This window comes from Metopolophium dirhodum, chromosome 1 (assembly GCF_019925205.1).
Source record: "Metopolophium dirhodum isolate CAU chromosome 1, ASM1992520v1, whole genome shotgun sequence".
Taxonomy (NCBI): domain Eukaryota; kingdom Metazoa; phylum Arthropoda; class Insecta; order Hemiptera; family Aphididae; genus Metopolophium; species Metopolophium dirhodum.
Window position 1 is genome coordinate 141,140,728 of NC_083560.1, and position 67,135 is coordinate 141,207,862.

General features: G+C 32.0%; 3 protein-coding genes across 3 annotated transcripts; all 3 read left to right on the forward strand.

Moving 5' to 3' along the window:
- Nucleotides 1-33,751: 33,751 nt before the first annotated feature.
- Nucleotides 33,752-35,524, forward strand: LOC132937321 (SCAN domain-containing protein 3-like). The gene has a single exon (XM_061004148.1). The coding sequence runs from the start codon at nt 33,755-33,757 to the stop codon at nt 35,522-35,524; it is 1,770 nt and encodes a 589-aa protein (XP_060860131.1). The 5' UTR covers nt 33,752-33,754.
- Nucleotides 35,525-42,407: 6,883 nt separating this feature from the next.
- Nucleotides 42,408-43,878, forward strand: LOC132932897 (uncharacterized). The gene is made up of 2 exons (XM_060999245.1): nt 42,408-42,415; nt 43,374-43,878. Exons 1-2 carry the CDS (start codon nt 42,408-42,410, stop codon nt 43,876-43,878), a joined length of 513 nt encoding a protein of 170 aa, XP_060855228.1.
- A 2,613-nt stretch (nt 43,879-46,491) lies between these two features.
- Nucleotides 46,492-48,213, forward strand: LOC132932898 (uncharacterized). Its single transcript, XM_060999246.1, has one exon. It carries the CDS (start codon nt 46,492-46,494, stop codon nt 48,211-48,213), a length of 1,722 nt encoding a protein of 573 aa, XP_060855229.1.
- The last annotated feature ends 18,922 nt before the right edge of the window (nt 48,214-67,135 follow it).

The window sequence follows — 67,135 nt, forward strand, 5'->3', positions numbered from 1 at the left end:
AAGGGTGTGGACAATTGGGGAACAACTAGAAATATACCGTGTGTTTTGTAATTTTGAACATAAAAATTTAAATAGATTTGGGATTTGATTTTAATTGTTTTATGACTGAGTGCTGTGGTCAAGAGAATGCCTGTGAGGGGAAAGAGGGGAATTGTGTTTGGGTCAGAATTTTGATTTAATATTTTAAAAAGGTCTTCAGAGATAGCAGAGACAGTTGCGCCAGAATCTAAGAGAGCATTGTGAGATTTATTAAAGAGGAGGATGGGAATTTCGGGACGGTAATTTGGAGGAGGTGTTTGTTCGAAATCGGGGGGAGAAGCTAATGGGTGGGTGAGTATTAACATATTATGAGGATTGACATTAGAGGGGGACACAGTGCACATCCTCGCGGGCATGGTCCGACCTAGTTTTCTGGAGGAGGGGTAGTGGTAGGGGGAGTTGGGGCGGATTGATTATGAGAATTATATTGGGGGCATTGATAGTTATTTTGACGAGGGGGATACCTATTTTGTTGATTGGGGCCAGGAGAATTGCTAAATGAATTTCGATTTTGATTATTTTGATTTTGATAAGAGGGGGTATTTTGATTATTTTGAGTGTTTGGAGGGGAATGAGCTTGCTGAATGTGGGAGAGTTGTTGAACGAGTTCATTAGTGGTGGTGATACGGAGACCTCTGAGGGCAATGGAAATGTTAAAGGTGAAGTGGGAAGTGATCTGGTCAACCATTTCGGCCTGATCGATAGGTGGTTGCAAGAACCGGGCCTTGCTGATCCAATCCATCGCATGCCTCTGCAGAGATGATGAGTCTCTGTGGAAGTAGGGGCGATAGAGTTCGTTGCGGATAGCGCGCTGTTGATTGGGTGACCAGAACTGATTACGGAACAATATTAAGAAATCTTGATAATTTGTTGGGGGGGGGGGGGGAAGTAGAGTGGTATACCAGAGACGGGCACCCACGACGAATTTAGACTTTATATAATTAATTTTGACATTATCTGGGACTGGGGGCTGGGTAAGAAAATATTGTTCGGCCTGTTCAATGAATTCCTCAGGGTGAACTGGAATAAGTTGGCCATCATAGGGGGGAAGCTTTGCAGAATCGAGGCTAATGCCAGTGCTGTTGGAAAAGGTGGTACTATTTATTGTGGATGTGGTTTGACTAGGGAATGATATGTTATAATTAGGGGCGGAAAAACTAGAAGTATTGGAGGGGATAGTGGATTGTGTTGGAATAGGATGAGCAACAGTAGTGGAGGTTAAGATGCTGCTAAAGGAAACTTGAGGCATTGATTGAGAACAGGTGGGGACTATTAGGGGGGAAACTAGAGGGACAGAATTTTGAAATTTATTTTCCAAAGCAGCTAGCCTGGCACTTTGACCTTCGACAAGGCTGATCCTATCTCCGAGGGCTCTGATGGTGTCACTAAGCGCGCGTTGGGAATTGGTTGCACATTTTTGGGATTCTTGGGTCCGCTGTTGTTGTTGGGAATTTTCGTTTTGTATGGCAATGAGGTCTTGATTAACGGAGGATTGAAACTTTGAGAACTTAGCGTTGACTTCGGCGTCGTTGTCATCGATTCTAATACACAGTTCATCAAGGCGCGCGTCGAGTTCACTGAACTTCCGGGAGACATTGTCTAGCTGAGAGTTAAACGCATCAGACATGTTGGATACTAATTGAGCTAGCGACTCTAAAGAGAGGGGGGAGTTTCCTACTAGGGATTGATTGGCCTCTTCAGTACCTGACATGGTGATATCAAAATCAGTGGCAGGAAGTATGGGGGAGGGGTAATAATTTGCAGGGTTGAACCTATCAGGCTGTTGGGTCCGGCGTTGACCAGCGCTATGCATGGATCAGTCACGAATAAATACCAGAGTATTTCAATACTGGGGACGTTGGGTTAAGAACCGCTAACTTAGTGGGCAGAGCACACAAAAAAAAATTATTTATAATAGTTAAAGTAATAGAATAGTTAAAATATTTTATAATAATAATCTTTTAAATTGTTTAATAATCAACAGAATCTTTTAAGAGATTGTATTAATAAAATAATTTAATGATAGGGAGAATATCAAGAAACCAAAGCAAAGGTGACTTAATAAAATAATAATAAATTTTTAAATAATATTAACTTGAATAGTGTAACAATAGTAGGGGGAAATATGGGAAAATAGTAAATAGTTATATTAAAGTTATTATAAAATGAAAGATTGTTGCTAAGCAACAAAGTGGATATACTGGTCCAAGTATTAAAATAATACTATACAATAAATCTCTTTATACGTAGCACCAATTCATAAACAAAATAAGAATATAACAGTAATAATAAGGTGGAAATTAATTTAAATATAATTACTGTAACAGTGAAATAGGATAATTACTAATAAGAAAATATTTTAAATAGTTGTGCACTGAGCGTACCAGAAAGATTAATATAATAAGAATAATAAAGTAATATGAATTGTTATACTACAAGATAAATAATATAGGGGAAAATCAATTTTAATTCAACAAAATAATGTTTAACTATAACGGGTTATACTAAAGGAAATATAATATTTTAATATAAGAGTGAACTAAATGTCCTAAGACAGATAATAATAATGGATTTAATTTAATTTAACAGTCGTGAAACAAGATCACAAAAAATAAATTTAATTAATAATTTGTATTATAATAAGGTAATGGGGCCCTAAGCAGGACCAAGCTACCTAGCCTTCAAGCTACCTAGCAGCACATCAGTCGTAATGGTCTTATAGTAAATTTTATATATAAAGGGAGTAGTATTTTATAACAAGGGGAAAATAATAATTTTATATAATAGGGGAGATAGTGAATATTTTAAATAAAATAGTTATGGGGACACAGCTTGCAAGAGAATAATATTTTTATTAATTGTTAATATAGAATTGATAATTTTGATCACCTTGCGGTGGAGAATGTTATTTAATAGTCATTAAGTTTTTAATATAATATAATAATTTCATTTCATTTAGAGGTAATACCTACAATGGGAATACATAATAAAAAGATACTTTAAATAATAGAATAAAATTGCTGTCTACCAAGGTATTAATTGTTTAGCATTTATCATTACATCATATAAAATAATAATTGTTTAACCAAGTAGGTAAAAATGATAGGTATAATCCGCAGATTTTAGTGTATATAATAAATTTGACCATGAGGTCTTTACAAAAACATGAGTTATAATATTATAAAATTGACCATGTGGTCTGGGAAAAGAAAAAACAAGAGTTATCGCGCGTTCCTACAGAAATGAACCTAACAGTATTGTGTGAGGGAGGAGAAAACGGGTCTAGGGAGCATAATTAAGGGGGGGGGGGACAATAGGGGAAAATATAATAAGCATACCAAGGGGAGAAGACGGGTCGTATGCAGTGTCCGGTTCCTAGTCGCCGCAGCTGTCAGGCCAAATCCGTCACCGTCAAACGCCTCTGCCGCATCCTCAGCCAGCACACACACCGAGCAGGAACAATTTCTGAAATAAGCATGTGGATAACAATTGTATATGGGGGGGAAACATAATAGAAAGAATAAGAATTTAATTTTACCTTGGTAGGTGGTGCATCATTTTGCATATTTAATTTGTACAATATATTTTTTTTTTCTCTACCATAGGTAAATGAGAATAATAAGAATAATATGACTGAAGTTAAATTTAATATAATAATAATATTGAGAGATCCCTTGCAAGAGTATAATAATTTTTCTAGTCATATTTAAATAATTTAAGTTGATAATAATATGGGGTTTTTTGGGGAGTAGCATGAGTAGGGAGTTTGGGCGGTTTGATTTTGTAAGTTATTACTAATGAGAAATGAAAATTTGTGAAGATGAAAATGGATAATTAATTTTTGCCATGTGCTGTTAGAAAGAAGAGATTTTAATATTTTAAATTTTGAGAGCGTGGATTTTAATTTTAAGAGGGATTATAGAGAAGAGACAGAGAAAAAAAAAAAAATATTATTGGTTACAAAGGGGGATTTGGACATGAGTCCTGTAGTGATCCCTCACTGCTCGCTTATATTTTTGAGTTCGTCGACGTTGATGGTGAATGTAGGAGAGAAGGTTGTAGAGCGACAAGTTACACAAGTTAGTTATAAGTAATTTTATTTAAAAAGTAATTAATTTCGTATATAAATTTGAGGACAGAGCGAAAAGCATCTGCCCGAGAAGTTAGTGACTGCGTAGTGCAGACTCTGTACTAAATCCTATTTTACTATAGATTCTATCTTATATTTATATAAAAACTATACGGATACAAATGTACACGGTAGAGTCCAGGAGGTGGATATTTGAAAGGAACCGGAGATGGACGTTGTTATTGCACAAACAACCCGAGTGAATGCTTGACACTTATTGGTACAAAGTTAATTAAGTTTTGCAGATATTCATAATCCGTTTGAATTGCACCGGCACTCACGGATTATTTTCATAGGTTGTTTTAGCACTATTGTGTAAAAATGCTTTTTAAGTGCGCGATCAAACTCTAGGTACGTACATTGTACGTGGTTCTTGGAATCGTTGATGTAGTTAACCTTCCTGTTGTTGTTGTCTTATCGTGAGAATGTACTTAGAATATTAGTAATACTGTCGGTTTACTACATTCCTCCCCTCGAAGATGGAAGTCCCTGACTTCCGCTAATTCAAGAATGTCCGAAGTGTTGGGTAGCCGGTAGGGCTGTTTCTTGGTGTGAGTGGAAACTCGACCATGTCGATTCCTCTTGATGACATCATGGGGTTTGCGTCCAGTTCTTCTGTTTCTTCCTGTGACTGTGCTACTTCCGTGTGATTTGTTACTGGTTTTTCTTTAACCATATTTATTATTAATATGATTACCGTCATAAAAATACTACTTGTTATTACATATAATATATAATCGTTGCGTTCTTGCGTGTCCTTTAGCTCGTCAATTTTGTTGTCGACTTTCCGTTGTTTTTCTAATTGTTTGGTTGACCCTGACACTTTATGTAGGTCCTCCATGTTATTTGTTTTAACATGGTAATCTTCCATTAAGTTGTTGTTGTCGGTGAACGGCATATCCTTTATGTGTTCTAAAACTGATTTCGGGTTGAAATCCATATATTCAGATTTGTAATCGACTTTTCCTGGTATGAGTACGTCTCTAGCGGCGTACGCTTTACAAGTTTCGTTTAAACTTAAGATACCTACACCTTTTAGTGTATGGCTGGTGGATTCTTTATCTTCGTCGCAGGTGATGAATACCAAATCGTAGTTAGTGACGTAGATCCACTCGTTTTTGAATCGTTTTTTGTGAAAGATGGATGTACCCATTTGTACGTGCATGATTTCGCAGTTTGTTGGAACTTTTATAGGATCTTGGAGTAATTGTACTTCGCATGCTGGTCTACTAGCACGTGGATGTAAAGGATTACCCTCAGGACACAAAAGGAAGTCTCTAGCGTGTTTACAATGTGTGTAATACAATTCGTCATAAAGAGCATAGTGTTCTTTCGTTTTACTTATAGCTAGATACTTATTACTAGGTTTTATATAAAAACAATCGTTTCCGGTGCACACTGGCACAGGTATTAAATTATACAAACTAAAATCATTTTGATAAATTAAAGGTAAAGAAATTATAAACACTAAGTTGTCATTTGCATAGTATATAGTAATGTCTGAGAGCTTTATCAATTCGTAAATATTTTGTATGTCTAAATCAGTTGGTAAATCGGTGCCCCCAGGTAATGATACTTTAACGTCTTTAACGTGTTCTAATAACTCTTTTGGAGATATTAAACTTGGATGAATAATTCCCATTTTAGCTTGTTGTATTACCTCTAATAGTGTGTTTGTTTCTTCTATCTGTTTTGTAATTAATAAATTAACGTGTATAAAATGTTTTGTCAAATAGTTTTTTATTTGTTGTTCCCTTGTACTGTTTGTCGTTTCGTTCACCATTAATGTTAAAGGTACCGAAGATATAATGTTGTGTGACACTATATTATTCTGTAGTTGTACTACTTTAATTTGTTCTTTTATTAGTTTAGATTGCGAAGTGCTTTGGCTTTTTGCTATATTAAAATTAAATTTTTGTATGCATTCTAAATTGCATATTCCGTATATTAATTTAGCTGCTTTTGTAACGAGTTTAGTTAAAGCATTACGTTTAGTAATTATGTGACCAATAGAATCTAAGACTTGTGTCTTTTTATTGTGTAAATTGTCAACTATAGCGGTGGCTGTTTTAAGTAAGTTGTTACAATTAAAGTTATTGGTAACTGGGTCGTGCATGTATGCAACACACAATTCGTTCGTTTTATCTATTACTTCGTTTATGTATTCGAATTCTTCGTTATATTTAGTAAGATTAATGTATGCAGTAAGGTCCCATTGAGACGTAATAAGTTTCAAAGGTCCCCGGTTCTCGTAGTATAGGCCAGAGTGTCGTGTTAGTGGTTCGTCGGTGTATCGAAAAGTCCCCGACGTGAATGGTATTATCAGAAGCATAAGTCTGAAAATCGTTTCAGCTTATTAGTTTAATATAGTTTTATAATAAAAGTTTAACTTAATAGTATTCAATATACCCGTTCTATTGTTCAGGAAACTACTAATAATAGTAATATGATTACGAGTGTAAAATAAATAGAATGATAATAAAATAGTATTATAATTAATCAAATCCCGTAACCCTCATAAAAATAATTTGATAATAAAATCTTAAATACCGTAGTGTATTATAATAATAATAATAATACTAATAAAAATAATAATATAATAATAATAATAATAATAACCCGTCTCCAAAATAAAATGAATATAATTGTATGGCTTAATGTATTCTACAATTTATTTATTTTTTTTTTTTTTTAAATTTAATTGGTAACCGCGTTTTCGATTATACCACGGTAATGAAATTTCAATTTGGAAAATAAACAACGTGTCCACATTACGTCGGTTCTAGGGTCGTGGGCTTCCGAAAAACCGTGATTGCCGTCGCAGACGAGTGCATGTGCTTCCTCAAGCTTTAAAGCCCGCCCTTTTTTTTCGAAAATTCCCAAACGTAGGGAGCATATTAGTTTTTTTGTGTTTGTATCTATTAGTTGTAGGTCGAACTCTCCGTTGTTAATAGTGTCCCATCCACGCATGGTGAATGTTCTACAATAGATATGAAGAGCCTCCAGTATTTTTACGTCCGTGGAGCCCTCCCACAGAATCAGAGCATCATATTTATGTAAAATGTTCTGTATGGCTTGACGCGTTAAATTTGGGCGTAATGTGTGATCGGAGTCATAGATTTGGGCGAGTATGGGTATTAGTTTTTTCGGCTTCCCTTTAAAAATGGTCACGAGGTGGCGTACCATAGCTTTCCATTCGCCAGTGGTTACCGTTTCGTGGGTTTTGAGTTTCAATGCTCGCCCTTCGAGTTTTGTAACTATGGGTTCGTGGCAACCACAGACGGCGCCAGATATCAAAATTAAATTTTCTTTTCCTAATTGAGTGAACTCAAAATCTACAATTGCGAATATTGGTGTTTCACTAAAAACAAACAATATATATATGTCTATATTTAGTATTATATATATATATGTATATGACTATATCAAATGAAGATGTATAAAATAGTACGTGCGTGTGCGAGTAAGTTTAGAAAGAAAAAATGGTTATTGTGATTATAGAAAATTAAACTTAAACGTTAAATTAAACGTTAATAGAATACGTGTTAATAGAGTCGCATATAGTCAAGTATATCCGTTGGTTCTTCTGTTGTCCCTACAAATTCTCTTAAATATACGCAAAGTGGTTTTCGTAGAGGTCTCAGTGCTTTTGTTAGGTCATGAGAAAAATGATTAATCGCACGCGTGAGTTCCAACAACTCCACCGGCGTATAAGGTTGCAGTAAGTTCCTATTTGCTGTGTCTATATGCATTATCATGCACCCCGGAAGTTCGTCGGGATATAACGTGGTGTGTTCGTGTTGTTGGGATTTTAATGTTGTACGAAATGTAATCATGAAATTTCGCCTTTTGTCCCTAAAAATAATAAGAAAAGAATTTTGGTAGGAAATGAAATTATAAGTAAGTAGGCAAGTCAAAAATAAATGAAATTGTAATAAATAAAAAAAAAAAAAACACACTTTTATTTTTTTTTTATTTTATTCGCTGTCGTTATCGTCGTAATAACGTTTTACGTTATTTTTATGTATACGATACTCGCGATTTCCTTTTTGAATTGTAATATTTTCGTTATCGTGTACTAATAGTACCTCAAAAGGTCCTTGCCAATTTAAGCTAAGCGCATTTTTCTTATTGTGTTCTCTAATGAGTACTTTATCTCCTACGTGTAAATTGACGACATTTAAAGTTCGGTCATAGTAAGTTTTATTAGATTCTTTTTTTTTGATTAGGTTATCCCTTGCTATTTTGTGTGCTTCCTGCATAAGGCGTTTGAGGTCGAAAACATAGTTATCATAATTATACTGTGGTTCGGGATTTTTGTTAAACGCAGAAGGAATGTTCGGTTTTCTTCCGAATACTAGTTCATAGGGTGTAAAATTAGTCGAGGTATGAACTGTGGTGTTATAACAGAAAGTTGCGAAGCATAATAGTTTATCCCAATTACTGTCTTTGTCAACAAAACTCCGTAAATAGGTTTTTAATGTTTTGTGGGACCGTTCTAGAAAAGCATTTCCTTGTGGATGCCAAGGCGTAGTTTTCGATTTTTTTATGTCTAAAAGTTTGCACATGCTTTTGAATACGTCGGATAAAAAGTTTGTTCCGCAATCCGTCAAAATCGATTCGGGGATACCGTATATACACACGAAACATTCTACGAAAGCTTGTGCTACCGTTTGCGCGTCCGTGGCGGATAACGCTATGGCTAGTGAAAAACGACTTAATTCGTCTTGCAAGGTGAGTATATACATGTTCCCTGCTAATGTTTTTGGTAAAGGTCCTACTATATCTAGGCAGACTCTTTCGAAAGGTTTTACTACTGTACTAGTAATTAACATAGGTTGTTTGGTTTTAACATGTGATTTGTTTTTCTGACATAGCTCGCAATGTTTAATATAATGTTTGACGTCTTTTTTCATGTGGCGCCAGTTATAATTAAGTTTTAATCTTTTCACTGTGCGCGATACACCTGCATGTCCCCCTAACGGTGAGTTATGGTGCTCGTAAATTATTAATTTCTTTTCGTCTTCGGTTAATTGCTGACCCGTGTAAATTTTTACTACAATGTCGGTTGCTTTAAAAATATGCCGAAACATTGTTCGAATGCGTAAGTAACTGGTGAGTGAGGTGGACCCGTCTAATTTATTCGTAGAAAACGAGTTAATTTTATTTGTTATGCAAAACGTTTTTAAATTGTTTATGGCTTGGTAAATGACCTCGGCTTCGAGTGGTGTTGTATACGTAGGCTTAAAACCATAAATTATTAATAAATTCGGGTCTCTTTGGATAGTACAAAACTTGTTTTCATCGGAAAACTGTATTTGACCTACGTCAATGTTTTTTATTACTTCACGCACTGCCGGGTTAGTTATGACTTTGTCTTCCGAAACTAGTATTATAACGTTCTCTGTCTCTACGGCCTTGATTATATCATTGTCGATTTCGATAATTTTTGAATTGAAGATGGGTTTGCTTTCCGCGGCTTTGAATTCATTGAACCCGTTAATTGCGTTGGCCGGACCGGTTTGTATCATTCGAATTCGTGATAAACAGTCGGCGTTCGAGTGCTCGGGGCCGGCCCGGTACGTAATGTCATAATCGTAATCGGCCAGTTGTAATCGCCAGCGCATTAACTGCGATGACGCGTCTTTAATGCCGAATAAATATGTTAAAGGTCGATGGTCGGTTATAATGTTGAAATGACGACCGTATAAATATGGTCTGAAATATTTCACGGCCCAGACGATGGCTAATAATTCCTTCTGAATAACGCTATAGTTACACTCCGCTTTATTTAATGTTCTACTGGAGTACGCGATAGGTTGGTCTTTAGGGACTTCCCCCTGAGATAAAACGGCTCCTATTGCATACTGACTTGCGTCTGTCATTAAATTGAACTTTCCCGCTTCCCAGTCGGGATAGACTAGTAACGGCGGGTTCATTAAAGCTTTTTTGAGTTCTTCAAAACTATGTTCGCAATTATCGGTCCAAACGAATGGTACGTCTTTTTTAAGTAAATAAGTTAATGGCTTTGCTATTTTTGCAAAATTATCGACGAAACGTCTATAGTAATTTAATAGTCCTAAAAATGACTTAATATCCTTTGCATTTTTCGGTTTAGGATATTCCCGAATGCATTTCAATTTGTTCGGGTCCGGGGAAACTCCGGTTTCGTTTATTACGTGCCCTAAATACAATACTTCTTTTCGTAAGAAAGAACATTTGTTAGGTTGTAATTTAAGTTTGTGTACGCGCAGCCTATTGAATACTTGTTCTAATTTTTTCTGGTGGTCCATGAGACTAGATCCGTGTACTACAATATCATCTAGGTATGCAGTGCACATTTCTTCAAGTCCCATGAGTACAGATTTCATTGCGCGCGTAAAAGTGGCTGGAGCTGAGCTCAGTCCGAAAGGCATGCGTAAAAATTCGTAGTGACCGGATTTTGTAGAAAAAGCTGTTTTATGTGTATCGGCCGGGTCTATATGCAGCTGATGATAACCTGCCGCCAAATCCAAAGTACTGAAGTATTTGGATGATCCTAGGGATTCTAATATCTCTAGTAAGTTTGGGAGGCCATAAGCTTCATTCTCGGTTACTTCGTTAAGTTTTCTGAAATCTACGCACACTCGCAGTTTGGGTTTCCCTGTCGGATCTAAATTTTTCTTTTTCACTACTACGAGTGGAAAATTGAAAGGTGATTTAGAATCACGTATAATATTGTTATGTTTCATTTCTTTAATTTGTTTTTCGATTTCTTCTTGGTATGCCCAAGGTAAACGATACGGGCGTATGTTAATGGGTTTTGTGCAACGCGGTGTGTTTATTGTGTGAGTCACGATTTCCGTGGCGCTAAGATAGTCACCCGGTAAATAAAACAGGTCCGCGTAATCACAACAGAGTGCTAAAATATTTTCCCGTTCTTCTTTATTCAAATCGTCGGTTTTAATTTCGCGTTTGATTTGTGTTATACGATCGGTTTGTTTGTCATCTATAAAAGATGCTGCTAATACGGTTTCATTATATGGCTCCCACTCGATATGTTGTGTGGTAAGCTCGTCTATCACGAAAGGTTCTTCTGAAATATTTATTATATTACTAACAATGTTATTTTTGTTAACCGGACTGATACTGTTCGCGATTATTACGTTTTCGTTCACGTCTTGTTTTTTTATAGTTATATTCTCGTGACCTATGTTTTCGTCGTTTTTTATGAGAAGTACGCAATTGCTACGCGGCGGTAATATAATTTCTTTAAAACCAGTTTCTTCTGGTATCGTTAATAGATTTTGGCTATAGTCCATGATAACCTTGTTTTGTTTTAAAAAGTTACGACCGATGATGCCCGACTCGTTTATTGGAAAATCGCCAAAAACGACGTCGAATTTGATGAGCACATCGACGTTGTTAATTTGCATAGTGGTTACCATAGTGCCTACGGTAAATATCGGAATTTCGTTAATGCCTTTTATCGTACGTTTCTCGGATTCGTTTATGACAACTTGTCCTTCTAGCGCGGTTATTTTAATGAGATTCATCTCCGCGCCGGAGTCGACTAATAATTTAATATTATGAGGTTGGAAATTATCTGATCCACACATTATGTGTTCTTCTTCGAAATTGGCTACAACTCTTACATGATTTTGGTTGATTTCGTTTACGGTACGGCTAGTGCTAGGACTTTCGGTTTCCTTACTAGTGGGTTTTTTACTTTCGTTGTAAATACGTTTCCTACAATCTTTTATATTATGATTTGTTTTCTTACAGTACGCGCAGAACCTGACCTGCCCTTGATACTCATGTTTTACTATACTGGTTTTATCGTCGCGACTGTTAATGGGATTTCTAAAATTCGTGCTGTATGAAGTACCTGTATTACTACGGCACTCGTTTGCATAGTGGCCCATCTTACTGCATTTATTGCATTTAATATTCTTTTTATTCGCGTTATTTTTCCCGTAATTTTTGTTAGTGTTAAAACGGCGATTAATGTGTTGTAAATCCTGTTCTTCTTCGGTTGCTATAGAAACGGCTTTTTCGAAAGAGGATACGTCGCGTGCTTTTAATAATGCTCTGATTTCGGGTCGCGTCCCGTTAACAAATGCGGTAAGCGCTCCCGTTTTATAAGATGCAGCTACTGCTGTGGCTGATGCTGGCTCTAGTCCTACAGTTAGTGCTCCTACTAATTCATGAAAACATTTTTCCGTACGCCCGGCGAAGCTACGTATGTCTTCGTCGGAACGTTGTTTAATATTGCTCATTTGCGATTGTAAATAACTAATGGAATGCGGTGTTCCAAAAACAGCTCGAAGGTGGGCTTTAAGTTCGGCCCAGTCTGCAAAATTTCGGTATCGGGCAGACTGGAAAGCGGTCCCCTTTAATTTAGCTACTATATTGTTAAAGACTACCGTTTTAAGATTTTCGTGAATATTGTTCATTACATAGTCACATTCGATTATGTATGAGGCTAAATCTGCCTCAGTGCCCCCGCTAAAGTTAGGTATGCCGCGCAAGGCGGAGTCAATTCCTAATGTTACGCTCATAATTGTCGTGTGTAAAGTTTGCGGGTTATATCTAACTACTGACCAACACCTATTTGGACTCTCAGACATATACTATATAATTGCTTAAATAACAACTTACAGTGCGAAATTCATTGCTCTTTTGTCCGGTCCTAAATGGTTGCGTGCTGACGGCTCTGCTGACTCGTCGCTGATGCTCTGCTTGGCTAGTTGAGTGAAGGTGAAATGTTGAATGCAGTTGAACTGTTGATTGCAGTCGAAAATGTTGAATGTAGTTGAACTGTTGATTGCAGTTGCAAATGTTGAATGTAGTTGAACTGTTGATTGCAGTTGCAAATGTTGAATGTAGTTGATGTCTTGGCTCGGTCCTCCTATTGTCAGCAACGTGGTTGAACTCGAGGTCCGCTGATGTACTCGATTCTAGGTTGGATACTAGAATTCTTCCTTCAGGTGACCCCACACCTGACACCAAAAGACGTGTAGTGATCCCTCACTGCTCGCTTATATTTTTGAGTTCGTCGACGTTGATGGTGAATGTAGGAGAGAAGGTTGTAGAGCGACAAGTTACACAAGTTAGTTATAAGTAATTTTATTTAAAAAGTAATTAATTTCGTATATAAATTTGAGGACAGAGCGAAAAGCATCTGCCCGAGAAGTTAGTGACTGCGTAGTGCAGACTCTGTACTAAATCCTATTTTACTATAGATTCTATCTTATATTTATATAAAAACTATACGGATACAAATGTACACGGTAGAGTCCAGGAGGTGGATATTTGAAAGGAACCGGAGATGGACGTTGTTATTGCACAAACAACCCGAGTGAATGCTTGACACTTATTGGTACAAAGTTAATTAAGTTTTGCAGATATTCATAATCCGTTTGAATTGCACCGGCACTCACGGATTATTTTCATAGGTTGTTTTAGCACTATTGTGTAAAAATGCTTTTTAAGTGCGCGATCAAACTCTAGGTACGTACATTGTACGTGGTTCTTGGAATCGTTGATGTAGTTAACCTTCCTGTTGTTGTTGTCTTATCGTGAGAATGTACTTAGAATATTAGTAATACTGTCGGTTTACTACAGTCCTGTCACGGTCGCCATATGTGAGAATCCGGAGCTTTTTAGGGCTCCGTAAACCACCCACGACAAAAGGGGAGCACTTTTGTCGCGACCTGTGAGCCGCACCGCGTGATGACCCGAGGGCCAAGTCGGTGGAGCTCACAGGCTTTGTACACGCAACGACAACTGAATGCCGAGGATTTAATTAATTTAGGGGAAATGATATCAAAATAATAATAAGAATGAAGCGAAGGTTATGAACGAGATATATTGGCACATGGCAATTACAAAATCATATATAATTTGTCGCATGTTTTCCCGGCCCACGGGAGGCGACGCACCATATCACTCATGGTGGGTCCTCACAGGGTTACCGGGAAAACGTGCTGGTAAAGGGGGAAACAGGGGAAAGTAGGTATATTACGACTTGATGAGCGTGCAGCATGCATGGTCGATGTTGACAGCTGTCGCCCGCCGCCCGGGCCCTCGTGGTGGACTTAGCCCATCATGGTGGATGACTATAGGCGTCGAAAATGTTGATGGCAGTTGGTGTATATTCAAGAAGTCCGTTGGTGGGTCGAAAAGGCCTGTGTGCCGCGTGGTTCCTGGGTGGTTGTGTCGATTGTCGAACAGACGGGTAGATGGTCTCGACCGAGCAGGTGTGGAGTCACCTGCAGTACCAGCCAGGTAGAGCGTAGGTGAAAAAGTGTATTGAGACGGAGACCCGGCGACGGCGGTGGTCTTATGCCGGCGGCGGAGCTTTTTTGTGTTGAGTGGGGCAGGTCAGTGTCGTCATATTGCGGGAATACATTAGATTTTCGGGGTGTACAGTATTGTTCCGCCGGTGCGGTGCCGCCGGACGCGACGAAAGCGCCGATGGCAACGGCGGCCGTGTGTGGCGACATGTGGACACCGTACACTGCGGGTTTGTGGGGGCCAGGGGACAATTATTACATAATACTGCGGTCACTTCTGCATTAGCGCGCGATAATCATAATAATATATAATTAACCCTTTGTTGACCAAGCATCGAATTAAAATATTTTTTAAAGTTTTTTTTGCATAAACATGTTATATTTGACCTATATAAGACATTTTTTTTTGTTTTTTTTTTTTTTTTTTTACTCAAATTTGAGTTAGGATCATGGTACTTGGAAGTACCATCGGTCATCTAGGATTTTTTTAATTGGTACTTCAAAGTACCAACAGTAATTTTGCCATATAATTTTTAACATGTTGAATATACCAAAATTTATTTACGACTTTAGAAAAAAAAAATGTTCTTCTCTTATTTCTAAAAATATTACTCTTAGTAAAAATAAGCATAAACGTTTTTTTTAGAATACTTACATATAAATTAAAAACCTCAATAGCTCCTAAGTGTAAATTAAGTATTTTAGTCTAAAAAATGTTATATTATTAGGTCAATGCTATATATGAATTATTTTGTTACCAAAAGTTTTTTTTATCGTGGAAATTAATAGGTGTTGATTTATATGTTGGTTAAATAAAAAGAAAATCATAACTCCATATCAGTCAAATAAAAATGTTATAATTAAAAAAAAAAATAGTTATTTTACATTATGCTTATGAACACATTATAATAATTTTATATGCATATTAGTTATACTAGTTATGAACAATCTATATCATGATAGTCCGCAAAACAATTTTTTTTATCGTTACAGCATAAAAATACATTGCAATGGGAGCATTTTGAATATGGCCTTGATTGAGTTCCGTTCATAGCACAAACTTCACAACGTCCTCGATTAGCAACAAATTTTGGCCAATGAATTCCTCGATTGGTTAAACGCACATCTTTTGACACTGACCATTCTTTTCCTCTCCTCTTCTTTATTGCCGGACCTTTATTTTTTGGTGTTGAAGTTGATTGTCTTTTATTTGATTTAGGAAGTTCTCGTAAAGTCAAAAGTCCTTGTGTGACTGAACGACGAAAATCCAATAAAGTAATACTTCCATGTATTTGCTTGTATACCACATACGAATTTACAAACATAATGTCTAATAAACCCCAAAATATTCGGTGCCACCACTTTTTTGATTTTCTGTTAACACCGTAAGTTGTTCTAAGTTGATCAGCATGATCTACACCACCCATATAACAATTATAATCACGTACAACTTGTGGACATAGAATATCTTTTTTTCGACCACAATTATCCTTTCTTGTTACAGTTGTTATTTCTGAACCATGATAATTTGATGCTAACATAACATACTTGGTATCTTTCCATTTGTAAACACCAATACCAGTGTTTGTAATGCGATAATCTGATGAACCTCTAGGCGCTTTTTTATCTTCAGATAATTCCGGGACATCTTTACGGTTTGATCGGATTGTCCCACATGCTAGTGAATTTTCCGCTTTTAATTTTTCTAGCAATGGCAATGAAGTAAAATAATTGTCGAAAAAAAATTTTTTATTTTTATTCCACTCGTTTTTTGTCAAATTCAATACAACACGCTCACCCAAACCAAATGACTCAAATTCATCAGATAATTGCTCATCTTTGCCTTGATATATACTAAAGTTTTTTATATATCCCCTTTGGTCAGATAAACACCATATTTTATATCCGCGTTTGATAGGTTTTTGAGGATTATATTGTTTCATACAGTTACGACCTTTAAAAATAATCATCGATTCATCAATACTTAGTTCTCTCGTTCCATGGTAAGATGTAGAAAATATTTCATTACAGTAATTTATCAAAGGCCTAAGTTTTAACAGTTTATCTTTATTATTTGTTGGGATCAATGAGTTGTCTTGAACATGAAGATTTGATAAAATATTATCAAATCGATTACGGCTCATTGTATTTGACACACAGGGAACATTTAAATCATCAGATGTTGCCCAATAATGTTTCCAACTTGGCAGTTTGTTGTACCCCATTAAAAAATTTATACCTATGAAGTTCAGAATTTCAAAACGTTTTACATTCAAAGGACGTCCTCTTTGAATACTATATAAATTTGTTTGATACACAAGTTGATCAATAAAACCATCGATAAATTCCAAAAATATTGACGTAGCAGTTTCCCCCTTGAATTTGCCATCAACGGGTCCATCGGGAAGTGAATAATCGGGTTCTAATGTTTTGACAGTTATCTTTTTCCATTTACGGCGAATTTGTGAGATATCTTCTTTTTTTTTTTTTGAAGTGTTTTTAAGCTTTTTGGAAGGGGGAGATTTGATATTATTAGAAGAGCCAGAAATGTCGTGGAGATTGACAGTTTGAGTAGAAGTCGGCACAGCTATAACTACAGGTTCTACTGGCTCAATTATATTTGAAAAATTAATATCAGTATTATCCAGAATAAATTCAAAACTATCTTCATTTTCAATTTCTAATTCATTTGTCACTATATTTTCTTCAAATGGATTATTATCGACCACAGAAAAAAAATCTTTACCTTTCGTAATATTGTCTTCGTCGTCCGATAATTCTTCGTCGGTAATCTCATTATTATCTAACGGAATCTCTTCATTTAACCACTGAAGTAACAAATCATCGTTATTATTTGTCATTTTAAAAATAATATTATTACCTATGGTTAAATAATTCGAACTTTTAATACAAAAATGTGTATAGTACGTAAAAAAAAACGATTTCACAGACAGTAATCAAACATTTACGAACGACGGCGACGATTACTAGTCGACAACTGACTAAATATTTACCGTGAAAGACCAATGGTACTTACAAGTCCATATTCTTATTTATAAATATTTCATTATATCGATAATGAAATCGCAATAACAGAAACAGATAATCCATCTAGACATATATCTAAACATAAACAAAATATTTCTTATGATAAAATGATAAAATATGTACATATAAATAGAAAGGAAAAATACCAAGTCATGTATATGTGTTGAATGCTGCAGTCCCCGAAATTAATCGCCGATAAAATGTTTAATAATAGTACGACCGCTTTTAAAATAATATTTATTTAATCGGTAGATGGTACTCGTGAGTACCGACCCATTAGAAACACAAAAATAACGTTTTATGATATTTCATACACGTTTTATTTCGGTGGACTTATAAGTACCGTCGGTCGACAAAGGGTTAAGGTGTGCTCATTAGTGGCAATATGGGTACAGGTATGTTGGTGATATAATAATATTAATGCAAAAAATGCTGTGACGTTACAATTTATTTATAAAATAAATGTATAACGAACAGGATTTACTATCTTAATTACAGGCAAAATTTAAAGTCAAAGTTATTTTTATTATCTTATCTGTGTGCAAACAGGTATTTAACAATAATTGGATACTAATAAGTAACAATAAGTTGAATTTAGTTTTAAATTTCGTCAAAAACAAATTACTCGTAAATATTAAATTTCATCGTTAAATATTGTAATTAGAAAAAAACTTTTTATACATAAATTGTTTAGAAAAAAATACTCTATCCGAATATGTAAAATAATACTGTAAAAAAAATAATTAACCTATATGAACAACCGGTGTATAATAATTATTTAATAAGCAAAATAACACATAATACAATTATTATTATTTATGTAATATAAGTAGTATATATGTACCAGTCCTGGGACAGTCCATATTATATCAATAAAAGATCACAAAGAAAACAATGTACAAAAAGATCAGAAAATCGAAATGCAATAATAATTAAAATATTTTTTGTCAAAACTTATGAAATGCAAAAACCCCCAAAATATTTTTCATAATACTTATGATATTAATAATGAAAATCGAAATGAAAAATAGTTCTAATCTTTTTGATTTTGATTTCTAATCAATGTATTGAGATGGTTTACAAAATCATTTCTGTCTATATTTGTTTTATAATGTCCTCAAGCTAATGTATCAATACCATTTTCCAAAATAAATCTTTTATCATCATAAACACTTAAAGCTTTTTGTTTGTTCTACAGTAAAAATATCATGTTTCTTAGTTCTAAATAAATTTTGTTTAACATATTTTGATTCTTTTGTAAGTAAGCAATTTTCAAAATCATTAAAACATATTTTATTTTCTACAACATTTTTTTTAACACCTTTAGCTTTTTTAACTTCTTTTTCACTATCTAATATTCGATGTGAATATAATTTTGATCTTAAACCTTTAAATTCAGTCATAATTGTTCCATTCAATTCATCTTTAAACTTGCCTAAAACTTTTTTGTTAACTAAAGGTAAACCATAAATATTATCTTTTGGATAATCTGAAGTGTCAAAATGATCTAACATAATTTTCATATCTTGATAAAAATCATTAGTTTTTATTTCTAATATAAGTGAATCTGTATCTGTATATAACAATCTAACTTTATTTCCATATTTTTTCTTTATAATATTATAATAAAAATCATACATTAACATTTTAGATAAATCTAAAATACACATTCCTACATATATTGGTTGATTGAAAGTGATTTGTGTTCTTTTCATATGTACTGCAGCTAAATTTTCTGTAAAAATTGTCCTTCGATCAAAATTTGGTTTTGAAATTAATTTTTCTAATTGTTTTGCATTAGAACATAATCTTATATCAACATGATTTCGAACATTTATCATACTACGTCCATAAACACTATTATTCATTAATTTGAAAAATTCTTTTTCAAACTCATTCTTAGCTTCTGATCTAAGATTAGTATTAAAATCAATATACACTTTTAACCAAGGAGATTGGCTAAATTCTAACACTCTATGAATTTTCTCTATTTTTAAACCTAAATTAATATATAATTTTAGTGTTTCATAATGTATTATATATTTTTTCTTGTCATACAAAGTTGTTAATAATTTTGGGAGTTGTTTACCATCAAAATGTCTTTCCGGTGCTAAAGGGAAATCTGAATGTAGATCATGAAGTTCTTTAGGGTAAGTTAAATCGACTTCTAAAATATAACCTTTACGTGATTTATCAGAAATATTCATTACATCAAAATCATTTAGATTATCAATCCATTTAAAATCTCCAGTAGGTAAATATTTACTCATTGCCCAACCATAAAGATTATTTGCATCTAAGTATTGTAAAAATATTGACTCATCCTCTTTTTTAAATTTATTCCCCATATGTTTATTGTTTGCTTTTGAATACCTTTGAATACATTGAGACAAACCACCTCTGATTCCATTTTCAAACATCAACATTTGATCAACATCTGTTAATAAATCTAATTTTACTTTTGTCATTCTTAACATACAATCCCATGCAAATGATGGTGTTGTGTAATACCACATAGGATCTAATTTATAATTTTTTAAAGAAATGTCTCTAAAATTTTCTATTATATCTGTTAACAATAAAGTATCGATTTCGTTATATAAACTAGTGAATTCACACATATTTTTTACATTAAACGCTTTCCAAATTTTCTGTGAGTTTTCATATTCCTCTTTAGTTATATTTTTATCAGTGAGAGAACTATAAAATTTTTCAATAGGAGGTAAACATGTTTCATTAAATTTTTCTTCACAATCCATATACTCATAAGGATAAGCTAACTTTCTAGTAACTAAATCTAAATGTTCTTCGGGAAAATATTTACTAAGTTCTTTAAATTTATTTTTTAAATTTGATTTTGAATCATTTCTTAAATTATTTGTTAACTTTTCTAAAGAACTAGGTAAAAATTTGAATGAATCTATAAATCTTAATTCTGTACATATTTTTATGTTTTTATCATTCCTAGTTACTACACGTGACATCATTTTTGAAAAAGAAATATATTTTTCCTCAGTATTTGCGAGCAATTTTATTCTTTCATTATCGTTCCCAAATTCTTTTATAAATAGATGGGCATCATAACCCGAAAGATTATGAAAAACAATTGGAATAAAACGTGGATTTTGATAATTAAGATTACAGATAGAATGTGCTGCTCCTCTATATTCTCCAGTTAAGTGGTCATGATCCCGAACTTTTCGCATATTTTTATTTTTATTTTCTATTTCGTTTTTAAGTTCATCTTCATGCAATTTTAATTTTAACATCATCAGTATTTTTATAATATTCAATAGTGTCCTTAATTATTTTAATTTTTTTCTCTACCAGTGGAGGTAAATCAGATAAATATCTTTCACAAATATGACATTTATCAGATTTATTATAATAATTATTTAATTGTTCTGCATTCAATGATTTCATAGGAACTATTTTATCATATAATTCAGAAATACTAATTTCTTCATTTTTCATACATTCATAAAATACTTGAGCTACGTTTGGACCAGAATATGTTACAGGAGGTTTATAATCACCATTACTATATTTAATATAATAACAAAAATTATTAGGTATATGTTTCTGATAACAATTAGTAAAAGCCTCTTTATCACTTGGTTTACATGTGTAGATTGGTTGAAGTGTAGCTTCAAAGTCAGCCATAATTATAAAAGGGACTCTTAAAGAATTATTATAATTTTTAAATTCTAAAGTTTTATTTTAGGGTTCTGGTAGAACTATTTTAGCAGCTTTATTATTAGCACAATAATGTTTATGGTCATTTAACTTATTTTCTGTATCAAAACTATTTAAACACATTTTACATATAAATCTTTTATGACCATCTTTTGTATCTTGACTTCCTACTAGTTTCCATAAATCCTTAATCCAACAATAATGACCTTTATTCTCTTTATTCACTTTATCCTCACTTAAATACAACAAATCTATATGATTTGTTTTTTCGTTTGGAGTTACTTCAAATGGATCAATTATGTGGTCATCAATAAGACAGTAAATATTAATAGAAATATCTTTTGTTCTTTTAACAAATTTCGGAACGTCTGTGGTTTTTACTGGAAATTCAATATCTTTAAATTCTTTATCAAATTCATTTTTAAAGGGAATATATTTTGTTACTCTTTCTCCATGTTCTTCAGCAGGATGTAAAGCAGAGAGTATTGCCCAAAGAAAACATTTATCATCTTTATTTTGAACATTTATAATAGCTTTTTTATTTCCAATATGTTTAGGTAATGGAATATATGAAGAACCCCTAAAAGGAACATATTTATTTATATTTATTCCCAAACTTAAAATTTGATGAAGTCTCCATTGAGAACCTCTCAATATAAAATCTTCTTCTTCTTGTACAATTTTAATTTTTACTTCTGTATAAAAATCATTTAAGTTAGAATTTTTTGTTAACATTATATTTTGTGTTTTAAAATTTTTTTCCTCATATTCCATATTTTTTTCACTATTACCTCTCTTATATATAGTAAATAACCAAATATTAACTTTTAAATTTGTCTTTTTTAATTCATGTTTAACTCGTCCTATTACTGGATTATCTAAACGATTTAAAAATGTTTGTATATCTTTAATACCCATATTTTTTTTAATAATATAAGTTTTTAATCTACTTTGAAATGCTGTTTCTTCATTTTGTAAAATAGGTCGAATCGTGTTGTTTTTTTCAAACATTTCTTCAGTAAAATTAAAAACTCTATGTGCTTTGGGCTCTCTTGATATTCTTGGTCTTATACCATTATTTTGATGACGAATAGACTGCAAATGTTTAGACCAACTGTTGTATTTAACAGTTATCTTACAAATATCACAAGTTTTATCTGCAGGCCTTTGTATGCTCTCTTGTCTTGTTCTTACATTTGTTGTTGTTGTACCTCTGTATGTTCGTCTAAATCGAGGTATAATTGTTTGATCTGGGTCATTGTTTTGATGTCGAATAGATTTCAAATGTCTAGACCAATTTTTGTAACTAACTGTTAAGTTACATTTTTCACAAGTTTTGTTAACCATTTTTTTATTGTTAACATTTCTTTTAACTAAAGGTTCAATTTTATTTATATATTCCATTTATTATATAGAATATTATTTTTTACATTCAATATTTTAATAAAAATAATTTTTATTAAAAATAACATTTAAATAATATTAAGATCCCATAAAAAATTCACATATTTTAATATTTCCTAAATCTTGAATAAACTTAATATTATCTAGAAAAAGGTGAGTATAATCACCTGTTGTAATAATTTGCTCATTAGCTATTTTACAAAGTTCTAACCAAGTTGGTGAATGTAATAGTTTAGAAACATAAGGCTTTCCATTTCCAAAATCAACATCTCCTTGACTAATAATGAAAATATTTCCATCAATTGGAATTTTATTTAGATTATATTTAACATTCTCAGAATTTTCATAGTATTCAAAAGCACAAAATTTCACATAACATTTATTTTTTGTTATACTTCTTTTTATATTATTTCGCATTAATTTCAAATAATTACAATTTTTTAGTCTATATTGATTAATTGATATACCCTTGTATGTTTTATTAAATCTAAAACGTAAAAATGTTTGATCTATATCATTTTTTTGATGATTATAAGATTTTAAATGAGTAGACCAACTGCTGTATTTAACTGTTAAATTACATTTATCACAAGTTTTAGCAGGATATATTTTTTTATTATTGTTATCATTTTCTTTAACTAAAGATTCAATTTTATTTAATACATCCATTTTATTATTGATATCAATTTCTTTAACTAAAGGTTCAATTTTATTTAATCCATCCATTCTTTATTATATAAAATATTATTTTTTTTACATTCAATTTTTTAATAGAATAATTTCTATTAAAAAATATCATTTAAAATTTTGTTTTTTGTAACTCTTGGTTATAAAAACCCCCTATAATCTCTTCATTGTTTAAATCTATAATTTTATAAGTAATAGGATTTGTGTATAAAATTTCATTAACTATAAATATTTCTTTTGTCCAATTATTACTATATTTATTACCAAATGTTATTTTAGAAGCTGTTATTCTTACTCTATCACCTACACTAAATTTAATTTTTGGTTTAGGTTTGTTTTTTGTAGAAAATAATTTGTGAAAAACATCATCTTCGTTAGATTTATTTACTTCACAAGGTCTCATACCAAGAGATCGATGTATGTCTTTGAAATTATATTCATATATTAAACTTTTTAAAATTTTAATCCATTTTTTAGAATTTGTAACTTCAAAATGTAATCTCATTTTACTGTTTAATGTTCTGTTAAATCTTTCAATAATTGACGATTTTTCTTCATTTTGGGTGTGATACATTTTAATTCCATATTCTTGCAAAACTTTTTTAAAATGTTTATTTTCAAATTCCAAACCTTTATCTGCGTGGAGTAATTTTGGTGCTTTGATGATTTTGTGATATAGCTTGTTTTATTATTTTTTGAAATGCTTCTGAAACATTAATTCCATCTTTCTTTTTGAGTTCTAAAGCCCAAGAAATTTTTGAAAAAGTATCTATAACAGTTATTATATAAGAATAACCCTCATTTTCATCAAAATAATTTCTCATTATAACTAAATCAGCAGCCCATAAATCATCAATACCTTTAGTAAAAATTCTTCGTTTAGGAAATTTTTTTCTAACTGGTTTATGAAGTTCTTTAGCTAATATCATTTTATCTGTGTCATTTAATTTTTTATTGGAAATATTATGTCCAATTGTAGGATTTTTTATAAATTTACTTTTATTTGTGTTACATTTAAAACATATTGATGAAATTCTCCATCTACCATTAACTGTTTGAATTTTATTTGCATTAATATTTTTTGTTTGAATTTTACATTTAAGACAATATATAGTTTCGTTCATTTTTTATATTTATATTGAAAAAAATTTTTTAAATAGAAAATTTTTAAAAAAATTATTGAAAATAAAAAAAATTTATATTTTCTAATATAAATAAGAAATGGAAATGGAAAACTTTAAAGATGCTTTAAATAAAATTAACAATGGATATACATTTATAAAATTTAATGATTTGGAACAAGGAAAACCATACAAAGTAAATAAGTTCATAATGATTTATACAAAGTTTGGAAAAAGAATAAGTGTTGTATTAAACGATGAATATATGTTAAATTTACCAGAAAGATATACAAATGAATTTTCAAAAAACAAAATAACATGGTATAATACATGTTCGGAAACAAAATTGAATCTTATTTATAATTGTGAAAAAATTTTAAAGAATGGGAAAACAAGACATGATTTTGATTTTAAATAAAAAAATAAATTTACTTTTATAAATGGTATTTATAAAAGTTAAAAAGGGTTGTATTCATTTAAACAAACCTATTCACAATAATGATAGTGATCATTTTTTAGGTCTCTATTCATTAGTTTTGAAAGGCAACAATTTTATTAATATTGAATCAGAGTGTTGTATAACAATTAAACAGAATATAATAGATATAAAAACAGGTAGATATAGTATTGAACAATTGAACAAAGAAATAGAACCACTTATTATATCATTCTCTGATGAAACTAATAGAATTACAATTAAATCTCCTTGTTATTATAATTTAGATGAAAAATTAAAAAAATATTTAGGTTTCGAAAACAGTGAATTTGATTTTTCAATGGTTAGTAGTAAACCAATAATTTATCATCCTAATTCTAATGAAAATTATATAAATATAGAACAAGATTGTAGATTTAGATTAGGTAGAAATAGTGAAATACCAATGGACACAATTTTTAAAGGAATATACACAATAAATGAAATTGAAAATTTAATGAATTGTTACGATTTTCCTAAAATAACTATTGAATTAATTGATGGTTTTATAAATATTTCAGCCTCAATCGGTCTATGTTTTGATGAATACTTATCAAAATGTTTAGGTATTGATTATATTGGAGATTTTATAACAAATGCAATCCCTATAAATAAAAGATGGCCTGCTTCATTCGAAGTAGCACCAGATATTTTTTATAAAATAATAGGTACAAAGAAAGTAATGATTTATACACAAGGTTTTATAAAAAATATTAAAGGTATTATTTCTACTAAAAATAGTAAAACTGAATTAAAGGGAAATTATTCAATTGAGAATTTAAATATCTTATTCAATTCGATTATGAAGTTGGAAAATAATGATAACTATATTAAAACAACAACAAAAGATTATTTTTCATTTGATAAAGATTTAAATTTAAGTTTAGGAGGGATTGATACAATATATACACATTATGGAGAAAATTCATCATTAAATAATAACAACAAAATATTAGAAGTACATTGTAATATAATTGAAGAATCTATTACACATGATATTGATGAGCTATCTCATTATGATGAAGTTTTATTTTTATTTCAATATAATTCTAATAGTGTTTTGATTAAACCTCATAAAATGATATATAGACCAGTGAGTAAAAATCGGTTTCAAAAAATAGAAATTTATATTTTAGATTTGAAAGGTAATATTGTTAATTTTGATGAAGAATTTATTGGTGTTCTTGATCTAATAAAAAAAAAATAAATATGAAAAGTTTTTTTTCAAGATAAAATATCTTGAAAAAATAAAGTATGGAACGATCTTTTTTATAAAACTTCCTCAACTATTCCTCTTTCAATATCAAATGTATACACTGCACTAGAAATTAAACAAACATAACAAATTGTGTTCTCAGGTAAATTTTTACTGAAATCTACGTTTAAAATTAGTGTACAGTTGGTGACCGCAATTTGACTTTGGTGTCTACTCATGTTAACAACAAAAAATGGTCTCTTTTTAAACATTTGTTTATCTAAATACATTAATGGATTTTCTTCATGTGATTTATAATAGGTTTTTTTATAACTCATATGATCTTCATATGCTTGACAAATTTTCAAATCATTAAAATCAAGATTTTGCAATTCATTAGGATATTTTTTTCCATTAACTTTAAAAGAATAATTTACAACATTAAAATCATCAAAAAAAGCATCATTACTATCTTGATTGTCTAGTTTATTTTTTTGAAAATAAACAACACCAAAAAATGGATGTTTATTATTTCGATAATTAGATGATAAATCGTATCTTATATTTTTTCCAGTAAGATTTCTGATTTCAATACATTGCCATTTTTTAAAATCTAAAATAAACGGTTTCTTAATTAATTCATCAACTATTTGAATTTTTGTTATTTCATCATATTCTATATTTTGCATTTGAACTTTTAATTCTAAAATATTAACTTTACCACGTTTTGCTTTAACATTTTTTGACTCTGCTGTAGCTTCAGTGTTTGTTTCTAGAATCAATGCATCATCATCAGTATTTCTTGTAAAAATTATTTCAAATCTAGCATTGTAAATTTGTTTTATATCTTTCATTGACCCTAAACCTAAGTGTGATAAAGGAATGATGAGCTCAACACTTCCTCCTCCTTCAGATGTAGATTGAAATCCTGAATTTTGTGTAGGACCATTTCTATCAATAGCATAACTCATATAACCTTTTACTGTACTTAGTCTTCCAGTATTCTCACTTTCATCTATAATTTTATTATTTAATTTAATTGTAATTTTTTGAAACGAAAATGCTCCACCATTATCAGATAACATAACATTAGATTTTGCTGGATATTTAGTACCATCTTCTTGTACATATTCAAGTAATAAATAAAGTTTTGAATTTTTAACATTCAGAAATTTATCTTTACCATCTGTTACGACACATCGTAATGCATATTATCGCCGCGACCAAAGGTCCATGACTGAACCCCCGCAAGCTCCGCGTGCCCATGCGGTAATCAAAATCTTATCTCGTCTCCTTTCCGTGCATGCGCCATTAATCACTATCTATCTTCCTATTATTATTATTTAAATTAATTATTATGTACAATTGATATCGTTGTTAATGATATCAATTTTCTTGTTGTTTTGCTGTATCATTCGGATCGTTTTTTTTTGTTGTTGTACCTACTCTCGTTCGCTCGTCTCGTCATATACTGTATACACGAGACGTGGTGTTTTTTGCTCATGTATCGTTGAAAATAAATAAAATCTTTGTTCACGCCATTGCGGCAACCTCAAATCGTACGCAGTTTTCTGTTATTGAACCATCGCCCGTCGTTGACATTGCGTCAACGTCCGACTCCGACGTCTTGGCACCTTTGTGCTTGTCATTTTGGCAACCGCAGTCGATCGAGTGAGTACACCTCTATATTATCACGTCATTCCTGCCAGCCTTCGTGGGAAATCCAACTCCTTGCCCGAGTTCGGGACTGGTGCCAGAGTCAAGCGCGTAAGTCCGCCAGCAACCCAGTGCGTTGTGTGAGTGGCCGCTCCAGGTCGTCGGATTGCATTGCTCACCGCACCGGACCTTCACCTGCCGTAGTTTTTTAAGTATTTTTAAGTTCAGCCTAATTGTAATTGCGCCCTGTGGTCATTGCACCAGACCGATCAGACCACAGGGACCCCGGCCCCATACTTAAACTGCACCGTCCTGAATCCCATTGTACCACCTCCCTTCCTGCGTTCCTGGCTGCTTGGTTACAGCCGCCACGCGGATTCGTCGTGGGCACATTAGGTTGCCTATTCACCGGGAATCTAGGGGCACATTAAGTGGCCTATCCTCTGAGATTCTAGGAGCACATAAAGTGGCCTATATCCCCGGAATCCAGGGGCACCCCATATTGGTCATCGCCGACCTAAGTCGACTGGTCTCACGGATAATATACTAAACGGTCAAAGCATTGTACCACGAAGGGGGCGTGGTTTCTAATACCGTGACGTCATAATAGACCTCTGTTGTCTGTAATATACTGATATCAATATTATTCAGTATCATAATGTAATGTCTTATGTGTTTGTTAAGTTTGTTTTATGTTTTCAAGCAGACAAGTAGTTGCCAGTTTTCAGTTTTCAGTTTTCAAGCAAAGTAAGTTCCTAATTCGTAAATATTTAATTTTTAATTAATATATTATTGTGTGACATAAATGTGACGTGTCACAAACTATTATGGGCCGTATGGCGTATACATAGTCAATACTTAAGAATAAGTAGGTATCACATAAGCTATACTTATGACTCAGATGTTATCCATAAACGAGACTATGGCTAAAGAAAAGAAAAAAAAAAGTATTGCTTAAACTACCTTGCATTGGTTTTAGTTACTATTATACATTTTGTATTTTTTAATTATTAAAATTAATTTAAGGAATACTTATTCAAGCATCGAATATGTCACATAGGGTCAACTCAACTTGTTAGGAATATAGTATATCATAATAGTATTATTATTATGTCATTAAAAACTTTTATTAATTTATGATATAGATGCCAGGTACTAGGTGTGCTGTAGCTTTGTGTTCCAACAGTTTGCAAGTGACTAAGAAAAAGGACCTTAACATTTCATATCATACATTTCCTAAGGATAAAAAATTGTGTAATCTTTGGGTTAATGCTTGTCGACGAAAAGATACATGGAATCCAAAAACTAGTACAGTTTGTAGCATTCATTTTATAGATGATGATTTTGAAGTAGATCTCCGCAGTCAATTGATGAACATTAAAACTAAAAGAAAATTAAAACCTCAAGGTATGGATAATTTTTGATATTAACATTTTGTTTTAACATACAATTTTTTTTTTGTAATTTTACCTCAAATTTAATAATAACATATATGGTCTAAGCTAATAAATGTTGTGTTAATATGTTAGTGTTTATATGTGCATATCACCGCTAAATTTCTATGTTTCATATTAATTTGTATATAGCATATTCTATCGTTGATTGCTCTAAATTTCTTGACCCAAGGTAATAGTTTTTTGTTGATTAGGAATCCTACTCCATTTTCATGCTTGTTATTTGTAATACCTCCATACATTAAGCTCATATTTCCTGATGTAATACACTCTTCACCCAGCAATCTAGTTTCCTTATAATATTATAATATATTATAAGGTACACATCATTATTAATTATATTATATGTATATATTTTACAGCTATTCCTACACAATGTTTGAAAGAATGTTCTTCAGATATTTCCACACAAGTGACATCAAGACAACAACGTGCGAATAAACGCACAAACGAAAATATTGTAAAAAATTTAATCCTACCAACTCAAAAAATTGAAGATGAATCACCTGAAGATGTACATCCCGTTATTGAAGATAAGTATGAAAAATTATTCAATGAACATGAAAAATTAAAAACAAAATATAAACATTTATCAGAACTAAAAAGAAACCAAAAAAACCGTATAATCATGTTAAACAAAAAAATCAATTTACTTTCCCAAAAATTTGGAGAACAAACTAGCCAAACACATTGCTTAGAAGAAGCTTTAAAATCAATTTTTAGTAAGACTCAATTAAGCCTTATTACAAAACAACGAAAAAAAGTTATTTGGGGCACAGATGATATATCAAAGGCTTTTACAATAAGATATCTAAGCAAAAGGTGTTATATTTATCTTAGAAATAAATTACATTATCCTCTTCCACATGTTTCCACATTAGTCAAATGGGCTTCAAGATTAAGCTTTCGTCAAGGCATTTTATCGGATGTCATTAGAATAATGAAAATAGCAGCACTTAACTTCAATGAGTTAGAAAAAATATGTGTCATTCAATTCGATGAAATGAAAATACAAACCGCTTTTGAATATGACAAAAAAAATGATCAGTTAATTGGGCCATATCGCCAAATGCAAGTAATTATGGTTAGAGGCTTATTTAAAAATTGGAAACAACCTGTTTATGTAAACTTTGATCAAATCGTAACACCAGAAATCCTTTATGAAATTATATCTATATTACATGATAATTCATATAAAGTTGTTGCATGTGTATCCGATTGTGGAGGTGCTAATATAGGCTTGTGGAAAAAATTAAATATATCTATTGAAAATACTTATTTTTTACATCCTACCACAAATGATAAAATTTATTACTTTGCAGATGCACCTCATCTTTTGAAACTCACTCGCAATTGGCTAATAGATACAGGGTTTGTTCTTTCAGATGGTTCAAATGTAAATTCAACACCGTTAAAAGAGTTATTAAAAATAACCAAGTCAGAAATTTCTACTTGTCATAAATTATCTGAAAAACATATAGAATGTGTAAAGGCTGAAAGGCAAAATGTGGGATTAGCAGCCCAACTACTATCACATAGTGTCGCAACAGCTTTATGCCATTACAAGCCTGGATATAATAAAATATTATCTGAAAATACAGGAAAATTTATTGAAGTAATAAGTAATTGGTATGACATTATGAACTCATATACATCTACTGAAACACTATGTACAAAGAAGGCGTATGGCTTAAATCTTTCAGAACAAAATAAATGTTTGGATAAAATGCATGAATTAATATTTTCAATGAGATGTAATGGAAAAAACACTCTACAAACTTTCCAAAAAGGAATTTTGATATCTATAACATCTACTAAATTATTATTTGAAGATCTGAAACAGAAATATAACATAGATTATATCCTTACACATAGGTTGAACCAAGATTGCCTTGAAAGTTTTTTTTCTACTATTCGAAGCCGAGGAGGACTTCATGATCATCCTACGCCATTGAATGCAATGTATAGAATAAGAATAATCGTTCTCGGCAAAAATCCTGGAGTTGTACAAGAAAAACTTAATATTGAAATGGAACATAATAACACAAATGTAGAAGAGTACTTAGTAGCTAATGTTATAGCAACTGCAGATATTAAAATAAATAATAATGAAAATGATGATGAATTATCAGATAGTAGTTTATCATCATGTGAATCATCTCAAAATAATTCTGAAACACCAAATAAAGAAGATGGTTTTATTTATCTTTGCGGTTGGCTCGCTAGGAAATTCAAAAACAAATATCCTCATTTAGGAAATTATACTAAGGACAACAAACCTGATCATTCCTATAGTGCACCAAGTTGGCTACAACATTTATCATATGGAGGTTTAACAGAACCCACTGCGACTTGGGTTGAAAAAGCTAAGGTTTTTGAAAATATGTTCAAAAAGTTTCACAAAGACAAAATTAATCCTGATGCTAATATTGTCAAAAGGCTAACGAAGCTGATAAAGAAAAAATGTTATGACATGCCTGAAGATTTGATTAAATCATTTGTCCTTCAAAGAACTTACATTAGAATAAAACAACTTAATAATAATTTAATTGCTACACAAAAAAGACCTTACAGTGATACAGATAGGAAGTCAAAAAAAAAAATGAAAAAAATTACTACTTAGGTAAATCTTCTTCTTCTCTTCAGTTTTTATTGACCAATGAGGTCTCTATCCAGAGCTACTGCTACTTAGATAAATACTTTAATATATTTTTGACAACATTGTATTATTATTTTTATAATGGATTTAAATGTATTTATAATAATTATTTATTTGTATTTTATGGTTTGACTTAATAAATATTTTGCACGGTTATATACATAGAATATTTTTCCTTTTTAGCTTGAACTTAGTATAATCAAAGTGTTATTCTTTTCCCAACTATTATCAAACCAATTAGTTACATTAGGTAAGTATATTGTTTAATATAATTTTTTAAAAAAAGCTAAAAATTCTGTTATTTTTGAAGACATAATATATAAAGTTTGAGATTAAAATATTGAAAAACAGAGTTCAATGTGTTCTGTAGAATATTACCCTTTATTAGTTAAAAAAAAATGTGTTTGATTCTACAGAATAGGATCATTATTTGTGTGGACTAAATTACATTGGAATTGGGCAATTTAAATTATGTTTCAAAAAAATTAAAGAAATACACATTTAATTATAAGACCTTGTAATGAATAGATTTAAATATTAAATTTTTTCTAGTAGACGGTGATCAGTATAATATAATATATAATATCTGTTTAAATATCAATTAATATTGAGAATAATTTCGATAATTAATGTGTTTACTGACTTTACTGTTTATATTGTTATTTGTAATATATTTTGTACATCACAGAATACATCGCGGGAATGATGGGTCTATTGTGACGTCATAATCAGTAATTGTTTTTGATTGGCTAACAGCGCTTGGCTTCGACCGTTTAGTATATTATCCGTGGACTGGTCTGTCCCTGACCACCCACATTACTCTCGTACACCATCTACTATAACTATTGTATTTCGGTTAGGTTTATTTAATTCTGTTGTGATTTGAGGTATATAACTTTCATATTGGCTATTTATTATATAATTATCATATTTATTTAAAATATTATCCATTTCTTATTTATATTACCAAATATATATTTTTTTTTAAATAAATGGATAAAGTAAAAGTAAAATTTTTTATTGAAGATGAAAATAAAAAAAAATCTTTATTTGAATTACCTTCACGTGTTTTAATTATAGGACCATCTGGTTGTGGTAAAACAACCTTGTTGTATAATCTGATTATAAATTATTGGATTCCTTATTTAAATCTATATATTTTTACAAAAAATATTGAGCAACCAGTCTATAAAAAAATAAAAAAAATATTTGATGATATACCTTCTATAAAAACACATTTTTCTAATGATGAAATAATATCTGTAGATCAGTCATTCTCAAAGTGGGCGATAGCGCCCCCTAGTGGGCGTTGGTGGTCTTCAGGGGGGCGGTAGGATGCCCGAAGGAATTTTGGGGGCGTTGAGTTAGGTTTAGGGGGCGATATAAAAAATTATATACATAAATATTATTTATTTTTAATATAATATAATTTTTTTAATATAATATAATTATATTATATTAAAAAAAGTCTCATTTAAATATTTATACATATATTAATACAAAATGTAATATAGTAAATCTATATTTATCAAAAAAAAAATACCACACATTCACTGATCGCGGATTAACTAATAATATAGCTAGTATATTATAGCTAATAATATACCACCAATACGTGTGCGACGCGATGGCCCACGGGTTTCCAGGTATTGTCGTGTAGATATAAAAAGTTCCTAGAAATTTCGTCGATGTCGTCGTCGGTATTTAATGATCATTAGCGTTATCGTAACGGCGACAATAGTCGATAACTTAGTATTTATATTTTATAATATTATATTGCGTCCAATTTACGATGCAAGACATAACTCAGGCTTTAGTATACGATTTGGTGTCGAACCGCGCCGACCGCGTTTAGATTTTGTTTTTATTTTTTGTGCACGTATAAAATATCTACATATTTCTGAAGTGAAAACTATGTCGGAAGCAAAAAAGAAAAAAAGACAATACAGTGCGGAATACATAAAATACGGATTTATTCAAAGTCGGACAAATCCATCATCGCCAATGTGCCTCATATGTCAAAAAACATTTTCAAATGAAGCAATGAAACCTTCTCGATTACTCGATCATTTTAATAAAATGCATTCAGATATGAAAGACAAAGATGTGACTTACTTTCAAAATATGGAAAAAAAGTACGTAGCTCAACCTACTTTATCAACGCTTTTTTCTGCGGCTTCTAAGCAAGACAATGATGGGCTTCGTGCGTCGTACAATATATCACTATTAATTGCTAAAACAGGCAAACCACATACCATTGGGGAAGACTTAATTTTACCAGCAATAAAAGAAGTAATAACAACTGTGCTCCATAAACCAGCGGCAGATATTATCCGAAAAATTCCTTTGAGCAATAGTTCTGTACAAAGACGAATTGATGAGATGGCTGAAAATATTGAAGAATCATTGTGCAATCATTTGAAGACTTGTCAATTTTCAATTCAGTTGGATGAGTCCACTTTACCAACTAATGAAGCATTATTGTTATCATATGTAAGGTTTATAAAATATGAGAAAATATGTCAAGAACTATTATTTGCGAGAAATTTAGAGACAAATACAAAAGGAGAAACCATATTTAATACACTAGAAAAGTTTTGTGATGAAAAGCAAATCCCTCTGAAGAATATTATGTCAATTGCTACTGATGGTGCCCCAGCTATGACAGGGCGACACAAAGGCTTCATAGCGCATTTAAAAAATAAAGTTCCAGACGTGCTTGCTGTACATTGCGTCATTCATCGCCAGCATTTAGTTGCAAAAAATCTGAGTGAACGCCTGCATACATCACTGCATTATGTTATTAGAGCAGTTAATAAAATCAGAAGCAACTCACTAAATGACAGATTATTTAGTCAACTTTGCGTTGCTAATGATGAAGATTTCAATCGATTGCTGCTTCACACAGAAGTGCGCTGGCTGTCAAAAGGTACTTGTCTGACTCGATTTTACAATCTGTTTGACTCTGTGATAGAGTTCCTGAAAAACAAAGACACAGAACTTCGCGATAACCTCATCACATCAAAGAATGATATTTCGTACTTGACAGACCTCTACAAGTTATTTAATGATGTCAATCTCCAACTTCAAGGTGACGACTTGAACTTGATTAAAACAAAAACTGTCATTTCTACATTCGTTGCCAAACTGCAATTATACAAGAGAAATATTGGTAGACGTGAATTTAATAACTTTCCTAATTTAGCAGCAGCATCTTTTATCAACGATGACTTGGTTGTTTACTGTCAACACTTGGAGAACCTCCACAATGATTTCAAAGAACGATTCCAGGACATTTTAAACATGGACATACCAGACTGGGTATTAGATCCTTTTTCAAATGTCAGCACAGCAGAATCATCCCAGTTAGAAGAACAACTTTTAGAATTGACCACAAATGAGGAAATCAAATTCAAATTCAAGAATGGCTATCAAGAATTTTGGCTGCAAAAGCCAATCATGGAACTGTACCCTAGTTTATGGTCGATTGTTCAACGATTTCTGATAGCATTCCCGTCATCGTATTTGTCTGAACGTGGATTCAGTGCTGTAGCAACACTGCTAACAAAAAAGAGAAATCGGTTGCTTGTTACCGAACGCGGTGATTTACGGCTGTTTTTAAGTAAATTTGAGCCAGATATTAACAAACTCGTTAATGCACATCAAGTTCATCCATCACATTAAGTAAATTTTATATTTTGAATTCATAACTTTTTTAGCATGATTTTAATAAAAATAATTTTAATGTGAATAATTTTAATTATAAATGTTTCGTTTTAATAAAAATACTTTTAAGTATGAAAAATTATGCGTTTTAATTGCTGTCATCCAAAAAGCTAATTTAAAATTGATGTTAGAACTCAGAAATTAGATATAGCATATTAATATAGCATATAAATTACTACTATATAAATTTTTTTTTTTGGGGGGGCGCTAGATAATTTTTGATTCTCAAAGTGGGCGGTGGATGAAATAAGTTTGAGAACCTATGCTGTAGATGATTGTGAACCAAATAGTTTAGTGATTTTTTATGATTTTCTAAAAGAAAAACAAGACATGATAATTGAATATTTTATAAGATCAAGATCAAAGAATATTAGTGTTATTTATTTAACACAAAGTTATACTTCAGTAGATATAAAAACAATAAGAAATAATTTGAATGTCTTAATTGTTTTTAATCAATCAAATTATTATATTGAAAAAATATGGTCCGATTTGATTAGTGAAGATGTACCTTTAGAAAAATTTAAAGAAATTAATAGAACTTATTGTAAAAAATATGATAAAAAAAGTAAAATAAAAACATATGGTTTCATAACAATAGACTTGATAAAAAATTTAATCTATGACAATAAAGGTAATAAGATTTTATATATCGATGAATGATTATGTTTTAATTTAATTTTGTATAGTAAATGGATATCAAACAAATTCAAAAAGAATTAAAAAAAAAAATTTAAAAAAATGTTACATTTGAAGATCAAACACAAAACAATTCCAAGGTAGGAAATAATTTAAAAAACACATCAGATGTAAAGATTCAGACAATAATTAATAAGAAAAAAAAATTACAAAATAGGTTTAAAGATGTATTATTAAAACCTAATGAAAAAGAGACTGTTATTATAAAAAAAGATGATGAAGGTGAAGATGAAGATAATATTAAAAAAGAAAAAAAACAATTAAAATCTACAGATGTAAATAAAATAATTAATCTTAAAAAAGATTTACAGGGTAGATTTAGAAATACAGTTGTAAAACAAAAACATGTAATTGAAGAACAACAAAAAAAGTTTGGACCAATAATAAACGCATTAACAAATGTTAATACAACAATGAATGCAGTTAAAGATGTTGCTATTAAAACTGAAGGAGACATTCAAAAATTAAATTAACCCTATTATTATCAACCTAGAAATCCAGAATTAAAAAGATTAACAAGTTCAGAAGAGACTTTTGGAACTCCAAAATATTCTAGTCAAAAATCAACAAGTAATTCTCCATTACCTAAAAATGTTATAAACTTAGGTGCTATTTCGACAAGATATTTACCAACTGTAAAAGATACTAATTCCAATAAAGAAGATGATATTCATATGATTGGAAAAGATAAAATAAATTTTGAAAATGATAATATAATTTTAAATGGAAAAACATATACAGGAACTCTAGGTTTGTGGAGATTATTAACTCATGTAGATACTACCAATCCGAAATTTTATACAGATGATGATTTTAATATTTATAAAAATATATTAATTGAAACTAATTCTATATATCAAAACAATGATCCTTCAACGAAAAGAGCTAAATCAAGTCGTGGTGAAAAATATAATGATATGATTAAAAACATTTGGAGAGAAATGAATGGAATTAAAACGAATGAAAATAATGAAGAAACTATGGATAATAAAAAGAAAGAAAATACTGATAATAAAAAAATTAATAAAAAGAAAGAAAATAATGCAGATAATGAAATATTAGCTGATGATAATCAAATAGTGGAGGGTTTAAAGAAATACACAGAAAATCGTATTGAATATCGTAATATTAGTAATGTAAACCAAGTTATAGATAATTTACAGTTTATTTCTGCAGAGGAAAGAGCTGGAAATAATAATTTTAAAAACGAAAAACTTGGTATTCTTCATTTGTTTAAAATAATTATGGAAAACCATATTGATACTCCTGAAGGTATTGAATATTTACTAAAATATGTAACTTGTTTACCAAAGGAAGTGAAAATATCAAAAGAAAAAATAACTAAACGTATACATTATGTATCAATTGAAGAAAGTACAGGAAATAATATTTACCATGATGAAAAACTTGATATTCTTAATATTTGTATTAGAGAAATGGAAAAATTAATTGATATACCTATTATTGGTGCAGATTATTTATCATCATATGTTTCATGTTTACCAAAGAAAATTATTACAGGTTCAGGAATTGTTAATTTTCTTTTGAATTGTTCAAGTTTACCTCAAATACATTGGCCTGGTTATAATTATTTAGGACCGGGAACAAAGTTAGAAAAAAATAAAAAACCTATAAACAAATTAGATGAAGCTGCGAGAGAACATGATTATTTTTATAAAGATAATAAAGATACTAAAACAAGACATATTGCTGATAAAATTTTAGAACAAAAAGCAATGGAAAGATTTTATGATCCTCATAGTTCTATAGGTGAAAAAACTGCAGCCATTTTTACTGCAAATGTAATGAATGTTAAAAGACGATTTGGAATGAATTTAATTTAATTTATTTTTTTTGTATTATAAAATGAATCTAAATTTAAATAAAAAACAATTTAATAAAATATTGGAAGCTCATAAAAATAATAAAGATGTATCAATTCTAATTGAAAATAATCAAATTGATAGTGGAAAACATAAATTTATTCTTGAGCCAGAACAAATAAGAAAATTAAAAAACGCTAAAAAAAATAATACCAGATCAAGATTAGAACTTAAACATGTTCAAATTAAAAAAGGTGGATTTTTACCAATAGCTATTGCTGTGATTGAAGGCGTAAGTGCTTTGGCTGCAGGTGCAAGTGCAGTTTATACAGCAATAACTGATGCTAAACATAAAAAAAAAATTGGAAGAAGAAACAATTCGACATAATAAAGAGATGGAAAAAATTAGATCACAAGGTTCTGGTTTAAAAAAAAAAAAAAAAAATATTGAAAAAAAAATTAAAAAAATGAATAAATTTGAAATAAAAACATTTAGAAATAATATTGAAAAATTTGAAGGTATTTATACACGGTTTTGGATTAAAGAAAATAATATAAAAATTGACCCATTGAGTAATATAGATATAAATTACTTTGGAAATAAAATAAAAAATTATAGAGGGTGTTTTATGTTAAATTACCTACAACACCATGGAAAAATGAATGTGGAGTATTTAATTTAAATGATTCTACTCAAAATGGTTCTCATTGGGTTGCATGGAAAAAAATAAACAATACATTTAAAATATATTTTGACACATTTGGTCATATAGTTGGTGAGCCACCAAAAGAACTTTTAAAATATTTGGGTAAAGATAATCTTTTTTGTACTGTTTCCCAATTTCAATACTATAATGATCCACCTATATGTGGTCATTTATGTTTAGAATTTATTGAAAATTATAAAAAATTTATTTAAATATCATAATTTTTTTTAATAGAAATATTTCTATTAAAAAATAACAACTCGTTTAATATGTTTTAAATTATATTTATTTCTAAATAACATAACAATATATATTTAACAACGAGTCAACGAGTTGTTGTTTTTTTTTTTTACGTTAACGTTAGCGTTTACGTTAACGTTTTTTATGTTAACGTTTTTTTACGTTAACGTTTTTTTTATGTTAACGAGTCGTTGTTATGTTAACGAGTTGTTGTTTTTTTACGTTGACGTTGACGAACTAGACTGATTATTTTTCTCAAAATCGAAAATTTAAATCGAATATAATACTTACGAAGTATTATATATTTATATATTATAATACCTATACAGTGTTGTATAATAATAATAATAATAATAATAATAATATATTTATATCAACGTTAGACTGATTATTTTTTAACATCCGGTATTGAATATCTTATCATAATATATATGGTATGTTTTTTTTATCGAATTATTTAAATAGTGTTTAAATAATCATTATACATGCCCAAGTGTTGTAGCTCAGTGGGTTAACGCGTTTGATTTAAATGTGTTCTTGGTCGGATTGAAACTAGTGGGAGAATGTGTGGCGCCCATATTCACCTACTAATTTCATCAGGCTTTGAAGACGTTTACGGTAGATTGTATAGGTGGGTGCACACACCTATGCAATCTACTGAAAAACTGTCGTTGACCTGCGAATAAAACACTTGGGTAATTTCACTGTCCCACGATAGCTTTGCAGATATCTGTAAAAGAGTTCCGGCCTCCTTTTTCCTAACGGGTATCTGCAAAGCTGGGAATGATTTTATAGATTTTTTACATTTTTTTTCCATATTTCTATTAAAAATATTAAAAAATAACACGATCGTATAAGAACTATATTTCATTTAATATTTGATATTATCAAGTCGGATCAACACAGATATGTTTTATATGCTTATCTACACTACATATTAAAAGTTTACCCCCCGCTTCATATTTTTCATTTAAGTATAATTCCGTTGCTATTTATGTTAGAATCTTCATTTTTACATTAAACATTTTTGATTTTAATTCTTTATAAGTCCCCCTCATAATATCATAGTGTAAAATCGTTTTCAAAGATTTTTGGATTTTAATTAATTAATTTCATAAGTTTTACGAAAAATATTCTTGAAGGATTAATATAAGTGAATAAACTCCTGATCCACTTATATGAATATCCACTTATATTGGAATTTAATAACACGTGCCCCATTTGGGCACGTGTTAAATATTGAACATTTTTTTAATAGAACAATTCTATTAAAAATTTAATTAATTATATTATTATATTCTAAGCATTTTGTGATCGGAATCTGAACAGTCAGAACACAGTGACACCGAATTCCGAATTTGACCTAATTCTACAGACTACAACGAACGACAACGGTCGTATGTCAACGGTCGCCGTCGGTAAAATAGACACACGGTGGGGGAAACATCTGTCCGCCGCCGTCGAAAACTGGTCGCCGCCGTCTACGTTTCTTATTTTAAACAGACTATATACGTAGCGTCCCTAGTGGTAGTTTCTCCGCCGTATTAGCAATTTGTTTAAAATAATTTTAACAGTAATTTGTATAATTTTTAATTTCGTAATTGAAATTATAATAATGAGTGATCAGCCTTCCTGTTCAACAACTGGTGATGGTGTTTCGCCGGTAAAAAAAAATTCGAGAGGAAAGGTAATACATTTTTCAAATTAGGTGTATTGAAATAAATGTATAATATATTATTATAATTAGGGCTGCTAGGTTAGTATATATTAATTATATTATAATACCTATAGTTATAGTATATATATGTACTACTTTATTAGTATCGATTATTACCAGCTAATAAATTTGAATTGGTTACAATATACTTATATTATAATCGATTATATTACAGGGCTTTAATCCGATATTGAATACCGATTTTGAACACCGTTGAAAACTGAAATCGATATCGAAACTCTAAAAACGTGATAGGAAAAAATAAATACCAATATCCAAAACCGAAATCGAAATCAGGAAAAATTTTCGGTTTCAAGCCCTGGATATAATTTATGTATCAAAATATTGTAATCTTTCGTTATCTGTAATCAGAATTTAAATTCATCTCATATAGGGTAAAGTAAACAGTTATTGGCACCCTTTAGAAAAATGTATATTTGTTTCCAAAATGTCCTAAAACTACAGTTATTGGCACTACAATTCAGTTATTAATTTCTCAATTTCAGTTATTGGCACCTACTTTAAATTGTTTATTTTACAACAAATTATATTTGAATATTGTTTTGAAACAGCCCGCCGTTAAAATATATTTAGTATTTATATTAAGTATACGTTAGTAGTATATAAATGTATGTCCTGGGACAGTTTTCAATTTTCATATTATATCAATAAAAGATAACAAAGAAAGCAATGTGCAAAAAGATCAGAAAATTGAAATGCAATAATAATAAAAATATTTTTTCACAAAACTTATGAAATGCAAAAATATTAAAAATATTTTCCGCAAAACTTATTAAATTAATTAATTCAATTCCAAATGCAATATTTCTTAAAAATATTTTAAATATAATTGTTCTATTTAAAATAAAAATCTAAATGAAAAAAAATGTATTAAAAAGAAATTAATATTTAACGCTCACCCAAATAGGGGACGCGTTATTATTATCTATTTTTCTAATCTTTTTGATTTTGATTTCTAATTAGTGTATTGAGATGGTTTACAAAATCATTTCTATCTATATTTATTTTATAATGTCCCCAAGCTAATGTATCAATACAATTTTCCAAAATAAATCTTTTATCATCATAAACACTTAAAGCTTTTTTGTTTTGTTCTACAGTAAAAATATCATGTTTCTTAGTTCTAAATAAATTTTGTTTAATATATTTTGATTTTTTTGTTAGTAAACAATTTTGAAAATCATTAAAACATATTTTATTTTCTACAACATTTTTTTTAACACCTTTAGCTTTTTTAATTTCTTTTTCAGTATCTAAGATTCGATGTGAATATAATTTAGATCTTAAACCTATAAATTCAGTCATAATTTTTCCATTCAATTCATCTTTGAACTTGCCTAAGACTTTTTTGTTAACTAAAGGTAAACCATAAATATTATCTTTTGGATAATCTGAAGTGTCAAAATGATCTAACATAATTTTCATATCTTGATAAAAATCATTAGTTTTTATTTCTAATATAAGTGAATCTGTATCTGTATATAACAATCTAACTCTATTTCCATATTTTTTCTTTATAATATTATAATAAAATTCATACGTTAACATTTTAGATAAATCTAAAATACACATTCCTACATATATTGGTTGTTATTTATTACTTTCATTAAATCCATTTTAACTGAAAAACGTAAATGCTCAGGTATTTCTTTCAGAGGCTTTAATAAATATAATAAAAACAATCTATCGGCGTCTTCTCCATAGTTATTCGTTTGTTCTTTACGAAGTTCTACACTTTGGTGTAATGCGTTAATTATTTCGTTTTCAACTGAATTTCTTTGATTAACCTTTTTGTTCTTAGAATTAGGTTCGTTATTCAATACATTAGTATTAAAAGAACCTCCTAAATCATCTCCACTTTCATCGGCATCTGGTATTATATTTGTTTCTGTAGGTTTATTTTGAATAGTTGGTTTTAAAAATAATAACTGATTGTAGTAAACATATGGATTTTTTCTGGAAGTTTCAGACCCTGATTCAAGTTTTTTAATTCTGCTCAATTCTCTTGAAAAACAATCACGTAAACTTTTCCATTTGCGTTGAAAATTTATTCCTAAAAAAATAATCGTGCATAAAAATATATAGGTATTTATGCGTGCTTTAAATTTAAAACTACATCATGCATTTTTTAATAATTAAAAAATGTATATACATATATACTATTTATTTTATCCATTTTTAATAATATTTACAAAATTTCAATTTTTAGTTAAAAATAAGTTAAGTAAGACCTTTCAAATGTACCAACTAGGAATCTACATTATTTTTAAGATGAAGTCAAATGTCAATTACTTTTATTGCTATATATACTTTAATCTCTTATTTAACATACATAGTTTAAAATATTTGGTATAGTATTTTATTAAATTATTAAACGGATATTATATATATATATATATAGGGTTATAGATACCTGTATCAAATAAAGTGTTACACCATTATTAATTATATTGCAATATATATATATTATATAGGGAGCTAAATTGTTCAAAAATTTAAAACTATGAAATGTACATATAATAAAGTGTTATATTATGACTTTTTTTTTCCCGAATACCTCAATACAATACCTAAATTATTTGGTTCTAATTTTTATGCAGATACCTTGCCAGTGGATGTTCTTTTACGGAATTACACCATGAATATCGTCTAGGAATTTCTACTATTTCTGGATTTGTTACTCAAGTTTGTGAGGCTATATGGAATAGATTGAAAGATGAATGTATGCCTCAACCATCAACACAAATGTGGCTCGAAATTGCAAATTTTCCTAATTGTATAGGCGCCGTCGACGGTAAGCATATCAGAGTAATTAAGCCCACCGACACTGGTTCATTGTATTACAATTACAAACATTATTTTTCCATTGTATTGATTGGTATTTGTGATGCCAACTATTCATTTGTATCCATAGATGTAAGTGCTTATGGAAAGAGTAGTGATTCTTCAATTTTTAAAGAATCTATGTTCTATAAAAAAATGATGAATAATTCTTTGAATATTCCTAATCCAAAACCGATTTCAACGTTAAACTCAGAACCAATGCCATATGTAATAGTAGGTGACGAAGCGTTTGGATTATCGGAAAATATAATGCGACCATAATATGGTGGAAAAAATTTAAATATGACAAAAAAAATATTCAACTATCGGCTGTCGAGAGCTCGTAGATACATAGAATGTACATTTGGCAGGCCCGGCGTTAGGGGTGGGGGGGGTGTGGGGGGGTGCAATACCCCCCCACCAACGAATAACCCAATTATATAGTCGGCATATATAGACATACGCTGAATAAAATTAAATAGTCGGCAATAATTTGAACTATAGAACTAGATTGCGCTAGCCGCTAGTTGGTATTACAAAAACATTTTTCGTGTACGGCTACGGCTACAATTCCCGAATCATAGGGCAACGAATGTATTTATAGCCGTAGTCGGAATATACGTACGTCGTTATCTTAGTCTTAGATATTTGATTTGATTTATTGATTATTGTTGTGATCGACGATCGTACTTCACCGCTACAATAGTACAATATATTATAATTGATAATAAATAATAAAGATTGTCGACAATTGCCTATTGCTATTCTGTACTTCTGTGTTCTGTAGTTCTGTGATGACTGTGAGAGTGTTATACCGAGTTGACTTAACACAGTTTATTTATTCGTTTGTGTTTTATTAATTTGTTCGTTATGAATTGCACAAATACGAAAAAAAGAAAACGAACGAAATTAGAATGTTTGGCATGTGGAAGTATATTTGATGATGATTATAGAAAGAAACATGAAACTAAACAACATGAGGGTAAAAGAGTTTTAGTGAAGCATGTTGGAGCCCCAGAAAATCCATTTATAGCTGCAGCTAGGCTAAAGCAAGTGACAGAATCGGTAAGTGTTAACTTTTTTCATTGTAAAAAAAAAATAATAAACTTTTTAAATATAAAAATATGCTTTGAGATTTTTTGTGTAATTGTGTTTATAACATAATAGTGACTCATTCAAATTTTTTTTAAAGGATTCGCTTCAAACTACAGAATTACACTTTGAAGAAATTATCACCGAGGATAGAAAACATATTTTAGAGCCTCTAGTAATTACTTTTATTATAATAATTTTTATACTCCCATGTTATTTAAAATTACAAGTTTAAATTATATATTCTATTATAATTGCTTACATCAGAATGAATTTCAAGTTGAAAAATCAGTTGTAAATGAGAATAATAGCAGTGAAAATAAGTATGCAGGAACACCAGAAAATCCGTTTACAGCAAACATTAAGCAAAAGCAAGTAACAGAATCGGTAAGCATTAACATTTTTATTGTTAAAAATAAAATATTGCACTCTAAACTTATTGATTGTAAAAATATGATTTGAGTGGTTTTGTATTTATAACATAATAGTGACTCATTCAAATTTTTTTTTTAGGATTTGCTTCAAACTACAGAATTACACTGTGATGAAATTATCACCGAGGATAGAAAACATATTTTGGAGCCTCTAGTAATTACTTTTATTATAATAATTTTTATACCCCCATGTCATTTAAAATTACAAGTTTAAATTATATATTCTATTATAATTGTTTTTATTAGAATACATTTGATGATGTAAATGATAATAATAGCAGTGAAAATAAAAACTTTGATGGTGAAGATGCAGGTTAGTAAAAATCATTAAGTAATAACATAAGTAGTGCATAATAAAACTATAAAAGTGGACCTTTTGATTAAAAAAAACATGCATGTACCATAATGGTGTTGGTATATAAACATTATAGAACTTATAGATACTAATCGGATAAATTTAAAATATTTTTATTATTAAATATAAAGTGTATATATTTTGTTATAACTAAAAAATGTAATAAAGAATTATTTCATAATATTTTAAAATATAATATTGCATGTAATGTAATACAATATAATATTTATTATGTTATTCTTAGGAGAGAAATTCTTAGTTGGTAAAGAAGACAATTATGATTGGATAGCTTGTGCAGGAATGCTTGAAACAATTATTAACAGCTTTCAAGAATGTAATGCTTTATTAACAAAACTTAAGACAGAAATATCTCCAAACCCTATATCTTTTTTAGTTAATACATCTGAGATTGTGTCTTCTTTAAGGATAAAATCAGAAAAGTATATAGAAATTACAGAAAAAGTTATAAATAATTTATTAAAGCCTTCACCAGAAAGAGAGAATGATAATATTATAGATCATTTTCTTGAACATGATCCTGGAAAAAGAAAACGAGTTGAATCGTTATCACAAAGAAAGTATCTTCTTAGTCTAGGACCCTGTCAACCTAAGCTAGCCAAATACCCTAAGAATTCCGATATTTCACCAAAAAAGCAAAATCAGTTCACTTCAGTATGGTTTACTGAATATCCTCATTTGGAATATAGTATAGTAAACGATGCTGTTTATTGTTTTATTTGCACATTATTTCCTAAAGGTCCAAATAGGCAATTTGCTGATCCAGCTTGGGTTGAAAATGGTGTTAGAGCCTGGAGTAAAATGAAAAGCCGAGGTAAGCAAAAACCTGGAAAATTAACTCAACATTTTACTTCGTTATCTCATAAATCTGCATTAGATGATTTTAGCAACTTTTTAAATAGTTCTAATCACATTGACTGCTTGTTAAATAAATCAAATCGTGTTCAAGCAATTGAGCTGGACCATAAAAAACGTTTTCTTTAGGACATTTTATGTATGTTATTTGATATATCTCGTACTCTAGCTCGACAAGGTTTGGCATATAGAGGAGACGGAGATGAACAAAATAGTAATTTTAATCAAATTGTTTTGCTATTATCTCGGCATTCACCGGTGATGAAAAGATGGTTGGAGGAAAAATCGTTTCGAAATCATAAAACCACATACCTTAGTCATGATTCTCAAAACGAATTTATTAAGTTGTTAGCTGATGATGTAAAGAAAAAAATTATAAAAGATGTCACACATGCTGGTATATACTCTGTTATGGCAGATACTACCCCGGATATTTCACGAAATGATCAATTGTCAGTTTGTGTACGTTACATAGATTCATTAGGGGATGTATCAGAAAGGCTATTAGATGTATGCCAGGCAAAAGATAAAACTGGATTAGGTGTTGCGGAAAAAATTTATGAAGTTTTGGTTGAAAATAGTTTACCTGTAGATAATATTGCTTTTCAATCTTATGATTATGCTAGTAGTATGTCAGGTAGAATAAATGGAACACAACAAAAATTATCAGAACTAGCTGGCCATATGATTCCTTTCATACCATGCCAAGCTCATAGATTAAACACCTTTCTTGAGCATAGTTGTGATGCTAGTATTTTAATATGTGATCTTTTTTCTACACTTGAAAATCTATACGTTTTTTTCTCGGCTAGCACTAAAAGACACATTCACCTTAAGTCAAAATTAGCCACCATAGAAAATTCATTACAACTCCGTAATCTTTCAAAAACTAGATGGACAGCGCGTGCGGAATCTATAAAAGCTGTGTGGGTTTCATTTGAAATAATAATTGAAACTTTACAGGAGATAATTAATTTGCAAAACATGGACAAAAATACACGAAATCAAGTACTAGGACTTGTAAAAAAACTTCTTTCATTTGACTTCGTTGTTTCCTTATTTTTCATGAAAAATATAATGTACAAGACCAAAATATTAACGGAAAAACTTGAAGCTACTGAATTGAACATACTTGATGCTTTAATGTTGATTGATTATTCAATAAGTAGCTTAAATGAAATGAACAGCGATGATACAGCAACGAACAACCTAGTAAGCAGTGCAATAACATTTTCTGAACAGTTAGGTATTGATCCAGTGTCAGATTTTAATCGCCATCATCGGAAAAGACTTTTGCCAAAAAGAATTGACCAAAATCCAAACACACAGTGTTCGATTGATTTACCTACTTTTTATCGAGTAGAATTTAAAAAAGTTCTAAATACTTTGATTGTTTTATTGAATGAACATCTAAAAAAATCTTTGGTGACATTTGAACCAATGATTACTTTGTTTAAAATGCCATGGAAACAAATTTGTTCAACAGAAAATGTAAAAAAAGTAATCGAACTATTTCCACCGGGATGCAAAGATTTTAAAATGAATGACTATGACGGAGTGATTGCCGAATTGAAAGTTTTAGATCACCAGTGTAACGTGAAAAAATTGGATAGCTTGACAAAAATATTTAAATTATCTGAAGATTGTAAAACTTGTTTGCCAACTGCAAACAAGCTATGCAGGCTAGTACTTACAGCTCCCGTAAGTACTGCTTCAAACGAACGTGCTTTCAGTAAACAGAAAATCGTTAAAAACTATTTACGATCGACTATGGGAGCAGATCGTCTTCAACATTTAATGTTACTTTTTAGTAACAAAGATATTTTGGATTCTATAGATTTAAAAAGTTCAGTGAAATCATAGTCACTATTAAAGGAGAGAAGGATTAAAATTTAATTTATTCAACTACCCACCTATTTACAATGTTGAAGTTGTTGTATTTTTATATAATATGAATAATATGATATTATAATTTGTATTCTATTGTTTAACTTTGTTAATATCCAATAAATTATTAAGACACCAATTATTGACTCTCTTTTACACACGCGTTATATTACAAATTTTTCGTTTAGTATGTATTTCACTCTAGTATCTATTATTTTAAAAATTAGAGTAAATTGATCAATAATTTAATTTAATTAAATAAAAAAATTGATTATTTTGAACGCAAAAATTTGCCATGTTATTTGCGTGTAAGACAGTCGACCAAGACAACACTTGTGGTTCATGTTTATGAATGTAGTCGGCAAATTCGTATATTTATACCCCCCTATCAATATTTGCTAGCGCCGGCCCTGACATTTGGAATCCTTTCCAATAAATGGAGGATTTTTCATCGACCATTAAACGAGAAACTTGATTTGGCTCAAAATATAATCAAAGCTTAATGTATCTTATACAACTTTGTACGGGCAAGAGATGGATATCGGTATGATGATACTTTAACAGTTCAAGGATTGGAAAATATAGAAAACACAAATGTAACAAGAGGATTACAAAATGATCAAGCTGTGAGAGATAAGTACGCAAATTATTTTGTAACCGATGGTCAAGTTGAATGGCAGTATAGTAAAATTTAAGTTTTTATATCTAAATAAAATTTAAATATTATATAAATACTTCTTAACGTAAATAAAATATTTGAATATATAAATAAAGTTAAATTTATGTAGTTCGTACAATGTAGTAATAATAATAGAAAATAATTTACGAAAAAGTAAGTAATATACATTTTGGATATTTTAATAATTTTTTTGTTTATTATTTGAATCGCGGACGAAAAGTCCGAGCACATTTTTATTGTCAGAAAAAAACTCCGAAAATACAAAATATTCTATTAATTTTCATTTATAATTATATTATATATATATAATAATAATATATATTATTTATTATTATTACTGTAGTGATCGGTTTCTATTTTTTTAAATTTTGAGTTTTTTCATTCTATTTTATATTACTACTCACCAATTTCCTTTTTCTCTTGGATTGTGTTTTCTTCACAGGAAAATATATCTGTAAGTTCTTCCCAACATTTTTTTTTAATATCACGATTGGAAAAATCGCTACAAGCAGAGTTCCATATTGCCGGGCGATTTTCTATTTCAATAATAAACTTTTCCGAATCAAAGTTATCCATGTTAAATAAAGAAACTGGCAAAATAAAAAATGTCAACACGCGCCACTGGCTGTGATACGAATGAAAAGATTACGCGTGTTTACATTAGAACTATGTAAATTTAGTTGGTCGCGCGTTTGTTATGTCTGGTCACTACAACTCCTACGAGTGGCGGGGCCAAATTGGTGGTACCACCATGTGTGAATACGCTAGTTTAATTATTAATATCTTATGGTGGCGCGACCATGGTGGCGCTGCTATTGTTAAGAACCCCTGGCTATATTAGTTAGTATATATATATAATAGTGTATAATATAATATTGTACGACGGCGACTGTCTGGAATTGCTGCGACAGCAATTCCAGGCAAGCGCTGGCTACAGGCACGGCTCGTATAGCAAGCCGTGCCAGTGGCATTTCAGAGCAGTAGACGGAACATTGTGATTCGCACCAGAACATTATATTTGTCAGACCATTTTTTATAAAACATTAAATAATTCATTAAGTGCATTGTAAGTTTTTCTTTTCAAGTTAAATATAGAGAGTAGTAATTAGTTCGAAAGTGTTCGTTGTTTTTATTTGTGCACGGACCTCCAGGGAGATCCGTAACATTTTTGGTGGCAGCGGTGGGATCACGACAAATATCAGTATCCCGTTACCACGAGCAATAGCCGAACTAGACTTTCAACAATATATTAGAAGAAAAGGAAACGAACAAAAGCGTATCCATCCGAAACAGAACATTGTACACAAGTGGCGTAAGGTAACACTAATGGTATAAGATATTATTATTTTATAATATTTTATATATTTTATATACATCTATATGGTGTGTATATATACATGCAAACGGTTGCGTGTGAACGAGTCTCTATAAACGCGCGATCAGCAAATTCCCGGCGTGGTGTAACACATACATACGCCGTCGAGAAAAAAAAAAAAGAATTGACGACAGGCAGCCGCCGTGTGTGTGTGGGCCTGGCGTACGTGTTGCCGCCGCCGTCGTGGTTGTGACGACATCCGTGTCGCCGCCGCCGACGTTTGAAAACCGACGACAACACAGCTGTTACGATAATACGATATCAGAGCCGCCGCGCGCCGCCCTCGTTGTTTATAAACACGATAGCGCCGCCGTAACGAATTTATATCAAAATATAACGATATATTTACGTTATTTAATCATCAAAGCGAAACCCAATAATTAATTATTGGTCCCCGCGCCAGCAGTTTCGGGGCGTAGAACATCGTTCCGAAGTGGTTAAGGTGTCGAAGAGGATATTCGACGTGTTATTGTTCCGAGATCAATTCGACGTCATATACCAGAGCATTCAGCATCAATCACAACGACCAGACGCAGACGAACACTGAACATTTCAATCCATTATAGTCGAACAATTGTGGTGGTCGTGAGTATTTAGCATTAAGTTTTCAGCTCTGTTTATAGTTAAATAATTTTTTTTACAAACATAGGATAATAAATTATTATACATCGTATATTAACATAAACCTATGGTAGAAAAAAGGTATTTCTTTGTAAACACATGTTCTCAGTGTTTCTTATTCCGAATTCTTTTTTTTTATATCTCTTTACGATTAGAGAATAAACATTTTAGGAAACTCTTAGGCAAACTTTAATGAGCGCAAATTCGGGGGAGGATTCAACCACCAAGGGGGCTAACACGTCCGTTATTGATACCCCTACCCCTACACCAAGAGTAAGTTTACCTGTAAGGTGCTCCAATCCCGACAATCCAAATTCCGAGCGTCAAATACACGAACTTTCCGTCGACCATTTACTTATTAAGGAGGCGGATTTGTCTGTAGCAACAAATAGTCTTTTAACCGAAGTTAACGAAGAACTTAGAAAAATAGACAAAAGTTTAATTCACGTCGCCTTCGAAACCACTTCAACAGAAAATTCAGAAAATTCCCAAAACACAAAAATTCTACAGACCAATCAAGAAAAACTATTAGACTGGTCTTCAAGCGACACAGTTGAATCGACAAACAAGGAATTAAGCTTTTTGTAAATCAAAAACCATTGGAAATAATGGGAGATAAAGATCAACCAACAGAGAGTGGTGCACTAGGACCACAGTTGAACACAGAAATTTCAAATAATCCAGATTTAAGCCAATTAATTGATCTAAAGATTCAGGAAATCATGAAGACAAGAGATAGCACCAGTTCGAGACATGGAGAATCGATATCAAATAATCAAATAGGACTTCAAGATTCGATTAGGCTACTACCAAAGTCATTTGATGGAAAAGACACCGAAAATTTAGAGATTTTCCTTGAAAAATGCGAATTTGTTGTGTCATGTGTAGTGGAACCGGCAATTCCACGACTGCTTCAGGCAATCCAAACCAGGTTAACCGGGAAAGCGAGGCAGGTAACAAAGTTTAAAACATTCGACACATGGGAAGAATTACGAGAAACACTTAAAATAGGTCTAGAACCCCAGCGAACCACACAACATCTATTTTTAGAATTGTACGCCATCAAACAAAAAAATGGTGAAGATATTCTGACCTACTCCATGAGAGTAGAAGCTTTACAAAATCTTATCATTGAACAGGAAACTGCAGACTTTTCACCAGAAATTGCTCAAGCGATGGAAATTTCTATTAAGAGACAGGTAATTCAAGTCTTTATGGAAGGCTTGGGGAACCTAAAGGACTACATTAAGGCGAGAAACCCGCTTACTTTAGATAAGGCAATACAAGCCGCCCGAGAGGAAGAATGGATTAGGATGTCATCCGAAGAATCCAAGAAACTGTACAAAGGAAACTCGGTGGCAACGAAAAAGCCAAATGGTTCTTGCAACATTTGCAATAAACCAGGACATTGGGCCCGCGATTGTAGATCCAACCGAGGTAACAACACAAATCAATCAAAAAATTCCAGCACGCCACACGGAACCTCCAAAGCTACAGTGAACACTATCACGTGCCAGTACTATAAAAAACCGGGGCACACAAAAGATGTATGCCGGAAATTAAAATATGTTACCGGGAAAAGGAATGAAGCAGCTCAAGCAGAGGCTTCGGAAAACCAAAATCAACCGGGCGCTTCCGGCGGACGTCCGGTAGGGAGCATAAAAAGCGCCGCCATATCATTTCCAGAATCTTCACATTAAAGTCAAATTTAACAGATAATACTTTTACATGCAGAACCTCTCAGACAATTAACCCCAATGCTAAATTTTTACTGGATTCAGGAAGTGATCTCAATCTAATTAAAATTTGTTCACTTTTGGATCAGGTAATGGTATACGAAGATACCATTTACTATTTAAAGGGCATCAACGAACAGTTAGTCCCAACATTAGGACGGACAACTATAAGTATTCAAATTGGCGAGCGTATTATGCAAGTAGAATTTCAAATAGTACATTCCAACTTTCCCATTACACAAGATGGAATTTTAGGAAAACCCTTTATAATAGGGAACCATACGATTATTAATTATCAAACTAACGAATTAATAGTACCAGATACCGATAACATGAAAATCCAAGCTCGAACAGAAACTTTAATCGCAATACCTATCACAGAATATCAAGAGGGTGAAACACTTTTAATCCCAGCTCAAAAGGTTTCAGAGAATATCCTATGTAGTAATACGGTTAACCAAGTGCACCAGAATCAGATACTCATAGCGGTGATTAATCCCACGGAATCTTCAGTGGAACTTACCCAAGCACAAACGAAATCAATTACTATCTATAAGTTTGATGAAGTTAATGTTTATGCAACTCAGAACATACCCGAAAAGATCAGCGGACAAGGCCGTTTAGGAACCCTAAGGGAAAAATTATATTTGGATCATCTAAACCAAGAAGAAAGAGAATCTCTTATGCCAATATGTGAGGAATACTCAAATATCTTCCATCTAGACGGAGATAAACTATCTTGCACTGACCAGATTTATCATGAGATCAAAACAAGTGAGGCTGCACAACCGATTAATGTACGTCCATATCGGTTGCCTTTTAAGCATAGACAAGAAATTGACAGACAAATTCAGAAACTTGAGGAGGACAACATTATTGCCCCGAGCAAAAGCCCTTGGAATGCGCCATTACTCGTAGTTCCCAAGAAGCCTGATGAAAACGGAGTCGTGAAGTATCGCGTGTGCGTGGACTTCAGAAAGTTAAACCAGATATCAACAGGAGACGCGTATCCTCTACCGAACATCACAGAAATTCTGGACCAATTGGGAAAATCCAAGTACTACACTACGTTGGATTTGGCCCAAGGGTACCATCAAGTCAAAATGCACCCAGATCATTGCAATAAAACCGCCTTTTCTACGGACAAAGGTCATTTCGAATTTTTAAGAGCTCCATTCGGGTTGAAGGGAGCTCCAGCCACTTTCCAACGTCTAATGAATTCCGTATTAACGGGATTGAATGGGATCAAGGCATTTGTGTATTTGGACGACATCATTATTTATGCCCTAGACCTTGAAGATCATTCAAGGAAATTAAAAGAAGTATTCGCCAGATTACGAGAAGCAAACCTCAAACTCCAACCGTCAAAATGTTCATTCATGCGAAAAGAAGTGAACTATTTAGGACATGTTATAACCGACAAAGGAGTAAGGCCTAACCCACAAAAGATTGATTGCGTAGTAAAATTTCCAACGCCAACAAGTGCTAAGGAAATCAAATCATTCTTGGGTCTGTCAGGCTATTACCGACGTTTCGTTCCGAATTATGGACAAATTGCAAAACCGCTCACGTCGTTATTAAAGAAGGATGTTCCATTTTATTGGTCGGATCTTTGCCAAGAATCGTTTGACAAATTAAAAGCTATTCTCACCAAAGAACCTCTCCTACAATACCCTGATTTTGAACAACCATTCAATCTCACATGTGACGCCAGCAATTTTGCAATTGGCTGCATATTATCTCAAGGACCAATTGGGAAAGATCTACCAATTGCATATGCATCGCGCACTCTAAACAAAGCAGAGCAAAATTATAATACAACGGAGAAGGAACTTTGTGCAATAGTATGGGGAGTCAAACAATACCGACCGTATCTATATGGTCAGAAATTCAAAATTATTACAGATCATCGAGCGTTAAGCTGGCTTTTCAACGTAAAGGACCCGGGGTCCCGATTAATCCGATGGAGGTTGAAACTAGAAGAATATGAGTATGAAATCCACTATAAGCCAGGTGTTGCTAACACCAACGCTGATGCATTAAGTCGAATCAGATCTGTCACGACTAGATCCAAAATCAAGTCAGAACCTTCAAGACTAGAAGATAGGGTAACGTCTACAAATGGTTCCGACAGAATAAACATTGTAGATTTACCGGAAGTCTCGAACACTTCAGAACCTCTATGCAATACAGAGCCTTCTGATGAATACCAATTTTTTTTAAATACCGAAGCTAAACCTACTACCAATCTAATTGAGTTACCAGGTAATATTTTCGACTCAGAACCTACTACATCAATAGCACATTGCGTTTCCGCTGATTTTAATATGTCTCGAGGTATCGCCCTTCAAATGAGACGGAAATTCGGGCAGGTGGACCAATTGCGAAAAGAACAAAAATCAGTTACTGATGTAGCCGTTATTCAGTCAGAACAACGAACAATATTTTATTTATTGACAAAAGAGCATCACTGGCAAAAGTCGACGTATCAAGCAATCTATAGTTATTTACAGAAACTTAAAGAATTGTGTTTGCAATTAAAAATAATCAGTCTAGCTTGTCCAAGGATTGGAAGTGAAGCAGATGGACTACAACGGGAAATCATCCGAAACATGTTTCGAAACACCTTTGGAAATTCGAACATCAAAGTCTGTATCTACACCAGAGATGAATTAACAGAAGATCAGAAAATACAGAAAATAAAAGAATTGCATGAAAACCCGCTAGGAGGACATCATGGATTAACTAGAACGTTCAATAAGATGTATGAAGAACATAACTGGAAGGGCATGAGAAAACAAATCAAACAATTCATAAAAAAATGTCCAGATTGTCAAAAGAATAAAACAGCGACAAGAACCCCAAAAGAGCCTATGGTGATTACCAGCACAGCTACCAGAGCCTTCGAAAAGATATTCCTAGATGTCGTAGGACCACTACCTCGTTCACATAGTGGAAATTCTTTCATCTTAACTTTACAAGATGACCTCACTAAATTCGCATGGGCTTCCCCCATGGAGAATCATGAAGCGAATACGGTAGCACAACATTTTGTGACCAAATTCGTGTGCTTACACGGAATACCACAAAGTCTGGTGACAGACTGTGGTACGGAATTTTTAAACAACGTTTTTAAAGAGGTGTGTAAATTCCTTAAAATTCGACAGACGTCGACCACGCCTTATCACCCTCAAAGCAATGGCAGTCTCGAAAGAAGTCATCGTTCTTTAGCAGAATATTTACGAAATTTTATCCGAAAAGATCAACTAAACTGGGATACCAAAATTCCCTATGCGATGTTTTGCCATAACTCCACTGTTCATTCAGCTACGAAATTCCAGCCATACCATTTGGTTTATGGAAATTCTGTAAAAATCCCCACATCTTTCACTAACGAACCAGAACCTCAGTACAATTATAATGACTACCAATTCGAAGTCAAAAGACAAATGCAAGAAGCTCAGGCTTTTGCAAGAAGCAATTTGCTGGAAGCAAAGAGTAAGACAAAGGAACAGTACGACAAAACAGCAAAACATCAAATTTTTGAAGTTGGTCAGAAGGTTTTACTACAAGAAAAAGCCGCGAAAAACAAACTGGCCCCGAAGTGGTTGGGTCCGTATGAAATTTTAGATGTAAATCCGACAAATAAAAATGTAACCATAAAAAAAAGTAACAAGAAGAATCAGACCATACACCAAAATTTACGTTTTGTGGAGACAATTTGTAAGCAAATGATAGCAAACTTTGGTAATGCAGAAATAGAAAATATTTGTAATCAATTCGTAAACCAATTTTCTACTACAACCCGTCCATATTTATATGAAATTCAGTTAAATCGTCGTAACGCGATGTTATCGATAGAGCATAACTCAAATAATGAAATTCGAAATCGCCGAGGATTGGGAGGTACCTTCAAGCGCCTGATCAACGTTTTGTATGGTGCATACTCGAAAATCGACACCGAATTCATATTTAAACAGATCGTAGAATTAACCAAAAACAAAATTCAGAATATTAATTTAGTCAAAGAAAAAACAAGAGTTGTACAAGCAGAAATATTGGATGCAAATCATACTTCACAATATTTTGAGTACAAATATTTTCATTCTATCGGTCACTGCCAGTCTTAAATTTTAAATTCGTATTTTTATTTTTTTAGCTTATCTTATCACTCATGGACAAAACATTACCACGGTAGATAATACCGGGAATCATAGATTGTAGATACTAATAATTATAAACCTGACGATAACGATCGCCGAGTACTATAGAGTACGGTTAAAGATATACAAATTAGTTGTCGCTGGCCCGCCAATCAGATTGTATTACCATTCAGTATTTCATATTTTCACCACACGCGTAAGGCGCTAGTAGTAAGTAGGGTTATATTTTACTATTGGTAATTAGTACATCGTAGTATCGGTACATTCCTAATTGCTACATAATAGAATATTAGAATGTATATGATCATACATTTAATATAACTTATAAGTAAAAAATAAATTCATTCTAAACAGTTATTTATTATAAGTAAAGAGCGGATTTTTAGGTTCTTAAAAGCTTAAAATATGATGCTAATATGCTCTAAAAAAACCCTAAAATATTCTCTAAATATGCTTTAAACTTATAAATATGCAAATAATATGTTTTTTTTTCGAAAATAGTTCAATAAAAACAATAAATAACTTATGCACCATTCCTTTGGTAACGTAAAATATTTAATTATAAGAAATACAAAACAGTTCATAGATATATGAATATAATGAAATAGGTATATATATATATAAAAAAACAAAATAAATTAATAAAAACAATATAGAACTTGCATGCCCTTTGGTAACAGCTAAGTTATTTAAATATAAAAACATAAATTAGTTCATACTTAGGTGCCTCAATAAATATAATGAAATATATATAAAAAAACAAAATAAATTAATAAAAACAATATTTAATATAATACATTTTAAAATATATGAAATTAAAGTAATAAAAAATATTAAGTTAAGATCTAACCCTGTGGAAAGAGTTTACAATAATATATTCCTCCATATGCTCCGGAGTTAAGTTTGTTCTTCTATCTGTTAAAATTTACTTGTATACGCTAAATGACCTTTCTACATCAACTGATGTCAACGGTGCGTTCTTCATATTAGCAACTAAGCTAGGTGTTAAATTTTCAGGAAGCTATTCTTCATTATTCCCTGATTGAACAAGTCCAATTTTTTCCATCAATTGATATCCTTTATTTTTTTGATAAAGTTGAGTTATTTTTGTTTTTATTATTATGCCTTTTTCCCCTTGAATATTAGTCAATTCTGATATAATGGTTTTCACTATATCCAATGATTGTATTAAAGTCAGATTAGATGCTTCTAAACTTTGTAAGAAGATGCATCACATTTTAATACACCAATTAATAAGTTTGCAATATAACGGCCAGTAATGTCGGTTGTTTCGTCCACAGCGAACCAAATATGAGAATCACCAATAATATCTCTAATTTCAGATAAAGTTTCATTGTAAAATGGACCAAGATAGTTTTTACGTAGTGCGCTTTCATTGGGAATAGATTTTGAAGTGTACTTTTCCAAAAAATTACGAAATATTGGATTTTTTAACTTTGCCCACGGTATATAAGCTGATATTAGACTCAAACACAGATCCTTATTAAAACTGTTATTTTATTCAGGTTTTACATCCTTCAAAAACAGTTGTTTATTTGTATTTTTTTTACGAATTAAAGCATCTTTATGAAAAGTAGTCAAAACATGCTGAGTTACCTGCAATTTTTTGTTGCAAGTAATCTTCTTGTCGCATACTTGACAATAAACTATATCACCATCAATCGTAAATACTGTATCATTTGTTTTATTATACGGATCTATCCACTGTTTAAGTAAATATTTTAAACTTTTATTATTTTTCAGCATTTTAAAAAATAAAAATGAATATTACAAATTTAACTAAATCGTCAGATATTAAACGTTAAAATAATAAACAATATAAAAGTAAAAATAAATGTATTATTAAAAATCATTCTTATCGCGTTATCAGTTATCAAATACGATCTATTATATTATAATCTATGGTACGATAATGGATTTAGAATAACAGAATGACCAACATTACCAATTTTATTACAAACAAGTCGATAATTGAATGATTTTTAATTTTTATCATTTTTATAATATGAAATATTTTTTTTCCTAGAAAAAATTGTTGTTGGAAAAATCACAAATCGATAAATTAACAATATATATGATATTTTAATGAACAATAATAGAAAATATTCTAAAATATGAAAAATAGGCTAAATATTCTCTAATGTCCAAAATATGCTTTAATATGCAAAATAAATTTTTTCCTGCGAACTCTGTGATGGATAAATCGTCCACATTTTTCACTCTCGTAAAGCTGTATTAAGCCAATAAAAATATGTAAAATCCTAAAGATCCGCTCTCTAATTATAAACTATGATAAAATGTATTATACAAAACAAATAGGCCACAACGTATTTACTGTTATTGTGCATCCATTTTATTTTAAACAAAAATGATTCTAATTTATATTTATCAGGTTGTTAGTTTCAAATTTTTATTTTTAACCATCCCTACAACACCCGTCAACCGCCAATCAAGAAACTACAAAAGCATATTAAATTTTTTTTTTTTTTACTGCCTGTGGCATCTTTATTTAAACGACCGAAAGTCTTTATAATTACAATACATTATGTGTAGTACAAAATGATAATTTTTATAAGTAATAGTATTATGATAATAATGAATTACCTAAATATATATATATTGTACATGAACATGTTTGGGGTTGTATCTCCAATGAGATAGCCCCTATCCTTAGTCTAATTCACTTAACTAAATCGTATGGTTTTAGGCGTTTGAGGCGCCTAATGTAAGTTGTCTAGAAGTTGTTTTGCACTTGCATTGGGATGCAGCTCGAGTTTTTTCGCATGTTTGTTGGCAAACTTCTTGATTTCATCCTGGATGGATGATATATTCAAGTCTCGATGGATGATTTCATTCCTGTCGTACCGGTATGCCGCAACAATGGTACGAAGGGCGATAATCTGACAGCGTTGAATGACTTCGATGTTGGATTTGCTGGCACAACCCCACAGCTCATATCGGTTTGATAATAGCTAAATATAAGAGCCGTTTGCTTGTCAGGTCTAGTGTGGAACAACTCCCAACTAGCCAGTACAGCTTGCGCATTTTTCCTTTAACTTCTAGTTTTTTTTGGCGGACGTGGTGCTTCTGGTTATGGTGAGAATCAAGATGCATACCCAGATATTTTGCCGAGTTTTGTTGCGGGATTGACGCATGATCCAGCGAGATTCGGGGATTTTCAGTTTTACGTAGTGTATAATTTACGTGCATCTTTATTAATCTTGATTTTCCATCTCCTTGTCCAATTAGAAATAAGGTTAATTGAGGTCTGTACTTTTTCGGTTGCCGTCTGTTGACTGCTTGTTGCTAAAATTGCAGTGTCATCAGCAAACATGGCTGTCATTGAGTTACAATTGGTTGGGATGTCAGCTATGTAAAGTAGATAAAGGATGGGTCCCAATACCTTGTGGAACTCCTGCTAATATGTTTTTCCAGATTGTGATCAATTCTTCATGTATAATTTTAAATTGTCATTCGGTCAAATAAGATTCTAAGAGTGCATACCAGGTGTGTGGTAGTTGCTCTCGTAGTTTTATAAGTAGTCCTTTTGTGCCAAACCTTATCAAAGGCTTGGGCTACATCTAGAAACACTCCGCAGTAGTATTTTTTTCCTCGAGAGCCTTACTTATTAGATTAGTTACTCGATGAACTTGATCAATAGTTTAATGTTTGTTCGAAATCCAAATTGGTGGTCTGGTATAAGGTGTCTTTCTTCTATAAGAGGTTTTAAGCGTTTAAGAAGTAGCTTTTCAAAGAGCTTTGACATGCTTGGGAGGAGCGATATCGGTCTGTACGAGGTAGCTCGTTCCGGTGGCTTATCTGGTTTTAGTAGCATTGCATAGAGAAACTTTTTAGTGGTACGATTGCTTTGTAAAAATGTGTTAAAAGGAATAATCGTCTTCTTTGGTAACTCTTTAAGTAAGTATGCGTGGGCTGATCTCATCGAAACCAGGTGCCTTTTTTGGGTTGATGTTGTTATCGATTTCATGAGCGACTTCTAGAGCTGTGAAAAACCGTATTTTTCCTCTTGTTTCGTTTAGTGGTTGGCATTGTATCATATCGAGTTTGGAAGCGATGTCATTTGGTTGAAATACACTCTCAAGGTATTGGGCGTATACTTCGGCTATATCTTGCTCATTGCGGGCCCAGATGCCATTTATTTGTCGAATAGGAGGCACGTGAGTATGAGGTCTTTTAATGCATCTTGTGGCTTTCAATAGTGAGTAACCAGTATCGTCAGTTGCAGATAAGCCGCTCAAGTACGATTTAAATGTTTCGTTTTTCATTTCGTTAATTTTGTCGCGTAGTATTTTACTGATACGGTTCCAATTGGTTTTATCCTCTGGATGTCGAGTTCTATGCCAGATTCTTCTCGCCTTACGCTTTTGTTGAACTAGTTCTCTAATTTCAAACGGGTAAGTGGTCTCTCGGTGGTTTTCTCTCGGAATTATTGGTGTTGCCACTTTTGCTGCTTCCGTGATGTCATTAGTTAATTTTTGCACTACCACTTCTATGTCTGATGGTGTTTTTAACTACACTGAAAGAGTGGTGGTTTCTTCAAGGGTACTCCTAAAGAGATCCCAATCAGTTCTTTTGTTTGTGAGAAAGATTATTCGTTCTTTCATTATGACATTTGAACTTAGTGTGAGAAACACAGGAATATGGTCGGACGATAGTTCTATTAGTATTACACTTTCAACGTAGTTAGGCGAAATATTTTTAACCACGAAAAAGTCTAATAGGTCAGGTATTTTATTTGGTTTGGTTGGCCAGTAAGTTGGTTTTATGGTGGAGGTATTTCCAGCGTTGATAGTATAAATCGCTTTTAATAGGGCACGTCCTTTCTGAGTGATTAGTCTTGATCCCCAGTGAGTGTGTTTTGCATTGTAGTCTCCACCAACAATGAATCTATTTCCTAGCTTGTGGAAGAAATCAGTGAATTTAATTTCGTCTGCGCCTCCCTGTGGTGGGCAGTAGATAGCCGTAACCGTTAAGTCATTTTTTCCATCATTGACACTAACGGCTGTGGCTTGTAGGTATAGTTCCGAGTGATTTTCTAATTCAAAATGTTTAATGAAATATTTTATGAATATCGCTGTACCTCCTCGAGTTTTACCGCTACGATGGAGAGTGGTATAGATATTATAATTTCTGATTTTTAGAACAGTCCAGGGTGTAAGATATATTTCTGATACTAGAGCAATATCAATGTTTTCATTGTGCAAGAAGTCATCGTGTTCTTGTTTGCGCTGTACTAACCCATTGGCGTTCCATGCTATGATTCGCAATGTGCGATTCATTACTTTTTCTTTTGATTTTTGTTGTTAGACTTAGATTGAATATTTTCTAATCTATCTAGTCTAGATGTGATGTTTTCTAGCGATTTTGTTATATTAGTAAGTGCAGATAAGATATCTATTAACGAGGGGTTGTTTACGTTGGACTGTTGTTGCTGATTGGACGTTTGGGGCGTTATATTTATATTAGGAGAGCCTGTCATCTGTGCATAAGATCTGGCCGCTGTGACAGTTTTCGTTGGTTTTTGTTGAATGCGTTATACTGCAGAAACCTTTTTTGGGTGTACTTTTTCTTCTGATTTTTTGTAGGCAGAGCAGCCCGTCTAGTTTGCGGTGTGAGCTTCACCACAATAGCGCATTTAGCTTTTGATTTTTTGGACTTCTGGCAGTCTTCTGTTTTATGATCTTCACTGCATTTTCAAACACACTGGTTTTTTGTGGCAGTAATTTTGTATATGGCCAAAAGACTGACGGTTTTTACACTGTGGCACATCTTTTTTCTTTCTTGGTGGTTCTATTTTAATTTTATGGTAACATAGATTATCAAGCTTGTAAATATCTTTATTATTTTCTTGTGGAGCTAAGTCTACGAAGAATAAAGGCAATCTTATACGCTTAGTTTCGCCATTTTTATCATTGAGATTGAGATTTTTTTAATTTGAATGTTCGAGACATCGCATGCAGGAAACCCTTTGTCGAATAGGTCTCTTTTGATTTCACATAATATGTCGGTTTCTGGGTGCAATCCGCGTATTACGACCATGATTTTTTTTTCAGCTTTCAATTGATATCTATGAAACTCGATTTTGTTGTTTTCAATAGCTTTTAATGTTCATCGAAACTGCTGTTCATTCTCTGTTGAGATTTTTATGTCACCGTTAGCGAAAGTTTTTAGTTGCTGTTCATGACCGGCGACTTCTTCACGAGTTAAAATAGAAACTAATTTCTGTATATCGTTAACACCACATGGTGTAATTGGCGGTGGTTTATATATTTTTGGTACTGATTGGATGACAACATTATCTGTTAATTGGGTATGTTTTGTCTGTGCGTTTGAACTAATCTCTGAGCTGTGACCTGCTTCTTTATTTACGTTTATATTTTTATTTATAGCAGTAGTCGTAGTAGTAGTATTGGTATTAATATTACTCACTTGGATGTCTCGTAGTTGGCTCTGTAATTGTGCGTTACTCGCTTGTAATTTGATTACAAGTTTGTGCAGTGTTTCATTTTCATTTTGCTAGCGCACCAGTATTGCTTGATCAACGGGAATTAGTGTTCTCGCCGTAGTAGCGTTGTTCGTCGAATCCATTGCTAAACGTCGGCCTGAGTCGCCACAGGTAGATGACCCGAATAAACACAACGATGTATAATAAATTACAGCAAAGTGTCGCATTCACATAATTAAATAATTAGTTAAAATAGATGAAACGACTTGGCTTTTGTGTTCATTACAAGGGAATGAAATAGGCAAATTTAGAATATCATCTACAGTGAGATTAAATACATTTTTATGTTGGCAATGTGTAGCAAAACTTTCTTCAACTTAAATGTATGTTGGGATGAGTTAGGTCTCCTTATGATTTTAAGTAACCAATTCTGCTTCAGGAATATCTACATACTTCTGGTTATTTTTTAATGCATGCAAGCAAAGAATGCAAGATGTATTTTTTAATGATTTTTTTTGTCACAAACCCGGTAGTATAGTAAATAATATAATTTAATGCGGAAGCTTCATTGTAATTATGGTCTTCAAATATTTCATCGGCTTCCCAAGAACCTTCATCAATAAGTAAATCTACTTTGAGTTTCAAATTAGAAAGCTTTGGTTGTCTTATAGTCGATTCAGAATGAAATATTTATTTTAATTCGGACAATGCTATTTTCGGAGCCTTGATTTATTTATCAAGAATAGTGCAATTGCCTGACTTGGGTGGGCGTAGCACAGAATATATAGATAAAATTCGAAAAATGTGTAAAAAAGTAGGGCCTGTTGGGTGATCATTATAGGCCCTGCTGCTTGTCTGATCATACCAAAAAAATTCTAAAATTCAAACAGAAAAAAAATTATAATAAATTACACAAAATCATAGTTTGAGACAAATATAGGTACTTCTTATGGATCTTAGTTCATTTTGCCTGTTAATACGTAATTGAATCCACAGTCATATAATAAATATCTGCAAAATTCTATCGATGATCGTAGTGTAACACGAAGTCCTTCCGCTGTAGAGCAAGTAAGAAATTCATTTGGATTTATTTTTGAATCATGTACCAATTGTTCCCAGTTATTAAGCCAAACTTCTGCATATTCCAAAATCTGTCAATTAAATATATAACACATAATAAGTATTTTATTTCAATAATTATTTTGGTAAACAATAAATAAAGTAATACATATAAAGAATAAGAATGAATAGTAATAATAAAAACAAATATATTAATAAAAATAATTGTTAATAATTGTTATTTAATACCTTAAAGTCATTACTGGATTTGGTACCTTCAGAGGTAAAACGGCGATTTAAGGGTTAATTCTATTTCTTCACTATCTCCTAAACCAATAATTTTCTTCCGCTTATAAAACTCTATACCGCAAGCCATCGATCGACTGAACACCTGAATAATAATTGGATACATTAATGCGTAAATGTTATTATATGGTAGTAGTTACTACTTCCTAACGTACAAACATTAGATCATAAGTGAGTTTTCTATAAATAAATATTTTGAAATTTATTTAAGTTGTATTGAATTCTTTTTTATTATTATTGAATATTTTAAAATATTTTACCTGTGCCATTAAACGAACTCGCATTTTCATTAAATTGGACAAATATAGATGTTCTTTAGTAACCTTTGGAATGGCACGTGCCTTGCCAGGACGAATTACATCTGCATTATAGGCCTCAAATATAATGAAACCAACTGACACTTTTCGAGCAGGATTCACCTTAAATTAATACATTTAAACATTATAACATTATTCATACTAAATATTAACAAAAATATTACAACATTTGTTTCAAGATGTGGCGTAAGAAGGCATTGTAGTAAATCAAAAGTTAGTACATTTTTTCATCATTTTTAGCTTCTTCTTTATCTCGTGCTTTTGAAAAATATCCCATGTCAGCTTGTTCTAAATGATCATTAAACGCTATCTGCAAATTTTCTTTTTCATCTGCTCATTCCGCATATGGAAAGTATCACATTTATTACAAGCGTTCTTTTTTTGGTTTTTTCATAGACAGATTTAAATCATAAAAAATAGCTTCATATTTTGGACGGCCAATTGGTGTATCTGGATTTTGCTTATACTCTTCATACAAGCTTAACAATGTAAAATGAGATGGTAGTTATTATAAATATATTTTACTAGTATCTCGCCGAGGTTAGTGAGTTTTATATTATGAAGGAATACTTAGTATATGCGATACTTCACTTTTTTTTTAAATCTTGTTCCAAGTGCTTTGTGAATGGTTCTCTTTTACCTCTCAAATCTTTTTGAGGTATTCCTGATTTTGATGAAATGCACTTTGCTACAACTGTATTTAGAAAGCCTTTAGTTTTACCTAGTGTACTTCAGAAACAAGAACAGCAATTTTTTTATTTTCTCCATTTATACGCAAGAAGTACTCTCTATTTATTTATTTATTACAATTTCAACGCCGCAAGGGCATAATTACAGAAAATATGAGATAGATTAAACTAAGTTAAAAAGTACAGTGGAACTTAATTCCTAAGAGTAAATTACGTAAATATATATTAAGTGAATACATAAATAATATGATGAAAATATATATAAACTTAACTTATTAAACATTTATAACTAAAAAAAAACTAAATAATATGATAGAAAAAATATAGGATTTAAATATTATTCTTAAAATAAGACACGAAGATTCCCGGGTTTAGTGCCTTGCGGCTACAACCGCGGACCTCACATTAGCGCTGTGCGCTAGTCGAGAGCCGCGGAGGTTCACGGAGGGCGTAAGATGGTTTGACCCACACAGTACGCCGGCCGCGCGTCGTCTATGGACACACGAGCACCAGGCGCACACCCGTTCCCGCCGAAGTCAGGAGAGATAGCGCCCGTACCGTTGGCTGAGGCGTTCACGTGCCTTTCGCCATCCAGGTGGGATCGCAAGGCTATCCTCCTCGCTTCTCGTTTTTTGGTCACGAGCAACCTCCGGTGCATATAGCCCCACCGGTAGGCTGGGTGGGCGCTAAGGAGGTTTCTCACTCGGTAACTTTCCCCTAGATCGAGCTTGGTCTTTTAACCACAAGGTTAGCTCCCGCTAACTGCCACTCCGAAACCAAACCGCCGCCGACCACGCCACGACCGAGGTCGGGACGGGCCGTCGTGTGAGGGCGCGTCGCCAATTGCTCGGCGCCGCGGGGCTCCCCCACATCCCGAAGTACCATTCTCGCCCCCGTTAGGAAGGCACATCAATGGTGAGATGGACGGACCGAGCTTCGTCGACTAAGAGCCTCGGCTGTGATCCTACCATGATTCGGGTCGTGTACCACGGGCTCGTGGTGGGCCCTAACCTGCGGCGCTCACCGCCGGCGCGGTGGCCGCGACCCCCGAGTTTGAGGCTCGGTAGCCTATACCACGCCTCCCGGAGGCATCACCGAAGTGATCGACCCGCTCTTCTCGAGGTCGCGGTCAGAACCTCCAACACCCTAGTCCCCGGAGGTTTCGGTGTGTCCGCGCCCCAGGCGCCGGCCCCGACTGGCCAGACTCCCTTTCAGTCGCCTTTTACGACAAGCAGAGAATACTGATGCTGAATTCTGGACGGCCCCAGCAACAGGGCCGAAACTCCTCGCCCTTGGCGCATGAGCACGCCCTGGTCAGGACGCGCTCGAGCGTGCCCCACCGCTTGTGCCGCTTACACCGTGCGTGCTCATTCGGGACACCCCGAGACTATGCACTACACCGCCAGGTGTGGCTGCGTCCTGACCTCTATAGGTCCTACCTATCCGTTCTATTTTGTAGGCTTTGC

What these genes read in the sequence shown, in the direction of transcription:
- LOC132932898 (XM_060999246.1), top strand. Translation starts at nt 46,492, where the DNA reads ATGTTATTTGATATATCTCGTACTCTAGCTCGACAAGGTTTGGCATAT.
- LOC132937321 (XM_061004148.1), top strand. Translation starts at nt 33,755, where the DNA reads ATGTCGGAAGCAAAAAAGAAAAAAAGACAATACAGTGCGGAATACATA.